A 72,089-nucleotide genomic window follows, 5' to 3' on the forward strand; every position below is an offset into this window, starting at 1 on the left:
ACATGATTACCATAATCCCTGGAGCTACAATCATAACCCTGATTAACATTTATATTAACCATGGGCTTCATAATGCACAGTTCACAGTTTCTTGATGAAGAAACCTATTATTTTTTCTCATGCCAACAAGAACATATGCAGAATCAAGGAAGGTATGTTTGTGCTTTTAGGAATTCTTTGCAGGACAACCTGGATTACTACTGACAATTTGGAAGTTGGGGCTTGGACTCAGGGAGGCCTATTTCTGTCTCCAAAGTAAGCAATGTTGATTGAATTTCATATTCAATACGCAGTAAGATATTTTTCTATTAAATTCTGTTTGAAACAAATATTTCAATATTGAAAAACTCTGAGGTGAATCTTTAATATGAAGAACCACACATTATTAATCTCTTTTGCAATTTTCCATATTTCTCAAAATAGTGTTCATTCCTCCTTTCTCTTGGCCACTCAATGCCTGGTTAATTTATCTCTTAATCCCTCAGGGAAAACTCATGAAAAACATCCAGGAGAAATTACTTTCTGATCATAATATTAAGAATGGATCTACTTCTTTATCAGTTGACTCTGCTTATTTAATTTTCGATTGCTTTGTAAGCAACCTTAAATGTTCTGTAAGCTAAAACAAGGTGAAAATTAATGAAAACATATACAAGACTGGAAGGAGAATCTTAAACTGTGTGATGCATTATACTATTGGAGCAGATAAAAATCCCAGTCTACACAAATGTACACACTAATATCATCAGTAGGAGTAACTATTAGGTGATACCTTACCCAGCCATCAAATGTTATTTATTCAAAACAGGTTAACATGCATTTGATAGTTTTCTTTGGATGCTTGAATTCATCCCCAGTGGTCACCCATTGCTTTCAAAGTCCCCACTAACATAATTACAGTTTTGCTACAGTTCCAGGATTACTATGCAAATCCCTTCACATTTTGGCCCTACCTATAATTCTAGCTTCCTGTCCTTCTTGCCTTCCCTGTAGTTTCAAAACATTTTTAAATGCTCCAGCCATAATCAATCACTTTCAGGTCTTGGAATTTGTGTTTTTTCATGCCGCATCTGCTTCCTGAATTGTCTCTGACTCCTGAGTGCCCTGTGATTGGCCAGTTCAGTCATCTTTTTATCTTAGTTTAAGACAAACTTCATACAGGGGGCATTACTGCTGGGCTACATGCTTTTCTGCTCTAATAGCCCTGAGATAATTCCACATTCTAACCTATTAAATAAAGTAAGGACAGTAGTAGTTGTCTCAGTGGATAATATTTAGTAGCTGCCATAGATTTCCCTAATACTAAAAATATTATTTATGATTTTATTACACAGGTGGGAGATGGAGGTAAAACTGCAGTTGTGTTCGTGAGATAAGGTTCTATTTGTCCTAGTAAGTATATTGAGTTTAACTACAATTGTGGTACAACCCAAACTAGTTTGGTGTAAAATGTGGAGTTTTGTGAGTAAAAAATAAAGTGTTGTCCAATAAGTAAGGTTAAAAGAATTGGACAAAGGAAAGTCAACAAAGATCTTACCATTGATTTACATTATTCAGTCCTCACATTTTACCTTGTGTATTTTTCATACCTTCTTAATTCAAATATACAGTTCAAATGTTAAGAAATCATAAAATTATCATTTATTTTGTATCACAGAGGTGTGTCTAATTACCTCTAATGATATCAACTTAAGCGATTTCCAGGAAAGATCAAATGCTTAAAAAGTAGTCCAACACTACTTACATACAAATATTTAGCCAAGTTTCTATGTGCTTCAAGATTTCAGATAAGAGCAAATTTGGGGGGTGGGGTAAGAAGAAAATAAACTTCTATGGAGTGGCATGTGGTCTATGTTTTTCTATTTAAAAACTTATCCAGAAATCTAGTCAAGATGGCCATGTAGGTAAACTTGGTGCTTGCCTCTTCCCACAACCACATCGAAGCTATAACTAAACTACAGAACAACTACTTTCATAACTGCCTGAAATGGAGTGGAATGGAAGTCCTACAGCTATGAAATTCAAGAAGAAGCCACATCAAGGCTGGTAGGAGGGGTGCAGACAGGGAAGGGCTGGTCCCATGCCTACCTTTGACCAAAACACTGTTACACAGCACGTCACTGTATATCCCACATGGATTTCGAGAGGCATAAGCAGGAAAGAAGAATAGAAGGAGGGAGAGAATGGGAAAGGAAGGATCCTTGTGCAGAAGGATGCTGTGCTGATCTTTCTAGCGCTTATTCATAGCCATTTATTCTTTTTTGGACATGTGGGAGGGACGCATGTCTCCATCACTTCAATTAGTCAGGTCAAGAGGCGACCTGTGACTCATGGACTATGGACAAAGCATTTCATTGCTGCTGTGGGACCCTGCAGCACAACTGATCTCTTCTCCAGCCATGGTAAACCTTAATGCTTCATGATGGGACCATAAAGTCATTAGGTGGTGGAAATGTGCCAACCTAGGGTCCCTGAATGGCTAAGGGGAGTGAACCCTTCTATTGAATAGAGTTGAGTCGAAATATGCGGAAGAAATAAACCTTGATTGTGTCAACACACTAAAATCTTGTTTTGTTACTACACATCATAGCCTAGACTAGCCAAGTAATATGTGTGTATATTACATGTATACAGATATGTGTATGTATTGTGTATTTATGTGTATGTGTGTGTATAAAAAACAGTATTATTATTATTTTATTTCTGGGTGGTAGATATTTATGTTGCTTTATCATCATTCTGTTTTCTGTTTTGGGGAGGTTTTGGTACATTTTCTACTTCAGATGGCAGGCACTGTATGTTGAATAACTTTGTCAGTTGTTCAATGAATAAACAGTTTTTGATATTTGGAGAAAAACTGATGAGGAAAATGGCTCTTGAATATTTATTTTCAATTTATATCAAGAACCATAGTTAAAATAAGTTTACCAAGTATAGATATCTTTGATACCCTGTTATAATAAAAATTAGAATTTTCCTAATTTCATAGCTATTAAGAATCCATGTGTTTGACAAAACACGGTCATATAACCAAATATTTTAATTTAGCATTTAGAAGAATGATGATAGCAAGAAATATTAGAAAAGAGAAGGGTTATTAAATGTAACTTTTTAAAAATATATATCTTTATTGATTTCAGAGAGAAGGGAGAGTGAGAGAGAGAGAAACATCAATGATGAGAGAGTCATTGATCGGCTGCCTCCTGCACGCCCCCAACTGGGGATGGAGCCCGGAACCCGGGCATGTGCCCTGACTGGGGATTAAACCATGACCTCCTGGATCCTAGGTCGACTTTCAACCTCTGAGCCATGCCTGGCTGGGCAATGCAATCTTTTTGTTTGTTTGTTTCACAAAATGTTGGAGTAACAAAAGCAGATATAAAGCTTAGACAGCCTTATGTATGTCTTCAGACACTAACTACATGGAATTTATCTTTTGAGTGGGCAGGAGAGTGCACATTAATGGGCACCAGTGAGACACTTTTCTTGCCCTACTTGTAACAACACTCAAGTGTGACCTGAATGGCTCCCTAGTGCTTGAATTTATATTCTTCTCAGAGGCATGGGATACTGTATTTCACTACAAAGAGCTAAAAACATTGCAATCATTATTTATAAATCTTTTAGAAAAATGCATTTTCTTAGCAGCAACTATGGCAACAAGGAACTCAAAATGACACTAAAAAAGAATCGAGCTCAGTTGCAATGAGTAATGCATGCAAGATTTATATTTTACCACGGTTTATATTTTAAAACTGGAAAAATCAAAACAAAAATTCACTAGATACAATTACTTTCTATATTCAATCCACCTGCTCTATTTAAGTAACATTTTAATATGGAACTATAAAGTACATTTACTTAACAGTCATGAAACCCTTATAAACATAAAATGACTCCAGGTGATCAATATCATCTTATTTCTAGAGCACAGTCAGCTTCACATAGTTGCAAAAATACTAGCATTTCAGCCACAGTGCTTATATTACTGTCACTTGTTATAGATTTGATAAAGTATTTCTGGAACTGAAGATATGATCATTCTTTTTAAGTGTTTAATTTAAAGCAAACATGATTTATTTTCCTTGACATATTACAATACCCTCTTATATTACATTAGATACAGAAGTAGTTTATTTCTTAGTGATTGTTTTTCCTTATATTAAGAGCCCCTATTGAATCAGAAAAGTTTTGCTACTTATAATTTTTCTTACTAAGATATATATTATTTTTATAATAATTAAAGTCTGCATTACTTAAGGAGTTAGGAGTTCTTATGCTGATCAGCACTTATAGGCCCATGTTAGGAGATACAAGTAACTTCTTCCTCCCAGAATACTATTGACAAATTAATATGTCCAATTACATGACTGGACCATCATTATATTAGTTTGCTAATATAAAAGGTACCATAGATTGTGTGGCTTAAACCACAGAAATTTATTTTCCAACAGTTCTGAAGGCAGTGTAACTAAGATCAAGGTGTAGGCATGGTTGGTTTCTGCTGAAGGCTGTGAGGGAAGAATTACAGGTCTCCTTTTGTTTCATAAAGTGTAACCTAGAATCAGCACAGAAGATAGAGTTCCTGCCAACCCCCCAGTCCTCATCTCAGCTCCATGAGCTAATGAATGGACATTCCTCTAGTTGTTTTCTAGTTTGTTTTCACTACGTGTCTCTTTTGCATTTAGATGGCGTTTGTATTTAAATATTTTGGATGTCATAAAGGGACAGCAGAAGCTCCATTCAACATCTTACTGTTAAGAAAATCCTCTTTTATGAGTTTTACATCATAGTAAATTGAAAGAATACACAGTGTGACATATTACACTCTATAAAATGTTTACTAAAATGTAATGAGGCTGATTATTTGACTTACGAAGATTTTTCTATAATTGTTGCATTTTTTTTACACCTATCATCTATCATCTATCTATCTATCATCTATCATCTATATCTATCTATCTATCATCTATCTATCTATCATCTATCTATCTATCTATCTATCTATCTATCTATCTATCTATCATCTATCATCTATCATCTATCTATCATCTATCATCTATCTATCTATCTATCTATCTATCTATCTATCTATCTATCTATCATCTATCTATCTATCTATCTATCTATCTATCTATCTATCATCTATCATCTATCATCATCTATCTATCATCTATCATCTAGCTATCATCTAGCTTCTATATCTATCTATATGTATCTATCCATCATCTATCATCTATCTACCTATCATCTATCATCTATCATCTATCTATATCTATCTATCATCTATCTATCTATCTATCTATCTATCTATCTATCTATCTATCTATCTATCTATCTATCATCTATCTATCTATCATCTATCTATCTATCATCTATCATCTATCTATCTATCTATCATCTATCTATCTATCATCTATCTATCTATCTATCTATCTATCTATCTATCTATCTATCTATCTATCTATCATCATCTATCATCATCTATCTATATCTATCATCACCTATCATCTATCTATCTATCATCTATCATCTATCTATCATCTATCTATCTATATCTATCATCTATATCTATCTATCATCTACCTACCTACCTATCATCTTTCCCTCTTTCTTTCCCCTTCCCCTCCCTCCCTTCCACTCTCTCTAAAACTCAATGGAAAAAATATCTTTGGGTGAATATTAAAAAAATAAAATAAAAAATAAATTAATTAATGATAAGATAACAAGAGAAACTGCCCACATCAGTGTTTCCACTGCTGTTAGTCCATCAAGCTGAGGTTCTCCAGATTATCTATACTGGCAATACCTTGGTCAAAGGCTATCCCACATAAAAGGAAAATGGGCTTCCTTTTTTTTTTTTTTAAATCTTGTATCATTCCCCAAACAGGTGATATGGTTTAAATTTCTAAATTTCTAATTATACAAAGAACCCTTAGGAATTAAGATGGATGAGTGTGTGTGATATGCAGGAAACTCCAAAAGAAGAGAATACATTATTTATTTTAATAGCCCCAGATCAAGAACAAGTGGGTTAATCAGTCATTGGAAGTAATATCAGCTAGAGTTTTGTATGGGTCTATTATCAAATAAAGGCAGTCTAATTAGGATAGACACATGGTTCTAAAAATTATTTCATATGAGAACCACTAAAGGAACTTTTTAAATTAACTCCAGATTTTGCCTCAGATTTACTAAATCACCACCTCAAATACAAGAATCCAAGAACAGATATTTTCTTAAAAACCTAAAAGCAATTTTTTATGCAAAGCCAGAGCTGAAAAACACTATGATAACTGATAAACCAAAATCATGAACTAAGAATGCATAGGCCAATCCTCTCCACAAATTAATCTCATGCCATTTACAACTGACTACTTTTGCATTCAGTAGACAGTGTCTTACTGCTATTATTACAGAAGAAAAATAACTTGAATAAAAACAATGCCATTTTGGTATTCATTTTCCAACAACAACAAAAGGAATTTTTTGACACTTTATTATCTTTCTTACTAGTAATTGTAATTCTAATCTAATAATGATAAACATGTGTTATTTATTAATGTCTATGAGAAACACCTAACAGTATAGAAGATGACGTGTAAATGTTTATATAAAACTTTATACGAAAATGTTCATATAATGTATAAAAATGTTCTCTTTTTAATGAAATAAAGGGAGCTTTCCAATTTGGCTAAAGTGAAAATTAAGAAAACAAATATAGGAATGCCAATTAAAATTTAATATGATACCTTACATGGTTGTTGGCAGCGATGCAGACTAGTTTTGCTGAGAAGGAAGAGAAATGCACAGGTTCTTCTTATTCGCTATGATGTATGTACGTGTATACATGTGTGTATATTATGTATATATATATATATATGTATATATACACACACACACACACACACATATGGACATTTCACTATGTTCACTATGTGTGTGTGTGTGCTTATGTGTGTGTATATGCTCTCACAACTATATTTTCTTCATTACCACGTTATGAGTGGTGGAAGACAACCAATTTTAACTTTAAGACAATTCACAGAGGATTCCTGAGGTAGACAATGCACTTCAAAATTCAGTCTCATAACTGGAAGAACTGGGAGATTATTTTATTTTGTTGTGGTATCAGAATATTTGGCACTTTTCACCACCTATTTCTAAATTAAAGTACAGAAAAAAATAAAAGCCTCTCTGAGCAAGACTGCCATATTATCCATTGTAAGTTACTCTAAGACTAAAAGGGAGTAAGAAATCTAGAGTGTATCCATTATAACTAATTGAAAAGGACCATTTTAACCTTTCAAAGAAAACTTGTTGACAGATATACGGAAACAACAACACATTGTCACCAAGTGAGAGGACATGATGTGAGATGATTTTTAAAAGTTTATCTACAGCCCATGTAGTCTAATAGAGTACATAAAAGGGAAATCTTCTAGAAAAGGTGGGTTGCTTTACATCTAATGTATAGAAATGATTAGTCACAGCTCATTTTCTTTCATCAGAACTGCTGTGAGAGAGAGATGACTTTTACTAAGCTTTTGGTGCTAATATTTAGGAGAAAAATATAAATATTTTAAAAAGGGGCCTGATTCCTAAGGTATTTTTTATGTAAAAAGCAGGGAGAAAATAATTAAATGTTAAGGCAATTTAGCATTACAAACAAGGATTGTTGCTGAGTTCCATCAACAATTAGATGAGTAACCTTGGGCTAACTTCCTTAATAAGTGGATCAATTCTTCATTTGTAGAGTTTATAATAAATAGCACAGAGGGTTGTAGTGAAGGATAAATGATAACAACTATGCACACCATTTAACACAGTGTCTAGCACCAAGGCAGCGCTCAATAATTGGTAGCTACTGTTGCTGCATGTCAATCAGATACATACAACATGCGTGAATATCATCATTTATTGATTAGTTACTACTTTTTTTTCAATCGCCACCTGAGGACATGCTTTTGTTGATTTTAGAGACAGAGGAAGGAAGGGGGAGAGAGAGAAATATCGATGTAAGAGAGAGACATCCATCTGTTGCCTCCCACACGGGCCCTGACGGGATTGAACCTGCAGCCTGGATATGTATCCTGACTGGACTGGAATTCATGACTTGGTGTTGCATGGAAAGGCGCTCTAACCAACTGAGCCACACCAGCCAGAGTTAGTTACTGCTTCTTATTAAAGGACTTGAGGCATGTATTTTCGTGCACATTCACATGTTCCTTTCATGTTTATTATCTTTATCATCACCTATTTGATGGATATCAACTTGCATTTGACAGCATCCTGTGCTTTCTAAGCCTTCATCATTAAAAGCAGCAGCACAAACTAAGTTAAAAGAATGAACATCCAGTTGCAATAAATGGAAAAGCACCTGAAAAGACACTAAATAAATGAGTTTTTCCTTTTTTTTTTTATTTACATAGGGCACAAAGCCATACAGTGTTTCTTTTAAAGCTACTTGTACCTTTCAGTTTGTCTAGGGTTAATAGTACAAATATAAACCTATCCCACAAAAAACACACTTTATACATTTTTAATATACTCTGAAACAGATACTTCATGACATTTCAAGATCGCTTTTCTGTTTAACTTTACAATTTAGGCAGATTTTAAGAAAATGGATCATTTTCATGCTTCAAAATTTTATGAGCATTGAGTGTTGAGAATTTCTAATTTTGACTTTATAACATAAAGTAATTAAATTTGAAAAATATAACACCATAGCTAAAGAAATAAATCACTTATTGCTAAAAATAATTTAAGCAGTTACCACCACATAAAATATTATTTTAAAAAATGCTTAATAAATAAAAATGACATTTCATGAGGTTTTACCCTTGAGTGGTACATATCCCAGAAATATATTTTTATGTTTTTATGTCACATAGACTATATCAAATAGTAATTACTTCTAATAAAGTGTAATACTGTACAAATCACCAGAGTCATTCTTTTTGTTAACACAACTTCACAAAAAATAAGAAATCTACTGCTAAAACTATCACATTAACATCCCTCTGAGATTTGAACTATAACTGCAGTCACTTTTATTCTGCCCCCTGAGACATAAGAGGAATGCAGGAGGCAGCTGGTTCTTTATTCCTGTAATTATATTTCTCCCTATGTTTAAACTGCGAGGCAGAATTTTTGCTAATAGAACTGAAAGTGAATAGCATCCTATTCCCTTCATATTGAATGTGTTTATTCTTGGGCCACAGAGAGATTAAAACACAGGGTAGAAATGGCATATTGTGTGTCTGAGACCTTTAGTCAAAACTTATCTGCAACATGGATAAGCTAAGGAGTCACAAGAAATAAAGAAATGTGAAGATATTGCCTAGCAACACCGCAAAAAGAAATGAAAGCAATGGAAGATTCACCAGAAATGAGAACAGGTGAAATCATTTAGAAACTATTTTAGGCATAGTTTCTCCATCTCTAAGTCATCTAGGTAGAAAAAGAGAGCTAAGCAGAAATGGGCTTATTTCCATGCATCAAAGGAGCAACAGAGGAAAAGACAGAAATAATGACATACTCTTCTGGTCATCACTGCAAACCCACATCGGGACTGTAAAAGTTCCCTTAGAAATATTCCAAACCAGGGTCCAAACTTACAGCAATAAAATATAAATCTAATACAAAAATAAAGAATCGTGGAACAATACTATTCAGTTTTGATTCAATGTGGCATCATAAAATCTTTTCTAGCTTTTTGTACATATTTCACAAAATAGTAGATAGCCCTAATCTTTATTTTAAAATTCAGTTTTATATTAAACATAAAACTATTTTTACAGTTTTTATCACTGAACCTGATCAGTCAGATGTTGATGTTTTAGCAGATGGCTCTCCAAAGCATTAAGAGTGGGACCCAAGATTTTCTCTAAGCCAGCTGTGATATGATGCATAAAGAAAAAAAAAAGGGCTTGAAGTTAGAATATGCCTGTTGGTGTTGTGAGGATTAAATGAAACAAGTAAATAACAGTATCTAGCATATTGCCTACTCCGAAGTGTAATATTCTATGGGAAGTCTTTGAACAGCAGAGGGGACTTGTGATTGCAATACTGTTATCTGCCCTGCCCCCTCTATAATCTTACCAAGGAAAATATAAAGCTGAAGATTTTAGTTACCTATTGAAAACCCTCACCCATGCCTTTTCTTCTTGGGGTAAAGTATAATTGTCACAGGTTCAGTGATATGTATTTTGCAGTAGCTTTAACTGAAGTCATCACATTTTAGCAGAGAGGGCAGTTATAATTTATATTTCCAAGAAGATAGTTTTCTGCAGACTTCTTTTGATAGAAAAAAAAAAAAAAGGAAAAGTGATAGATTAGAACCAACATGACCACGGTGAGCACTGGGAACCTAAAGGGGTCTGATTGTGGCTCTGACTTCATCACCCTCAGGATTGTGTCCTGAAGCCCACACCGCTCTAACCTCAACACTTCTCACGCAGTGCTGATCAGATGGCAGACACTCAACAAAAATGTGTTAAATGCGTGAAAGGGGTTCTCAGGAGAAGTGATTTTCAAGTTCCTGAATCAAAGAGGAAGAAGTGTAGAGTTTAAGTGCATCATCTCAGCTTTTTTAATGGAAGTACTTTTATCTGTGAAATGATCAAGAATAAATTTTTGTAAGAAGGTTGTCAAATCATGTACTTAAAAATATTTGAGAGTTAGTGTGAATAAAGTCAGACAGAAAAACTAGAGGAGAATAGCTCTTACCTCCCTGTTTTATTACAATGGCTACCAGACTATGTGTATTAAAGTCATAATGTAATGACTACCATGTACTGAGCAACTAGTACATGATTAGGCATTATATTCAGAAACTCAGACTTAGAGTGATTAATTAGCTTGTCCTAGATCACGTAGCTAGTGAACAGTGCGGCCAGGATGTAAATGAATGTCTTTCTGACTCCAAATCTTAAGATGGTACACTAAGTTTTATTAAAACAATGTCTCTTAAATTCACTTTGTAATATACCAAGAATTACACAGTCTAAATTAACCAGTCCTTTCATTCATTTACTGTGGGTTAATTCTTCATAATAAAACATCATGCCATGTACATATATGAAATCATATGTACATCAATCTCTGAGAACATTGGACCATATGAAGTCAGATTGAAAAGATCAAAATAAAACTCAACTCTGTAATATTATTATTTAATTATTAGGTTTTACACTTTGTGGAAGTAACATTGGCTAATAACATTATATAAGTTTCAGGTATACAGCACTATGATTTGTTACTTATATACAATATTGCTGAGTACCAAAAGTCTAGCTTCTATCAGTTCCTGTTTTGGGTATTTATTCAAAGAATATGAAAATGTTACAAGATTGTGAGAAGCTAGAAAAATTCCAAGGCCAGAGAAATAGGGAAACTGAGACAAGAAAATTAAACAAGGCCAAACAGTTTGGCAGCCTGCAGCCAGCTTATAAATAGCAAGGCCTTATCTTCCCACAGCCCAGGATGCTTGAGAGCAAATGGTTAATGCCTGTCAGAGAGGAGGCAGGCAGGGGGAGGAAGAGTGCAGTTATCTCATCCCACTCTGTATGCAGAAAAGCCAGCAGTCTCGGGGCTTCTCAAGATAAAATTGCCAGGTGCTTCTCACAAATTCTGGAAAAGCCACAACAAAATAAAAGGGGAACTTTGAAAATTAATCTGTACCAAGATATTTGGCAGAGGAATTTTAAAATCTGTAGACAAACACATTTAAGGCAGAAACCTCCCGTCCCACTCGCTCCTGGCATTAGCCAAAAGAGCTCAGATGATAGATGTGCTTCCCTTGCTCCTTTAATAATTTTGCATGTTTTACTTTCTTTCTTTTTTTTTAAAAAAAATATATATATTTATTGTTTCAGAGAGGGAGAGAGAGAGAGAAACATCAATGATGAGAGAGTCATTGATCGGCTGCCTCCTTCATGCCCCCTGCTGGGGATCGAGCCCGAAACCCAGGCATGTGCCCCGACCGGGAATCGAACCTCAATCTCCTGGATCCTAGGATGCTCCACTGCTCAGCAGCTGAGCCACGCTTGGCCAGGCATGTTTTACTTTCTTAATAAATTACTTTCTTAATAAATTTGCTCTAACAAAGCACAAATATCTGGAGTCATTCATTTGAATTCATTCATACGGCAAGACAAGGACTGAGGAGGGGACAGCCCTCCCACTCTGACTCAGAGGGCTGTTCCATAACACCTTTCCTGGTGTTTTGGTGCCTGTAACAAAAGTACTAATTTGAAATGATATATGTGCCCAAACATTTATTGTAGTAATATTCACAATAGCCAAGATATGAAAATAGTCTAAGCATCCATTGATGGATGAATAGACAAACTATATGTGGTACATACCTAATGGATACTCTTCAGCAGTAAAAACAATTGAAATATTGTCATTTGTGACAACATGGGTGGATGTTAAGGGTAGTAATTATTGTTTTTAAACTCAAAACTAGTTAATTAAATTCCAGTGTAACATCAATTGTCTAGTTTTCTATTTTGACTTACACTTGACTTAGCCTATTGTTTTTCCACCTCTTGTCAAATTTCGTATATTTTTACATTACAAATGCAAACCCTGTATATTACATAACATTTGAATTGCAATTGATTTTGAGATTTTGAGAGTATTTAAAAGTGCGCTGCTACTTAATTTAAATTGTCAAAACATTCAAATACTAATCGCACATACAGCTTTTCCAACTTCACACATTTTATCTTACTTTATTTATTTTATTATTATTATTTTTTTTAATCCTCACCAGAGAATAATTTTTCCATTGCTTTTCAGAGAGAGTGGAAGGGAGAGAGAGACATCAATGAGAGAGAGACATTGACTGGCTGCTTCCCACACATGCCCCGACCAGGAGCTGGGGATGGAGCCTGCAACCCAGACATGTGCCGTTGGCAGGAATTGAACCTGGGGCCCTTCTTTAGTCTGTAGGCCGATGCTCTAACCACTAAGCCAAATTGGCTAGGGCAACTTCACACATTTTAGAAACAAAGTTTCAATACAAGTAATAGCTAAAATAATTGATCGTAAACCAAACTTTTTTTTTTGTAATAAACTTCCTTCTCAATCTCGCTCTTCGTTTCTTAAAACTAGCGCCTGAAAACAGTTGCAAGGTTTATATACATTATGCTGAATGAAGTGCTTTAGGCACTAGCAATTTCAGTGTTTAATATTCAACAGGCAGTCCTAAAAGTCAATGCACACTTTAAAATTTTCATTTTCAGTACTATTGCTGAGCTCTTAAAATTATTGCTTTGTTATGCTACTAAAAGTTGCCAAAATGTCTTTTTCATGTGATACCTTACATTTAAAGTAAAAAAAAAAATTTTTAAATACGTTTTATTTTCTGAAAATTGTGCAAATTTACATGCTCAAACAGACTGCACATTCTAAGTTTTTACACATATACATATCAAATCATTACCACTGATTCAATGCAGATTACTCTGAAAGTATAGATAAACCAAAATAATAATGTGTGCATATATTCAAATTAATTGGTCACATTATTTTGAAATGAATCTTTTCCTTAAACTTAACCATGTGTTAGGACCATGTGTCCACACCTACATATTCTTAATGGCTGCACATTCCCCGTTGCATAAAGGTATCATAATCTGTTTATTCATCCCCAGGTATTTGGATATATATATACACACAATTAAATTCAATTATTCAATATTGACATCAGTTCTGTAATTTTCTGATTCTATACATAAGTTACTGTAAGTGAAACTGCTAAGTCAAAGTATAAGTTTTCAAAAATAATTTTAATATTCATTGTCTTTCTGATATGTTAACTAACAACAGAATCAACTCTTGTTCCCTTTTGCTTCCCACAGCCTCTGACGGGTCACTCAGCAGTGACGCTGCAGAAACAAGACCGCGCATCAGGATCGTGTGCAACCTCCTTGCAATAGCTCTACTGCGGTTTACTAGGCTTTCAGACACTGCTGATCGCCCTTGTGTTGCAAAACCTTAAACTTGATAGTTTCCATTAGCTCGCACCTGAGGCACTGGGAGAAGACATATCCCAAAATGGTATGCAAATGTGGTATCACTAGGATTCAAATGACTATTCCGCTTTTGCAGCTGATAAATCCTTAATATCTCTCTCCTCCCCAAAGCAGTTAACCTGGGGCCAATTAGGTATAAATATAATGCAATTTTCTGTGATGCCATTATGTTTCAAAGTTGAGAAACTATATTTGGAGAAGAGTTCAATACAGGTGACCCCAATATTCAAATAAAGGGTTGTTTTTATTCCTCCATTAGGTTATAAAGTGATGCAATAGGAAAAAATAAATAAATGAAAAAAGTTAAATACTAAGCAGTGAACCACAATGGAGGAAATGAAATTCCGAATGTTTTTAATCATCTTAAAGATAAAATTAAAAACTACCTTTCACTTCAAAGACTTTTCTAAAATAAAGGCTATATCTGCTTGTATATATTTTGGTAGTCTACTTTGGGTTCTAAAATCTTACAGAAGCAAATATAAATGGGTTAGAGAGCAACTTAAAATTTGCTCTGAAATATGAATTACTGGTTTTTGCTTCTCAACTCTGCTTCTTCTTATTATATTTATCCACCTACTATCCCAGGTTTCATTTATGAAATTTAGTAACAAATTTTGAACTACACTTTTCTGTCTATGACATAATATTTATGATTTGCACTTGCTTCTAAAATTTAATAATTAATGTTTTATATATATAAAACATATATATATATACACATACATACACATATGCTACTTCTGTTACACACATCCATACATGTGATTTTGGCATTTTATTTGCTTCTTTATAGGAAAAGTTTAAAAAGAAAGAATAATTATAATGAAATAGTTGGTGTTATGAAATGAGATGTTTCTTTTCCTGTTAATAAAATACAATACAAATTCATGTTTAAAAGATCCAGATGGTAAAGACTAATACTAAATGAAAATTTCAAGACACTAGCATTTCTGTGCCTTATTTTTAGGTTCAGCCCAACTAGAACCATTTCAACTCTACTTTTTTTTTTTTTTTTTTTTTTAAGAGTTTTATTATAGGATGTTAATGTTCAGGACATTTCAGAGGACCTAGGACTTCTAATAAGATTTTTGGTAACTGGTTTTAAAGTATTCCTTCAGTATTTTTCTCATACTGGCCTTCTGGCAAAAGTACTTAGTGATTGTTTAAGAGATGATAATTTGATTAAACAGTTTACCCTTAATAATCTGAGGCATCAATCCATGAATAGCTTCTAAGGTAGTTTTACAGCTGTTTCATGTAGCTTTGGAAAATTTGTCTTCTGACTTTTAGTCTTGTGTTTCTACACCCAACATGAAAGTTCCTTGTCCCAGCTGGGCTTCTGAATGTTCTAACTTTTTCAGACAAATCAAAGACCTGATCTGACCGGTAGGGTGGTATTGTCTGCATTTGTAGGCAAGCTAGAGAGAGGAGCTCAGTATGTTCACCCAGTATTTATTTCCACAAAAGTTCAAGTAATTTGTTAACCAAAGAGGACTCAAAATCTGAGCCTTCTAAGGCATAATATTGTTTTCAGTGAATACCAAAGTCTTTGATTTATTAATTGGGATAGTCTTTGATTTTATTAATTAGTATAAGGTTGTTCATTTGGAGATTTGTAGCTCTTTGGGAATGCCCTAAAGGATACAAAATTCACTTCCTTTGCAGATATTGTTCTTCTAGGGTCAATTACCACTGCTAGGAATGGCTCCTGGAACTGCTGATTGAGCATCTGAGTACTACTAACATCAATCCCAGAAAGCCAGCCGACATAGCCAGGGTGGCTATGATACCAACCAATTGCACTGTCAAGGTAGCCAAACCATATATGAGGCTATGTACTCATTTGCAGCAGCCTGAGCATTTACTTGGGTTTCAGTGCCCTCTACAAACAAAGCATAACTGTCCCTAAAGGTCATAATTTCACCATCTACCTTTCCAGCATCAACCAGCCCTTCCAAGTTGCCTCCTGATCTGGCCGACACCACCATTTTCAGTAGAGCCAGTGCTAAGATTATGCAGTAAAGTAATGGTGATCCTTAGTCCACGCACCATGGGGGGAAACTTGTACTAGTCTCTCCAGGCAGCCATGACAACTGTCAACTCAGTTTTGATGATTACATTGGTTACTGCTCTAATTCTCAATAATAGGCTGCTTACTGCTTCAATCTCTTGATTTTAACATTTAACAGTATCAACTTACTAGCCACAGTTAATTTGAAGAATTTAGTTCATATTCTCTGACTAACCCTTTCCCTCTTGTGAGGTTTATAGTTATGTATTTCTTTGTTTATCTTTATCATTTTAAATAACACCCATAAAACTCATTTTTTGTTCTGTCATCTTGGGACACTGTCCCTTAATCCACACTATGTAAGGGAGGAAATAAATGCTATTACATTTTCCAAACTTTCTTCCAACATCCATCCAAACATCTATCACCACAGCAATGTATGTACACTGACAAGATTTATCATAAGACCTTTGTCTGTTTTAGACAACACTATTTTATTTTATAGTAGTCTCTATCATATTATGCTATATTCAGGCATTTAGGGTGTTAGCTAAGCACATCTGAAATCTGTAGAATCCACAAACTTAAACTCAAAGCAACAACAACAAAAAAACAAACTTCACTAACCCTAAACTCAAAATCACAAAAGAATCTAACTTAAAATTCAGAATCTCCTGGCATAGATAATACAAATTGCAAAAACAAATGAAAATATGCAAAAAGAAAGGAACACAAAGCCTAAACATTTCTATTCATTAACAAATTCACGAAAAGAATAATGTTAGTTGGAAATGAGAGGGCATAAATAAAACTGCTTAATGATGATTCTTTGTTCACCTTTTCTAAAGCAGTTAGGCAGAAGCTGGAGTACATTTCAAATAATGCACTTTAAATTATATTAAAATATCAACATATCTTGAAAAAATCAAATGAACGGGTCTTGCAGAAAGGACTTAAGAAATGTGAGCCTGGCCAGGCGTGGCTCAGAGGTTGAGCATCGACCTAGGATCCAGGCGATTGGGGTTCGATTCCCAGTCAGGGCACATGCCCGGGCTGTGGGCTCGATCCTCAGTCAGGGGTGTGCAGGAGGCAGCCGATCAATGACTCTTTCATCATGGATGTTTCTCTCTCTCTCTCCCTCTCCTTTCTTTCCTCTCTCTGAAATCAATAAAAGATATATTAAAAAAAACAAAAAAAAACACGTGAAAACATGAGAAATAAACTTCATCGACCTTTCATAAAACAGCCATCCATATGCTAGAACTTTTGCAGAATGTCTGCAAAGCAACGTGCCAATGCAACCATAAAAAATCAGCCCACCGAGTAAAAACTGTCTTGTAATTAACCTCCCCCATGAAATGGGACACACTTGAGACAACGTTGTGTAGGAAATACGAAGTCAGCACAGGCCTTCTGGCTACGAGGGGGGCCTAGAAGTCCAGTGAGGCTGGGAGAGTTATTAATTGATAGGAAAGCCAGCCCCCAGGGGTGCTAATCACCGCCCAGGGAGGAATGCCTGCTGTGGCATCCTTGGCAGTGCCGGGGTTTTATAATAACAAAAGGATGAGCCCGGCTGACTGTGGCCCAGTGGTTGAGCATAGGCCCTGGAACCAGGCTGTCAAGGTTGGTTCCTGGTCAGGGCTCATGCCCAGGTTGCAGGCTCGATGCCCAGGAGGGGGTGTGCAGGAGGCAGCCTGTCCATGATGTTTCTCTCTCATTGATGTTTCTATGTCACTATCCCTCTTCCTTCCTCTTTAAAAAATTCAATAGAAACATATACTTTTTAAAAAAAGAATGAGAGCATATGGAAAACCCTATGGGAATAAAAGGCTAAATAAACCATAATATATCCATATCATGGAAACTTATGCCCATATTAAAGTAATAGTGTAGGTCAAGGATGGGCAATTATTACCCACAGGTCAGTTCTGGCACACTTCCTGCTTTTGTAAATAAAGGTTGAATGGAACAGAGCCACACCCATTTATTTAACTGGCTGCTTATAGCTACAATTGCAAAAGTCTACAATATTTATCTTGCCCGTTACAGAAAAGTTTTCTTACTCCTGGAGGAGCAGAGTTGCCACCCAAAATATGATTATTTTTAACTGGTTATTTTTAATAAACTCAAGACTCAGGAGAAACCTTTGACCTTCTGCTTAACTGCCTAAAAGAATTTAGATAGAAGACCTGCTCCAGGAAGGGAGATAGCATCACAGATAACTGTAGTTTAATGTGAACTAGGTGTGATAGGTGGAGAGGAACCTAGGGAGCCCTTTGGTCTGTCCTCTTTGTGCCCCTTTGCTAAAGATGGCCCAGCAAACACTCATTTACCCAACATTCACTTTCCGTCTCCGTGTGAATCACCTTCCTGCCCTTTGAAGTCCCAAACCACTGACCCCCTTCCTCCTTAGCTCAAGGTGTCTATAAGCCTCAGCTGCCTGATTTGTCCTGTATTTTTTAGGGGAATGTATAGACATACATAATTAAATTTGATTACTTTCTCTTGTTCATCTGCACCATGTCCATTTGATTACGACAGGGGAATTAGGAGAAAAAAGAGAGGAAGTTTTTCTCTCCTCCCCATTCACATAAAAACATTATTGTTAGGTAATATTAAGTGAAAGAGGAAGTTACAAAATTGTATGCTGAGCTTACATTTTTGTTTACCTAAAAATTATGCATGTGTTTGTGTATGTGTGTGTGTGTATGCATTTGTGAGTGTATAGAAAAGATAAACACCATAATATTAGAAAGGATTATCTCTATTAGATATGATTATGAATGGCCTCTGTTTTGCCATTATTATCTATTTAAAAAATTTATCCCTAAAGAAAACATACTACATAACAAAAAAGAGACTTTAAAATAGAAAATGAGCGAAATCACTGAGGTAGGTGTTAATGTTGGTTGTACAATCACTAGTTCTAACAGCAGAATTTTCAGACAAGGAAAATGAACCACCCTTTGTTTCCATGGTGTGGAGCTTGCCAGCCTCAAAGACTGTGGCAGCCTCATTCTAGTGCAGGGCAGGCTGCAAATTATTTCAAGGTTCTATGAGTTTGATAGCAGTTGTCTGGAAGGGGGACAACTGCTCATTTTCAGCTGTGGTCTCACAAGCATGGAAAGACTGTTATTTTCATCTGTGCTCTTTCAGTTGAACACAGAACATCTGTCACAAGACTATTTGTCTGATGTGGCAGCAAAGGCTTCTCTCGATCTAAGAGCCCAGCAGCTGCTACAGGAAAGGAGATCAGACAGCTACAACCAATATGTTGATACTTACCTGTACCAGACCACCATGATTAATTTTTTTATAACAGTAAGCATTGCAGCAGTGGATATTATAATTGTGTTTATCATCATAATTAGCTAGTTATTAATATTAATAATAGGAAGAGAGCAAAAGGGAGGCCAGACATTACAAGTATAGTTATCTGGGCAGCTTCACCAGGAAACTGCATCTTCATGCTCTCCAGGGAACCACTGGTCCATTCCCTGCAGATCACTGGGGGAAGGGAACAAACAAAGGGGTAGACGGGTGCATGCAGAGCGAATTCACGGTGATGTAAGAAAGGTGCTTGCTTGTCAGTTTAGCCTGGGGAACAAAGATCATGGGCTAGAGGGTGAGCCAATGCAAGCTCATAAAAATTTGGGAATACATAATCCCAAAGAGTTCTAGCTCTCCTGTGCTCTGGCTCTTGTGTGTTCTCTTGCTCCATAACCCACACTCACCTGTGTGCTAGCCTGCTGTGTGCCCCTAAGCAGCTGCATAGCCCATGGCCATGTGGACCCCACATGCAGTGGACTGTAGCTGGGAACACAAGCGAGGCTAGCCAGATGCTAGACTGGACTATGCTTTAATATGGAGTGGAGACTGGGCAGAAGCCTTTATTCTAGCCCTGTGAAGGCAAGATTGGACTTCTTCCATGGCAGGATAGAGGGAAATGGAACATTGGAAACCCAGGAGTTTAATTCCATGAAAATAAAGATCACTCATGCCCCTGTGCGAGTCTCAGGAAATTCCTTTCCTTGTGACATCTCAAGAAATCCACTTCCACCAGTAACAGGTGGGGATGCAGGATAACAATTACAATATAATACTTACATATATATGTGATATGTGTATATTATACATATGTATATACATATGTATTTAAATGGTTTGTGTTTAGCATGTCATTTGAAATAAAACAATACTTATTCTTAAAGAAAGTGCGATTATATATTTGAAAGATTTAAACCTCTCTCATAATTCATGTTTTGATTTTTAGTAGACTACAAAGTTTGGTTTTCATTGTTCAGTAGAGCTTTGCAAATATGGCCACAAAATGTCCCAAATTTTTTGAAGGTACTGAGTACTTTTTGCAAAAATTGAGTTGAATTCAAATGTAACTGTAAAACAGTGCCCCAGGTTAACAAATTAGGGTGTAAGGTAGAAATCTGACTAACTTTAAAACTCTAGGCTTTTAAAAAAATAGTTATTTTTGTATTATTTTTGTATGGATTAAAACTCTCCCATTTCTGCTGGTTTCAAAAGATATGAGAGAAATATGGGACTCAGAAGGAATTAATTTTGGGCACCTAAGGTTGTGGATATTGATGTGGAAGGAAACAGAGTATCCAGGGTAAGAATATAATCTCTGGAGTCAAAATAAATGGGATTTAATTCTGTTTATTGTCTACGGGAAACTGGGAAAGTTTCAAGTCCTCCAATCACATGGGTTAATACTTGTAAATTGTTATAGCACAGTAGGTGGCATATATCAAAGAATGTGAGTGTTATGTACTAAAGAAATGGTAGCAAGTGCGATGCTTATTGAAGGGCCATAAGGGGCCACCGATGTAAAGGCACTAGGAAAAGTGAGCACTAATAAAGAAGCACTTCAGAAGAGAAGTCATGTGTGATTGTAAGCTCAACGGACAGGCCAGACATGTTGACTTAAAAAAAAATCCAGAAAGGACAAGACAGTTGTGAATTCCAGCCTTGTTAGAAAATGAGGATAGACGAAAAATTGAACTGAAAATCTTAGATGTCAGGAGAAATATAAGTAAATTTCAACTTACTTTTACCCTGACTATTCTAAATGGATATAAAGCAATCTATGTAGAGGGCATTGGACTCTGATTATTTTTTCTGTTTATTATTCCACAAATGACTAGAAAGCACAGTGCACTGTGCGTTTTAACACTCCCTCAATATTAGAGTGTCGGTCGGTTCCCATACCCTTCCCCACCCCTCACCTTGGAGACTCAAGTTACTGAAACACGCAATGCTTCTTTGCAAAGTCGTTTGACTTCAATCTTTTTAATACCCAAATGTCCCTGTCACTAGTATGAATTTTTCCAATTTATTACCCAATAGTGTTTTCTATTTTACCGATCTATATAATTCCTCAGTGTTAATTAGATGTCATTTAAATCTTTCTAATGATGTAAAACCGACCTGCTTATTCATGTTGTATTTCAACCTCTTCTGGACTGTGATCATTCCAATCAGTGAAAAATGCTTTTATTAAATCCCACTCAGTTACATCAATAAGTTATTAACACAATTATGCAAATGCAATTTTACATTGCGGACATTACTACATAATTTTAGATAAGTACACACAGCTTCCATTATCCACTTTGAATCTCAACTTTAAAATCTCAAGTTTGGAGCCAAAAGTATTTCTCAAGTTATTTGGTTTTTGTTAGATAATATATAAATATCCTCTTATTTATTTCACTATGGTTTATAATTTCTATGCTTTTGTTATTTCAGCAATGCATAATTACCTACATGTTCTTAAACACACACAAACACACACGCACACACACTTCTATTTTGTTACTTAAACCTTAAGTCCTTTCTAAAATCTTATTTAAGTAACTGAAAATCTATCATCTAATCACCCTGACCTACTCTGGAAAAAAGAAAAACATAAACCAATAGCAACTCAAATACTTCTAAAACCAAAACAGATATTTGATATGCCCCCTTTAGAATCATGCAATGTTAAGAGAGAATATTGAGTGGATGTTGACTGAGGAAATGAATAAGTGAGTGAGCATTAACAACCCTTCTTTGGTCACAGTTCTGGAAAGAAACTGGAAAACTCTTGAGACAAACAATGATGCACGCCTACAATTACAATAAATAAATTTTAGAATAAATAAAGTTATAGAAAAAATAACATCATATTTTTAGGTTGTTTTCTTTTCTTCTGTCATTAGGAAAATCTAAACCATATCACAGAGGTTAGATTGCCACACTATTTAAATCACATCTTTCTTTCAATGACAAAACAGCCTCCTGGGAACTATTGCTATGATATCCCTACCTACCTTTTCCCTTCATCCTGGCATCCATGTGCATCATTCCTAGTGCTCTTTTGTCCCACACTCTTTTTCATCTTCTTTATAAGCCTAGCACATGCTCTCTGGTGTTCAACTATGACTATCCTGATCATCTGAATGGTATTCTTGTCCCCTATCTCTCCTCCACTTTGGTTTATCCCACCTACTGTTGATGAATATTCTTCCTGAAAGACATAATGCCAGCAGACTTCTTTCTGCATAACAAAATAAAACAATAAACTGCAATGGTTCTCCAAATGCTCCCCAATAACATCCAAATTCCTTAGGAAACCATGCTCTACTCAAAAGTAACATATATTAATGCATTATTCAAGCCACTTTGAAAAAAAATCTGTTATTTTACTCCAAAAGTCTATGGTGAAATAATAATAATAATAATAATAATAAAAGAACAAAGAATTGCTGTAGGAAATGCTAGCCTCAATTTTGAACCAAAGTCCATTTTCTATCTCTAAACTGTTCATAATGGAACTTATAACATCCTCTATGGCTAAAGAGGTAATTTTTGGAGCATTGTCTACATTTCAGTTGATTGTAGAAAAGAAATGTATGCACACACACCTTTTAAACCAAGATTATTTATAATATTTAAAGCATCTAAATTTTTATTTATTTGGTTTTCTTGAGCATTCAAATACTGAAAAACAGTAACAGAGGGTCCCTCTATTATAGTGCTTCTCATACTATAGTACATTTGGTTAGTTTGTTTCCTATTTTGCTGTGCTTTAATGTTCAGCTAACAAATGTAAATTAATCATAACTTTAAAATAAATATTCAGTACATAATAATAAAAATACAATCTATGCTCAAATATTGATTAACATTATTTTTTAAACTAAAATTAATTGTATCTAATGGATGTAAACATTGTTCAGATCTTGGTTTGTAGAACCAATTTCCTAAGAATAGAATCCTAACATAATTATTGCTTTTCAATCAACTTTTCCACTTAACATTATATGCTCTATGCTTGTCAGGCTTATTAATTAAAAGCTGTTCTCGAAGATCACTTACTAGCTGTGTGACCTTAGGGGAGAAAACTTAATACCTCTGAGATTAAATTTGTTATCAGAAATATAGAAATAAAAATATTACCTTCCTATTAGGGCTCTAGAAAAGATTAAATGCAAAATACTTAGAAAATATAGTATGTACTATAAAATAATAATAATAGCAATATGCTAATATTATTATGCAAAAATAAATCTGTTTTTCTGGTATAGTATATAGCATGTATACATTTTTATTATTAGGTTGAAAACTATAAGAAATAGTAAGGGTCCACTTTAATTATGAAGCACTGACTGATAAGATGTCAAAAAGAAATTTAGAATGATATGGTAGAGTGCTGTTATTTATAAAGCACAATGTTTAAAATTCATTATTAATTGTAAAAAGTTCAAACTAAACATTTATGAACTTAAAAGCACCATGGGAAATAAATTTATTTGCATAACATATAAATAACTAGTCTAATTAAAGGTCTCCCTCCACTCATGTTTCTCATTTTTCCATAACAAATATAGATTGTTAGTGTTACAAAATTTACTAAGTTATAAAGTAAAATATAGTTGTTGGAAATTATTTGCCATAATTATGACTAACAGAGAGTTAATGTCTTCGACAATCAAATGTTATTGTGAGTGACTGGGAAGGCCCTAAAGTTCTCAGCTTTACTAAACTTTTGATAGGATTCTTCCTGACTCTAGGCTCCTAACTTCCCTTTTCTTGGAGAAAATTAATCCAAAGGGCAATGTAATTTTAAATCCTTTCTCTACCTAAAACTCCTTTCCAGAGTTACAAGTCAGAACTGCCATTTACAAGGATCTGAAAACTGTGTCCTTGAAATGTAATCATCAAAGAAGACAGTACCTCTATCTGATAGTTTCTGTGGGATGGTAAAAGCCTGGCTTTGTTGAGAGTTTTACTCCAAATTGTAAATAGAATCAACTTTGTTCGTCTTGTCCTATAAGATTTCTCTTTTTTAACAGAGGCACAATGGTTCTGGATTTTTATGGCTTGTTCTATAATTTGGGACCAACTACATGGTGAAACTTTGATTTTCAATTTGTAAAACAGAAATTTACAGAACCTCCCAAACAGGATGGTTGTCAGGATCAAAGGAGATGAGGTATGTAAAGTATTTTAAGGACTGTTCAGTAAAGGTTAGAAATTAGTCTAAGAGCTTGAATAGGCAATTACAACAATAATCCTAAATCAGCATCTGCTCCATGTCAATTGTAAATTTTTTTCAAAAATGCAGGTTGAAACAGTGAAATGTTAGTTCCCAGCAATCAAAGTGGTGTAGATCTTTTCAAATGTCTCAGCAGAGCTGGCAACTGTTTGGCAAAGCAAATAATGTCATATACCAGGGGTGGGAAATAAAAATTGTGATTATTTATATGGAGGGCAATTTAACAATAAGTATCAAAAAATCTTTCAACAATGGTAAATATTAACCAACACTGATGTTAATAAAACATTGGAAACAACCTAAGAAGCCAAATTATAAGAGATAACTTAAATAAATGATTGTATAACTATTTCTCTTTTTATATTTATATATATTTATATTTATATTATTTATATTATTTATATTTATATTTATACTTATATTTATATTTACATTTATATTTATATTTTTTCATTTAAGAATTTTTTATACCTTGAGAAATTTTCATGATAAAATGTGAGGTAAAAAAATAATTTATATATTGTAATGCATACAATATATCAAGCGAGCTAGTTAGTAATCTAAATTATATGATACAGCCCAGCCGGGCGTGGCTCAGCAGTTGAGCACTGATCTAGGATCCAGGCGATCGGGGTTCGGTTCCCGGTCAGGGCCCATGCCCGGGTTGCGGGCTCAATCAATGACTCTCTCTCGTCATTGATGTTTCTATCTCTCTCTCCCTCTCCTTTCCTCTCTCTGAAATCAATAAAGATATATTTTTAATAAATAAATAAATAAATAAATTATATGATACAAAAACATCAGCTGTGACTACCATCTTTGCAGTTTTCTGCCTTTTATAACTAATCACAAAATATGTGAAAATAAGCAAAGTAATCAGCTTTGGTATTTATCCTTCAGTTAAAAAGCAAGATTTTCTTTAGGCCATTGTTTTTCTAATTAGAATTAAATTATGTATTTTTATAATGTTTGATGTCTTCTTTTTAGACATTCCTTACTATCTTATTTTAGAGTTTTATTACTTGGTTCTTATGAATTCTGATTTATTTATGTAGGTCTATAGTAAATTGTGTTCTCTCTCAATTAATATATTTCCCACTATATATATTTTTTAATTTTTACTGAATTTATTGGGGTGACATTGGTTAGTAAAATGATATAGTTTTAGGTGTACAATTCTACAGCACATCATCTGTACATTGCATTGTGTGTTCGCCACCCCAAGGCAAGTCTCTGTCCATCTCCATTTATCCCCCTTAACCCTATTCTACCTCTTCCCACCCCACTTTCCTTCTGGTAATCACCATACTGTCGTCTGTGTCTACGAGTGTATTGTTTGTTGTTGCTGCTGCTGTTGTTGTTTTGCTTAATCCCTTCGCCTATTTCACCAAGTCCCCCAACTCCCTTTCCCTTTAACAGCAGTCATTCTGTTTTCTGTGCCTATAGTTCTGTTCCTAGTTTGTTTATTTTGTTCATTAAATTCCACATATATGTGAAATCATATGGTACTTGTCTTTCTCTGCCTGGCTAATTTCACTTAGCTTAATAGTCTCCATTAAGCTAAGTGAAATAAGGTCCATCTATGCTGTCACAAAAGGTAAGATGTCCTTCTTTTTTATGGCAGAGTAGTACTCCATCGTATAAATGCAGCACTGCTTTTTTTTTATCCGTTCATCTTCTGATGGGACCTTGGGCTTCGAGAGCACCTATACTAAAATTAGACTAATAAAGAGAAGATTAGCATGGCCCCTGCCTGAGAATGACATACAAATTCCCACTACATTTCACGTTTGTGAAACTATCCCTAAATGGACAGTTAGTTATCAAGCATACTCTGAAAATTAGATCATGCTATTTAATGATCCCTCAGAATCACTAAAAACAGCAGCCAGTTCAGCCCCACTGCTGAGGTGGGGGCTCATGAGAGTCTGAAAGGCAAACTTTTTTATTTGACTTTTAAATACTTTTGACTGATTGGCTTATTTCTGTTCTCTACATGGATAAAGCTTAAAACCATTGACTATATATTGCCTATTGAAAACAGCCTCTCATCTAAGAACTATCACAATGACATGGCTTCATTCTATGCTGGTGATGATGTTAATAAAGGCAAATATGAAGGGTTTTATTTGCTCAGAAGATATAATGCTTGTGTATTATTGTTTTACTCTCCAAATCAGCATTTTTTGTTTCATTTCTAGCATTCAATTTTATTTAAAGCATGCTTATATGGTAAGTCAGTCAGCTTACATGGCATATCGTTAAACTGTTGCATGTGACTCCTGTGAAGACACACAGGAAGTTCAAAATAAACATTTATGGACTTATAAGCACCATGGGAAAATAAACTCAGACACAAACCTCCAAAGAACGGCTGCAGATCACATTACTTTTGGCTGAAAATTAAAATGACACCTGGAAAATATAACCATCATTTTCAAGGGACAGAGCCCAAATCTAATCATCTCCTTACTTAATATCATTTAGGCTTGAAATAGGATAGTTTAGCTAATTTGGGTAAAGGAGCAGCCAGTGTCAATTCATTTATGCAGCATGTTTACTCTTTTCTTTGATACGCCAGTGATAATTGTAATTTTAGAATGAATAATTTCTTAAGAATAACACTTCTTTCACAAACAGTCTCTCCTGTTTACAAACTCACCTTGACTCAAGGGTTCTTGAATGCTTTCAAACTGTCCTTATGTCTCCTTCTACTGTGTCTTGTAGGAACAAGGCCAAAGGTGACTGGGGATTATGGAAGATGAAACATGCCTGATTTTGTAGTGAGACGTCCTCAAATATGAGTCTAAACAGAATATGTGCCACATTTTGAGCACAATTCACAAAAAGCACAATTTATTGACTTCAAAACTAAGGACACCTACATTCTTTAAAGTAACTGAAATGCACAGATTTTGTTTATACTAAAACCAAGGTATGTTGTTTCTGGAAGATGAAACCCCCAAAGGTGAAAATTCATGTATGCTTTTAAATCAGGGGTTCAAAATACAGGCTGATCCACTTTGCTGACTTTTATGAGAAACATCATCAAGCATTCCCTCTATCCCTTCTAGCATTGTCCACTTAGAAGGCACATTTCTTTGTCATTTACTTTTAAGGAAATGTGAAAAGTAAGAGGTAATAATACAATCCATGACCTGTTGGATCTTTCAGGTGAAAGTGTCCCAGTACTTTAGGGTCACCGTTCACCCTCCATCACTCCTAGCGATGCCATTGTAATAACTTGGTTATTATTAACAGAAAAGGAGTAGAGGGAAGACTAGGTAATATAGGCATGTCATTTATACAGTTTTGCCAAAACGCTGCATTTAACATTCTCCGAGTCTGTTCCTTGCTGACTGGTGAGGGAAGGGACTGGACAAAGGCAGTTTGGAAGCATGGCCAGTAAGGTCTGAGTGACATGGGAAGGTACTTGGCTGTCAGTCACACCTGGGAGCCAGTCAGTGGCCAGAACAGGTATGATCACTGCAAGCTCTGGAAACCTGAATATTTAAACTTCTAGACAAAGAAACAGAGAAGTGTGCTCTGTTGGTTTTTATTCTCTGGTGCACCAGGTTCCCGGCTCTCCTGTGGCAGAAGGGTGCACTCCCCCGCACCCAGGTGGCTCATGGCCATGTGGGACTCCACACAATGGGTCAATGGACTGAATCTGGACTGAATGCTGAACTACACCCGGCTCCAGCATGGACACTGGCCTTGTTTTTGGCTCTCCTGGAACCCCAGCTGCATCTTTTTCAGGACTGGCTTAAGAGGGATGGGGCTTTGAGACCCAAGGGATGTAACTCCATGCAAACAAAGCCTTCCACCACATTTCATTCTTCCATGGGGGTTCTGAAAATTCTTATTCCAGTGGTACCCCAAGAACCTAGCTCTCATGAGCAACAAAGAAGTTTGATTCTCCGATAATACTACTTGGCTATTTTCTGAGCTCTCCCAGGCACTGTGCACCCTAGGGCCTCTGCCCTCCCTTTTCTTTATTAATGCTGGACCAGCTGGGTCTATTCACACTCAAGGCAAAAATGAGAGATCCAATGCACACCACACACAGGCTTAAGGCTCTCTAACAAGGAACAAAACTATAAAAATGATAATAAAAAAGTAATTGCAGTTTCCTAAATTTTAGCTGATAAAAGAGAGCTGTAGGGTAGTTTCACCAACACTAATTTCCCAGCTAGTAGACACTAGCCATGGAAAGAGGGTAACACCTTTCGTGCTAATCTCTTCAAACGACAGATGTGAAATTACTGTTATGCTGTTAGACACCGCATACTGTCTAGTGTTATTCATTTATTTAAAATCAATTTCTGTCTAAAAAGAATTTGAGGTGGCCAACTAGAAGAGCATAATACAATTAAGTTGATATAAGAGAAATGGAGGTCAGAAGCAAAAAAAAAAACGACCAAATAAAACATGCCAAGAGCAAATGCTAATATAGTTGTTCTTATTAGAAATCAAGAATCCTACCTTCATTGTCATTTTACCCATGAGTCATTTAACATTTTTAATTTCAATATTTAAAATTATTTTGCATACAAAGAAAATGTACTACCAAAGCAGCGTGTATTAAAACAATACATGTAAGTCTATCTGTAATTAAAGTTGTGCTGGCAGTTAAATTACTCCAACAACATAAACATACAGCATTTAATTAAATCAGTGGGTTATAATGCTTATATTAATTCAGCTTTTTTGATATTTTCTTTCATTACCTGAAAGGTGCCTAAGAGAGGTATTGTAAAAGCTGTGCTGAGCTTTTTACATACACACATTACTAAAAATAAAAATACATACTTCTTTTCATATTATGGCAAAATATCACCTTGTCTTATTTCTGGTTGGTTTTATAAAAATAAAAACAAAACAAAAAAAAAACCCAAAAAAACAAAAAACTATATGGAAGGTAACCACTTATCCAAGTAACCTCTTATAAACTGATTACTAAAAGCACCATCTGGTGGTTACTAGAAACTGACGCATTTCAATGTGTCTGTCTTTATAGATCCTTTGATAAAACAATGGAAGAACATTTCTCTCTGTCATGCCTGTGGAGAGTCCCCCTCAGCATATTGAAGTTACCAGCCTAGAGAAAGAGAAGGTAGATTTTATTGATAAAATGTTTTAGTCTATGTGTGTGTGCCTGCAAAGGAAATCAATTTTTCAGCTTGTCTTTTATTGGAAAACTTGGGTATATAAATGAAAGTATTTTCTCTTCTAAATCAGTCTTACATAACCAAAAGGCAATCATAGTTCAGTAAGTGCAGAGGCCTCCCTCACAAGAGACATTATAAAATCTAAATGAGGTGTTCAACTAGCCATCCTGCAGCCTGATTCTAGCACACAGTAGGTTCTAAATAAGTGTTGGCTGAATGAAGAAAGAAAAAATAAATTCAGAGCTATGAGTTGATTTGAGATAAGACCACACTGATGGGAAAAACCCTGATATTTTAGAGTCATTAGGTAGATATTTTTAACCATGCCAAAATTTGATGTGTGAATTTAACATGAGCAAGGAAGGAGTGATGCTTTTTATTTTTAAAGAATGATCATCAGACAAAGTATAAATTTAGAATTTTTTGAGATTTCAAAATTGCGGCAAGGCATTAATCCTAGGAAATTTAATGGACTTCTAGTATGAGCATGTGACCTAATGGATTATAAACACAGGACAAAGAAATCTTCTGTAGCTAAATAGCTCTGTTGTAAATTCAATAGAAATAATTTTCTACATTCTCTTGAAAGTGTTGAATTAGATTATTTCAAATGAAAATGTAAGGAATGAAATTCTGACCTGTAGGAGGGAATTTTTTTTTAAATTAATTTATCCCCATTACAAATGAAGTTGTTTTAAGGGTAACAAAGGTAATATCAAGTCACACAGAATTGGTAGAGTTGGCATTTTAATTTGTGCCCTTTGTTTACAAAAGCATCGTTTTTCAATGTATGAAGAAGGCTCTCATTTACACCAGTGCATTTTTCTGGGGCGTGGAAGGGTGTGTGTAGGTGAGGGTAAATATAACTTCTCCTAAATAAGAGTAACCTCCTCCAAGCTTCACTATGATGTGACTTTGCCACATCTTTTACGTGATCCTAATAGATCTCTTTAAGTAAAATACATTGACATTAAGAACTATTCATCTGGTTCCTCTAACCACTTTGAGAATAAACCCTCAGTATTTCAGCATGTGATTCCACATGACGATTGAACTAAAAATGACTCTTCTTTCACTAAATGATTGGACAAATTTAACAATTCATACAGCAGCTACTTTCCAAGTGTTGGGACATTTTTTAATTCCATAGGCAGAAAAAAAGTCTTTCATACAAACTGTGTAGGTGACGATGCAAAGTGTTTAGCATGGCTTTAGGGGAAAACCGCTCTGCCAAGGAACACTTACCTACTTCTGCAGTAAAAATAACCTCCATAAGTCACAATATCAATAGAGCTCTTCATCAAACAGGTGTCAAAATTTGATTTAAAAAAGTGAAATATATAGAGTACACACCATTTTGAAAAATCTAGCTGATTTTTGGTATATGTATGCCAGAGAAGGTCCAAGACTGAGAGTTGGGACTTTGGGATTTGGAACTACATGACCTATCTATTCCCCTGCGCCCCCTGCCACTTGCGCTCTCTCTCTCTCGTGGTTTGTTTATTATGTATAACCAGTTGTGCAAATAGAAATGTCAGCTTTCAGCATGTTACACATATATTTATATTAATAACAAAAACACTATAAGAGTAATAATTTTTACATCCAACACCATTTTCTCTCAATAGAATCCAGAAGTTCTTTGGGAGAACCACCCATTTTCCATTGTGTTGAAGACACAAGGTTTGGGTGGCTTTGGCTTCTGAGGAGAGCTCTGATGATCACACACCACCCTCTATTCTTCTATTGTTCTTAACCTAATGAGCAGTAGCCCGGATATTTGCAATTGTCTCATGGATCTAGCCTTTAGATTAGGCTGCTACTGCAGAAGGACAGAGTTGGAAAAACTCTGAGACCTGGAAACATTGTTCTAACCCTTGCCTGGAGTTCATCGTACATAGATTTCTCGGTTGAATGAGCCAAACATTTCCCTTTATTGCTTATCTCAGTTTAATTTAGGCTTTCTGTTACTTGCAAACAAACATGTAATAATTAAAAGGCATTGCGTTAAATGCTGCCCTGGGAGGCAGATGCTTTTATTACCTCCATTTCATTGATAAGAAAACAGACTTGGAGAGGTTAAATGACTTCCTTAAGATCACACATCTAATAAATTATCAGAGCTGCAAATCAAATGGTGTATTTCTGATTATAAAGTCCACACTCTTAAACTTTACACTATAGATAGGTATCCTAGATGAAAGTGTGGTGGTTTAGAAAAGTCATCCTGGGCTGGAATATTGGCTTTACCATTACTAGCTGTTGGGCAAGTTATTTAAACTCAACGAATCTCAATTTCTTCGTCAAATGTTAATTTAGGAAAATAATAGTTTTGAACTTAAATGAGGATTACAAGAGTTAAATATATATAGGTGTTTAGAAAAGTACATACATAATACTAATCACTTAGAAATATTAGATCTTATTACAATTACTTTGGTAAAGTTAATTTGTCTCTTGGACACACAACATGGAGGGAGAGACCACCCAAGTGGTCCAGCCTACATCACAAATCCAAATCTAAGTCAGCCAGCACATATGGAAAATACCTGTCAAGAAAATCTAACATACACCAATCAGGATCCTCCAGCTCACTTTGGCTCACCTTCCCCTAGAAAATAGGACCTGTCAACCTTCTAAGGAAACCCCTGACCTCCAGTTAATCATGCTGTTTCCACATGGCCTATTCCAAGGCTCTAAAAACAGTTGCTCTTGCCCCAAATCCTGCAGGCAGGGTTTCCCAAGTGCTTGTGAGGCACCACACTCCCCCAGTCCATGGTCTGCTTTCCCTTTGATAAAATACATCAAAGTTGTTGTTAATTTCGTTTAGTTCTGTCATTTGACACAAGGCTTGCATTTCTGAGTTTTCATGAAAAAGTTTCAGATTAACTTTCCTAACCAACATAATACAGATTATTTGGGCTTCTCATCACTGCCTAAATACAGCTCTAAAGAAATCTCAGCTGAAAACATCAAGTTTTCATGGAGCTCAGATAAGAATGGTGTGATAATTCTGGCTTTGCCTTCTTATCCTTGATATATTTGACTTTATTAATTTGTTTTCCTCAACATATATTTATTGAAGGTTTAGCTGTGTTAAGGAGCTTTGGAGCAGAGGAACTGGGTAGCAAATATAAGATAAGGTTTTTACTTTCATGGAGCTTAACAGTCTTGTGGGGTACAGGAGATAGACACTTGAATAGGTAATCTCACACACACAAAATTGTGTTTCTGACAGAATGCTACAAAAGTAAAGTGTGGTATACTGTGAGAGTAAGTAAATGGAGGCTCAAATCTAGTCCAGGAAGCAAGGGGAGGTCCCCTGAAGATGAGATTTTTATCTAGAACTAGCTTTATCTGGAAAGAACCATTTAATTGAGAAATAACAGCATATAAAGCAGCCATATGACAGGAAGCAGCTTCATGATTTTAGGGAACTCTAACATCCTCCTGAAGCTACCGTAGAGTCAGGAAGGACATATTATAGAAGCGGATGGAGAGGCTGACACGACATAGATCCTACTGCATACTGGCCATTTTATGGATTTGTGAATTTATTCCCAAACTTTTTTTTTTTAAATATGTTTTTATTGATTTCAGAGAGAAGGGAAAGGAAGAGAGATAGAAACATCAATGAAAGGGAAACATCAATCAGCTGCTCCCTACAGGCCCCCTACTGGGGATCGAGCCAAAAACATGGGCATGTTCCCTGACTGGGAATCAAACAATGACCTCCAGCTTCATGGGCCAATGCTCAACTACTGAGCCACACAGGCCAGGCTATCCCCAAATTATTAAGTAAAGGAAATGCTGTGGTTTAATTTTATTTTTTAAAAGAGCCACTGATTGCTTTGTGGTGGATGGGTGGGAGAGGTATACAAGTAGATGTGTGAGGAATACTTAGGAGCATGTAGTAGTATTTTTAAAGAGCAAAACTACTGCCTGAAGCAATGGTGATGGCAGAGTAATAAAGGAAAGTAGCTGAATCAATAATTATTTAAGAATTTGAATAAATAAAAAGTGGTGATGAATTTCGTATAGTGGGTGGAATAAGTGCTGGCGTGTCCCACTCAAATCCCCTCTACTGGACCAGTGCTGTTTAATCTGCCTGCTAGGCTCACAGCTAATTCCTTCTACAGAGAAATTCCAGAAGCTTCTTGGAAGTTAGATACCACTCCTCATTCTTCATACCCTCACCCTAAGCCTGTGACTGATGGTCCCCTTGACACAGAAAGTCTTCTGTATCTAAGTCTCCGTCTCAGTCTCTACTTCTAGGGAACCCACAAAAAGATAGCTGGGCAGTTGACAAAAGACAAAATATCTCCAGAATGATTTTCATTCTTCTGGCCAATGCAACTTTTACTTGCATTGAAGGCAGAGCTGGTTATTAAGGTTATAGAGGTGAGTTAATTTTGGGGGCTTACACTGTTTGAGACCCATATGAACCAACCAAGTGGAGATGTCAGTTGTTGCTTAGCTATATAGGTGACTCTGGACCTCCAAAAAGAAAGGGAGTAATATTAGATTGTAAAGATGTCATAAAAGTAAATGAACATGGGAATGGAAGAGAGAATAGCATGAGGAGAGGGTGTTAAAGAGAAAACCAGGGGCTGAAAATGGAGTCACTTGTGCCAAAGCCCATGACACTGAAAATTAGACTTAATACCTGACCTAAGTAGAGTTTCAACCTTCTCCAGAAATGTAATCTTAATTTGCCAGTCTGGAATTTTCTGGGTAGTTCCAAGGAGGTAATCTCTAGCATGGGCCTTCACCATCTCCCAAAGGAAGCTGAGGCAATCTGCTTGATAACTCCTGCCACCTCCCCTAAGGGAAGATAATCTTGCATGGAACAATTATTTCTTTTTTGTTGGCTGATAACTTGTCTTGCCCAGTTTCTGTCTGTAAAAGCCATCCATATTGCACAGCTTCTGAGTATCTCTCTATTTGCTAGATGAGATGTTGCTTGATTCGTTAATTGCTGAATAAATCTGATTAGATAATCAAATTTACTCAACTGAATTTTTGTTTTTTAGCAAGGATCAAGACCTCCCTCAAAGACTTTTAATTACCAGTGAGCCATTTGCTAACAGAATTCTCTCCATTTCTTCTCTTAGGGCACTTTTCATGTTGAGGTTTGGGTCAAGGCACTCTTTCTAAAGTAATACTGTTAGAAGCAGAGATATTGATCATGCTCTGTTGACTGTGATTGTTAGCTATAGTTATAAGAAATATTAATCATGTTCTGTTAACTGATTATTCTGTTTTAATTAGAAAAAGCAGTTTCTAACCTGGCTGGGAGTGTATGCCCCAGGACATGGGAATTACCCTTGGATTGCAGTCCATTCTCCTTTTCCAAGAACTGCCTATCAGTATGGAAACAGGAACAACCTTGCTCCTGAAACAATGGAATCCCAGAGGCACCTGCCCTTTGCAACTTCCAGCCCACATTGCCTGTAATCTGGTCTGGGAGTTGCCCACCCTGGAGTCCCTGAGGCACCCACACTTTACTAGCCCTTTGTGGCCCCCAGTCGACCTTGCCTACTTCCCCATGCCTGTAATTCCTACTTTCTTGTGTAATCTTTGTCCTTCTACCCAATATAAGCAGCTGGTTTAGAGGGGGTGGCAGAGTAGATTTTCATGGATGACGGTTACTGCTCTCCTGTATTGCGGGCAATATTGGAATAAACACTCATATACAATTCAACCCTGTCTCTGTTTAATTGGCTCAAGTGGTGACAGGCAGCCTGGACACATTGTTGTCTGGTTTCAATACCAACTATTTTTGCAAGTTTCAGTTCTCAGCTTTATCTGGGGTTGATTCTGGCAACAGAAATATTATGGGTCATATTTAAACCCCTCATAGTTTACCTTTCTATCATCAAAACAGATCACCCCTCTTCTCATCTCTACTATGAATTAATTCTAGGAATCTAACCTTATTTCCAGCCAATGAAATAAAAGATATAGCATTTTATCCTACTAGGCTAGTTTCCCTTCCTCTGTCACCATCTTGTCACGAAAAATCTCATGCTTACTTCATGCAGGTTTGAGACTATCATTTGACAAAAAAATTTTAACGGATTTGCTTGTGAGCTTCCACTTATCTTTCTGGTCGTTAAAATTTCATAATGTAAAGTGTTTCCTGAACCTGGGCCTGAACTGTCTTTGCTACAGGACATGTTTTAGAAAAAAAAGGAAGATTTGTTTCATCTTTTTTTTTAATCTGCAGTTCCCTCCTCTAAAAATAGGGAAAATATTTTCTTCCTAAATTAAATGTAGAGGGCATTTCATCATCTGGACACATGGATCCCAATCAAGCTAATTATTTATATTAAGCTATTTATATATACAGTAGAGCTAAAAGGTAACACTGTATGAATCAAACAACTTCTGGGCCTAATCACACTGTACAAAATTTAAGTCATTTTTTTGAAAAGATGGAGTAACCTGAGAATGTAATACAAATTGTATTATATATAATTTCAAAATTCTCAGCTCCTGCAGCTCCCAGTATTACTCATTACTTAGGTGGGTATAGAGCTCTTTTTTTCCAGCTTAATTTGTAACATATCAATAACAATGAAGAGCTATTTGCCTATGTATTAAAAGGCTGTTAAATAAAACTGTTCCTTAGTCATGATACATTTCATATTTGAAAAAGTAATTTAAATTTTCTGTAGGTAAGGGAAAGAAAGGAGAATTATAGGTTTTAAATTAGGTGGTTAATAGGAAGAAAGGAGAGAGGAGTTGAAGGATCCCTTATTCTTCTATGTAATTACAGTATTTTGGATTCATGTCATTGTCTTTTGCCTTCTATTTTCCCTCTGTCTAATTGTAGGCAAGCTTGTCTTCTCTATAAGGTATGTTCAGGGCAACGAGGAACCCAGCAATATTCACTTGGTTATCCCCTTCAAAAATGATCTCAACAGCTGGTATGTAGAAGAAAAAATGCAAACAAAATGTAAGTGAATATTAGTAAAAGGGGGCAAAAACAGAATGAAGGGAGATAAGCATGTTACAAAAATGAAAAGAGTAAAGGAAGGGAAGAAGTAGAGAGGAGAGAAAAGAAGAAGGCGTGTTAAAAGGAAGAGATTAACCGAAGAACTTATATGCATATATGCATAACCCGTGGACACAGACCACAGTGCAGTAGGCTCGGGGGGATGTGGGGTGGAGGGGATCAAAGGGGGGAAAAAGGGACATATGTAATACTTTGAACAATAAAGATAAATTTTTTAAAAAGGAGGGAAGGGCAGCAGGACAGTCATAGGAGAGAAAGAGAACAAATAAGAGAGGTGAAAACACACAGGAAAAGACAGGGTACTTGGTGGATTTGTCTTTGCCCAGATTTATATCTGGAATTTGCCTTTTATCAAAATACATGTACTAAGAGGCATGGCATTGCCTTTCTTATTATATACCATGCTAAACCCTTGATAACCTTTTATTTTTAGAAATAAAGGTTATAATTTCAGCAAGCAGGTTTTATCCATTAACTCCATAGCCTGCTTGATATAACCTGAGATTAAGTTACATTTAAAGTCCAAGTGAGCTCCCAGGTGTAGGTGCAGGTTGGTGCTATTTGCTCAGATTGAAAAGTAGTTCTCTGCAAAACCCCAGCCACATATGCTCTGGCAGTGAGAACAACCTGGTCCACTTCAGATGTGATTGCTGCCAGAGAGCTCACTGAGCTTTCCATGCACGATCCCAAAGCTTGCTGTTGGGCTTGACATTTTTACAACTGTGTGGTTGAAAACAGAAATTTTCCAGCAATGGGGTTCAGTGTCATCTTTCACTTTTCTCTCCCTCTCTCCCTTCTTTCCTTTCTTTCTTCTTCATTCTCTCAGCCTCTTTCTTTCGCTGATTCAACTATTTCACTAGAACACTTTCAGCCCACAGTGCAAGGACGTAAGAAGTGGAGCTTTACAATGATAGTTTCTAAAACTATAGCTTCCCAAATATATTATTCATTCATGAGTGAAATGTGAAGCCCTGGGGGAGAGTGCCCTGAGCTATGATCTATGGATTCCAAGTGCTGTCCTTGGGAGAAGTTACACAAGACTCTCCACATAACTCAGCAGGTGGCTTATTCTTAATTTAGGGATTTCAAGCCGCACTGTAGGCACATAAATTTAAATAAGCTAACAAACGGCTTCTATTCTTCAGCCCTGATATCTCAAAAGGCACTGCACATGCTCTAGATAGAGAACTGTTGGAGCAGAGATCTCTGGAGGGCCAGGGGAGACAGTAACAGGCCAAATGGTCCAATAGCTACCTGAGAACCTTGACCTGGTACCCTCGGTATTTCTAAACTGAGTTTTAGCACTTGACAATTTTAGAGAATAGCCAGGATTTTGAGATGGCTCCTAAATGTTAGCATCAGCAGGGTGTCTTCTCCTTAGTTTAGAGCACTTAGGAAGCTTGCATAACCACACAGAAACTTCATGTCTTTAATCTGATCTTTTCTCCCTTCCTTTCTCACTTAAACTGGCCTTGTCTACCCTAGGAGTACCGTGACTCACCCACCTCCCTCTCCTTTGCATATCCACTCCCTTAATCATTGAGCCCACGGAACAATGAGGTCCTTGTTAGCATCAAATACTCTTAGGAATGAAGCCTAGAGTCTGTTCACCACAGAGACAGAGTTTGAGTCAAACTTGAGATAACATCTGAGCCTCAATTGTGTTTCAGCTCTGGAAAAGCTAAAGGATCCCATTGACCACACCCCTGTGAAACCAGACAGACCAACAACATGCCTGACATTGGGCCAGATGTAATGATCAACTGGCCCTTACCCTAGCAATAACCCATTAATAGAGACCATGACCCTAACTCTATAATAATTAATGATATTTCCCCCTATATAACCCAACCCCTAGAAGTCATCAGGGGGTCAGGTCTTAGCAAGGAACTCACCTGTGACTCCAGGTTTTGTGCCAAAGACCAACCCTAGGATAGCCACATGCTCATCATAGAAGCATCCATGATGCTCCACTGATGGGTTATAATGCATTTGCCTTTGTGTAACTTCACAGAATTCAGTCCAACTTACCAGGAAATTGCTCACACAAAATTGCACCTTTACTTCTGTGCCCTCAGAATTTATAATCAAGCATAGCTTTATATTCGGTAAATATTTAAGTGAGGACCTAATATGTTCTGGGCTGGGAGTACTAGATGAAGAATACTAGTGTCAGTCAACACAATGAAAACAGGCAGTAGGGTAGATTTGGTCTGCAGGTCCTAATTTGCTGACCCCCACTCTAGTGATTTTACTGTTCTTTTGTGAAATTATTTCTAAGGGAAAAAACAGACACTCCTGTACCATGCCCTATGAGAGCCTTGGGCATCCAATTGTTAGCTTATAAATTAATTTTGATCAAAACTATAATATTTCCTACAATTACTTTAGTATATATTAATATGCTCTTAAGAGTTTCTTCAAATTGCTTTCCACAAAATATTTTAAACATTATTTTTATGTAGTTATCTTTCCTAAAATTAATAATTTTAGGATATATTACTTTTTTTCTCTCCTATCAGTGTGTTGAAAGTCATTGAAAGTCACTGATTCTTAAACCTTGATACAGTAAAGGATACCTCATGACGATTCCCTGCTGTAGCTATTAGAAAAGCTAGTACATTTACCCTCTTTGCTTTAAAAGTTAAAATAGTTTTAAAGCTATTTGACTAGACTAAATAAATCTCTTACAGAAACTTTCTTTTTACATCTAGGTGCAAAAAGAATGCCATGTGTCAATGTGGACTTAATTGAAATTTATACAGGGTGGGACAAAAGTAAGCTTACAGCTGTAAGTACACAAAACAGTTTATTCTTGTATTATTATTTATTAATTATTATATTCCTTTTCATATGAACAATTGTAAATCTATTCTTGCCCCACCCTGTATTATTAGAATCTGGTCTAATTTTTAAGTCACTCATCTTCTTAAGGGAAAGATAGATACAGAAAGTTTCTGTGATTGAAAGGACATTTTATAGATCTATTTCACATCCCTGTAGCCACTTAAGGGATATTGAACATATAAGTGATAATCGCTGCCTTGAAATGGTTTTTGTGAAATAATTTGGCATGCCAAAATTTAATTGTGCCATCAATTTACAGACACTCCACTATTCACATATCCAAACAGACATCATTTAAGTACCATGATAGTTAAAAGCGTAGGAGAGCCCTGTGCACATACCTGGGTGAACTAGACATTTGTGACAGTCATTCCTCACCTTACCATTGTCCTCTGCCTCACTTACCTCACTGTTCCAGAAAATTGGCCTATTTCCCTCCCATGTGACCCTCACTCTGAATAAACTTGAAGATAATTAAATTAACAAAATAAAAAACTAACATCGCACTTCACAACTCAGAAAACCATAGCTTGGCCCATCATTCCATTTAAGCCTCATTCAGATGCTGACTTCTCAGGAAAAATGTCCTTGTCAACCCTGACTGAAGTCTCTTCTCCTGCTTCCCCATAATTCCCTTTTTTTCTCTCTGCCTTATTTTATCAACAGCAAGAATCGCTACTTGATTGTATGTAATATATTTATTTGTTTAGTATCTTCCTCCCCACCTAATTCTGTAAGGGCGGCATGGCCACGCAGCAGGCAGGCGTTCAATAACTATTTGAGAAAATCACTGAGTAAACCGTGTCCATTGGCAGTGCATATATTAGTGCCCTAATTTAGAAATGAGGAAAATGAGACTTTTGGGAGGTATAAATGAAGTGGTCAAGACCATATAGCCAATTACTAAGGTTTTCAGACACTTAACTTCTTTAAAACTCCCACTGATTATGACATTGCCTCCACCTCCCCAGGGTAACGGGTCAGAGGCAGACATATAGAGACTGGCTGGAAGGTGAGAGCATAGAGCCCAGTGTCCTCTCAGAGGCCAGGGACAGTGTGACCAGTGAGAGAGAATAGACTCATCTCCTGAGACTGTCAGGGGAAGCTTGTGTACTCTTGACCCTCCCACTTGATTTTATTCCCTCCAGTGAATGTCACTTGTTTCCTAACTAGAATAACGCACATTGACAACTGTGACCGAAGTGCGCAAACCCTTTAAAGCCATAAATCTATACTCTGAACATGAATCCATATGAATTTAAAGGAAGGTTAGTACAAATCAGATTCTATATGAAATGTGATGCACCCCATTTTGATAGATTTTTAAGAAATTGATAACATTTTCAGAGCATACTCAAGAGGAAGCGTCATTATATACCTCCGTTTGGTTTCACAAAAATATATCTTCACTAAATATAGATTTTAAATGCACTCTCAGCCATGCATTGGTGGTAGCATAGAACAGTAGCTAAGACTATGGTTTTGGAGTCAGAAGGGTAAAAATCCACAATTTACGAGCTCAAAGATCATGGGGAAAACAACCATTCTAAGTTAGTATCTTCAATTATAAAATTAGGATCATAAAAGAATCTACCACATGATAGTACTGCAAAAGTTACACAAATTAATACATCTAATGAGTTTAATATACAACCTGGAGTGCTATAAGTCCATACTAAGTGTTAGGTCTTCATGTTCAAGGAATCAGACATAGACTTAACTGCTGAAGTAACACTGCATTAATCACAAAAACGCCCTACACAGATTGTTGACCTTTTAATCGCTTTCACTGACATATGTAGGAAATGAGAAATGCTTATACTTGGGGAAAAATTGATAGAGATAAAATTATGAGCCAGGAATTCAAAGTACTGTATAAATAAAAGAATTTATAGTGGTGCTATGTTTATATTCTCTTTTATTAAGCATCAGAAATTATTTTAATTTAGCCTCCATACTCATGATTTCAATATTCTTTTCAGGCATTTGACACTACAGGTTGCTTAATAGGATAAAAATATGGACCTTGCACAGGGAGCATGATCTATATTTCAAAGTAAAAGAAGATTTTTAAAAAGTTACTTGGTGAGAGGATAGGAAGGAAATTTAACAGTGCATATCATAAACAACCTCGTAAAATACCTCTGAGTCAGAGAACATTCAAGCAGTGTAAAACCCCCATATAAAGCATTTCACAACTTCAATTTCAGATGTTCTGCCAGCGAAACGAAATTCTCCGTGGGCACAGTGACATACAGCGCCTATCTCTTACTATCCCACAGATTGTCCGGAATATAAGGGTTCATTTACTCAAAAATGCTCCTTGACTGACTAACATGAGCCAGGCACCCTGCTAGCCACATGAAAGGGCAGACATGAAGACTAAGACATAGTTCTTAATATCTAGCTGGACATACTCAGGTAGAGAAAAATCCCCATCTGAACTGGAATTTCCTTCTGATGCTCAAATCTATGATTAAGTCATCCCAGGACCTTTGTTGTTGTAGCAACTTCATTAATGAAACTTGATCTGTTTGCCTCTGAGCCATTGCTCATGTTCTCCTTCTGCCCGGGATGCTCCTCTTCATTTCCATTTTTCTTTTTGGTGAACATGCTTAGCTTTGAAGTTTCTGCTGAGATATTGCTCCCCTAGGTAAGGCTTTCCTTAACATTTTGTTATAATCACATGTTAGCTTTTCTCCCCGACTAGCTTCTATGCCCATTGAGGATAAGAACCACTTATGCTGTTTTTCAGCACCAAGAGAATGCACTCAGTAAATACTTGTTGAATAAATGTAAGAAACTAATGCCAATGCCACGAGACAATTTGGATTAAATGCTGAGAGGCCACTAGAATACATTAGTTTATTCTGAGGGAAGACTAGGGAGGTTATATTGAGTAATGACTCTTTCAGGTAGGCCTTTTAGGCATGAATAGGAGTTTACCAGGCTGAGTGAAGGAGAAGGGGATTTATGGATAGTGTTAGTATAGTCAAGAGGATTTTTTTTCTAAGTTTGAGGTGGAAAAGTTCCTTTTAGAGAATAATAGTTTGTCAAAGACTGTAAAGAGCTTATTAGAATATGCAAAGCCATTGGGACCAAGATGGATGAAGCATCCCAGGACACATACTAGGAATTAGGAATTAGCTGTGTAGTGCAATGGTTCTCAGCTGGGTCATTTTATTTATTTATTTATTTTTTACCTCAGAGGTCATTTAGTAATGTTGGAGATATTTTGGATTGTCACAACTGTGCAGTCAGGAGTTGCTACTGATTTCTGGTGGGCAGAGGCCAGGGATGCTGCTAAGCCTCCTACCATGCTCAAGACAGGCCTCCTGACAAAGAATTATCTATCCCAGAATATTAATAGTGTCAGAGTTGAGAAACCCCAGTGTAGAGGAAAAGGTAACAGTTGTGAATTCAGATAGAAATTCAAATCTCTATTTTATTGCTCATAACTGATGGATCTTAAACAAGTATTTAATCTCAGTAGGTCAGATTTTTCACTGGAAAGGTAGAAATGACATTACTTAATTTGAAGGGAAAAGGTTATTTTAAAAAAATAATGTATATAAAATTGTATGGTAGACCATCTGCTGCAGAATACTTACTATGAACACAGAACTTTCACTTAGACAGTGTTTGTTTGTTTCTCTGTTTGTTTTCCACACCCAGGAATCCTGCCCCCTCTGCTTCTGTTAACAAAGGCTTCTCCATGAACACACAAGTGGGATATGCCCCAGGCTGATTCAAACTGAGGATCCTATGCCAGTAGCCACACTAAGAATCCTGAGAATGGGCACATGATCCAAACGGGGCCATTAGTACCATTCCCAAGGATTCCAAACTTGATTCAAACAGGATAACATTCTTGCTTACTTATCAAGAGACTGATACAGTTATACTGGATATGACTAAAACTCACGCACGGTAAGAGAGTTTGAAGCTGGCATTAAGAGCTAAGAAAATATGAGAGAGCTGATAGAAAGACTGAATTTAAGCTCTGTATCCAGTCAGCACTGAAACCAGTTCCTTCCCCTGTCCTTAAAGGTAACAGAAGCCAGTATATCTTCTAATTTTCTTTAGCTACATCATTGGATTTCTGTCACTTGTAAATTTAATGAGCTTCATAGAAAAATGGGAATTACGCAAGAAAATGTGAGTGAAATTGAAGGTATATTATAGAAATTATCCAACCTGAGAATAAAGATTGAGGGTAAAAGTGAACATGAGTCATAGGGAACTATAGGGCAATAGCAAAAGTTTAATATTTATGTTATTGTAGCACCAGAAGAAAATTTGAGTGTGGTGCAGAAAAAGGTATTTAAACATAGTGGCTGAAATTTCCAAACTGTGTCAAAGTAATGAATTCACAAATTTAAGAAGCTCAGAGAATCCCAAATAGGATGTAACTCAAAGAAATCCTTGCAAGATATAAATCAAACTGCTGATTAAACTAAAGACCGAACACTCTAGAGCAAACACTAAAGAAATCTTGCAAATGGCAAAATACTCAATTAAAAAAAAAACTAAATGAAATTATAAAATATACAGAAAATTGGAAGAAAGAATAATTAAAAAATAAAGAGAAAACAAAAGATAATAGTAAAACAAAATTCAGACATATCAATGACCATATTAAATATAAGTTGTGTAATCATACAGTTAAAAAGAAAGCCAGAGGCTATAAAAATATATTGATCTTTAATAGAGTTTCCCTCCCACCTTGAGAAATATACTTATAAAAGAAGAAAAAGGCAAGACACATATTGGGAAAAATGCTTTCAAATCATATATCCAAAAAAGACTTGTATCCAGAATATACACCTAACTTTAAAAACTCAACAGTAATTGACAAACACCCCAATAGGGAAAAAAAAAAAAATGCCAGAGGATTTGCAGAGATCTCACCAAATAAGAGACACTGATGGCTAATAAGCACATTAAAAGATATTCAACCTCCTAGAGTCATACAAATTAAAATATAATGAAATAACATGATACAAACACTATAATAAAACCAATAAAAACAAAACTCTGACAATACCATTTGCGGTGAGGCTATGCAGCACTTTGAGAGCTCAAAGGTTGCTGGTGAGAATCCAAACGATACAGTTTATCTAGAAAACAGTTATGCAGTTTCTCTTACAGCTAAATATACATTTGCCACATAAATTTGTGATCTCATTTCTAGATATTTACTCTAAAGAAATGAAAGCTTACATTCACAGAAAACTTGTACTTGATGCCTATAGAGGTTCCGTTAATAGTCATAAAGCGGGAAAACAATGCCATTGCTGTTCCTCGGATGAATGAATAAACTGTGCTACTTTTGTTCGATGATATGCTGCTCGCCAATAAAAGGAATGAACTATAGTTCCATACAACAGCCTGCGTGAATCTCAAAGGGGTCATGCTGAGTGAAAGAAGCTATTCCCAGAAGGTTACAAAGTGTGTGATTCCTGTACATGATACTCTGGAAAGGGCAAACACAGGGACAGAGGACAGGTCAGTGGTTGCTAGGGGCTAGGCCTAGGGGAGAGTTTGACCACAGAGGAACTGTACTAGGTGAGTTAATAGAATTACATCCCAAATAGGGTGGTTGTTACATGGTTTAACCATGTATTTATAATTCTCATGGTGGAAAACCAAAAGCAAGTCAGTTTTACTGAATATAAATAAGTAAAAAAATTAAAGAATGTGATAGAATTTGGTTATATTTTTTTTAAATCATACAAAAATTGAAAGTGTTCTGGAAAATATAGATTTGAAAAAAAATTAAAGCATTTTTCAATAAACAAATGCAAAATATACAAGCAGATCCACTCGAAGGGAAATTTGCAATGCACATGGTGATAAAAGGTTTCAATTAAAATTAATTTATGAAGAACTCTTGGCATTTTTTAAATTGATATAAAATAAAGTAACATTAATTCAATTCACTGGAAACTGAAATATAAGTGGCTAAAAATATTAAAAATGTTTTATTTTTATGTCAAATTAATATAAATTTAAGAAGTATGAGAAAGTATATATGCCTAACAAAAGGACAAATAAAAGCAGATTGTTGCAAGTACAGGTATGTACTTGTGTGTGGGGGAAGAGTTTATGTACTTACATGTGGACACAGGAAACTGGGGTGTGAAAAACACACATTCATATATACTGTCAGTAGGAATTCTGAATTGGTACAATACCCCTTAGAATAATTATGACAAGCCTTAAAATGTTTTAAAAAACTAGAGGATCTTCTGGAAATCAAATTAAGAAATAATCATGGATTTAGAAAAAAATGGGACTTTCTATTGCCATGTTGCTTATAATATTGAGTAAATAACTAATAATAGACTTTTGACTAAATAATAATATTCGGCCGTTAAAATGATTCTAAGAAGTATATTTACTTAAAAGGAAACAACCACAATAATTTTTTAAAAATTAGTTGTAGAATATAAGGACAGTTTGATAATATTTTCTAAGTAATATTTATACGGTATTTCTTAATTTGTACACTACCCCAAATAGTTCAAATCATATACACTGAGCTATATATCCTTCACTTTCTCCCCTCTTCCACCCCCCCCCCGGGACTCCATCAGTGGGCTCCCTTGTACTCTGGCCTTTAGTTGGTTTGGCCAATATGAGGCGCACTCACAGAGTTGAAGGACAGAAGGAGACTGAAAGTGTTTATCCCTCAGCTTTCTTCCTGTAGGCTGTGATTTGATAGTGGTTACACGCCACCAGAGGTCATACCTAATTCCTGTCAAGTGGTTACACCATAAAGCTAGAGATTCTATAGACTTTCAGTAGTAACCAGAGCCTTTATAGGTAGTATATTTGTTAAATTCTCTCTTTAATCATATTTTAATTACCAGGTATTTCATGCCAAGATCCTGAATAATACTTTCAACAAAATATCAGAAGTTATTCCTTGCTCTGAAACACTATTTACTTATTTATATTACTTGTATGTGGATTTACTTTTATGTATGTGTCATTTACTTTTATGTAGATTTTTATAACTGCAAAAGGAAAAATACATAATTTACTAAAATAACGTTTCTCAAACTATGGTGAAAGATTAGTGTTTTTTTAACTAGTAAATATACAGTTTTATAAAATATAATAAAAATGATTTGCATATATTTGAATTTAAAATACATATATACATAGTTTTATATTTAAATTTAGCAGATATAAAATTACTGTTAAATTGCTATAAAATTTATAAATGTTTAATTTCAATTTATGTAGTATTTGTGAATTGTATCAATTTGCAGACCACAATTTTGGTAGTACTGATCTAAAATATGATTAAATAAGTCATCAAATAAGATAATGACTGTAGCTATAGCTATATAATTATATCTATTAATATCTACATCTATCTCTATCTATATATACATTGTTAATGATGCCTAAAGAGTGCCTTATCTATTTGGTACTCAATAAGTATTCACTAAATATATAGATAAACAAATTTAAAAATAAATCAGATATGTAACAAAATGCAGAAAATACATAAACACATGTACTATCTCTTTTACTGCTAAAGTTGCAGAGAATAGGACTTTCTCATATACTACCTGGGCTGTAAAAATAGGTACAACTTATTTACATGTTTAAATGAGCATAGTTTTTGACCTGACAATGAATCTTAACAGTATTATACACAGGCCAAGAGAATTTGGAAGAATCCAAATAAAGGTCCAGCAAAAGGAGGTGTTTAAAATGCTTTCATTAAATCATAATGAAACTGAAAGCAGACCCTAAAAAAAATTCTAGAGGCATGTATAATATTGTGGAAAGATACAAATATTTTGTCAAGTGAAATAAAAATTGAAACTATTCAAAGTGAAATGTCAAATTTTAAAGATTACATATCTGGGAAAACAACATGTTAAAAGTTGCTATTTCTGTTAGTAGGATTATGATATTCATTTTATTTTGTCCTTTTGCTTATATCCAATCTTAACATATGTTCAACAAACCTATATTTTGAAATAAACAAATATACCCATAGGTCACATGTTATTTAAAAACACAGTTCCAAAAGCATACAATAATAACAGCAAATGGAAGACATTAATATTTAAAAAGGCTATGTTTAAGTAGAACTCATTAAGTAGAACATGCATGCAGAGGTAGTTAGATATATTTATGAATATAATCTTACATCCACAAATTAATGAGAAACTTAAATGAAAAGGCATTGGATAAAGTACAGCAGTCACTTAACATAAAAACTCTAAAGGAAACAAAAATAAGAGACCATTAAAACTGACAGCAAATACGATTATAAATGTCAAGCCACTAAAAGCATTTCCAGTAATATGAGGAGGTGGCCAGGCTTAGTGACTTAGCCCCATTGCTTAAGCCGGCAGGGTTTCGGAGAACCTGCTGAATGCAAAGAGAAAATGCAGCAGCATCATAAAAGTAGAGATAATACCCTATTCCTGTTGATGGTATTAGAGACTAGTGAAGAGCCATAAAAATTAATGATCAAATTTCATCTGTTGTTTGCATACATGATAAATATTCCAGCAGTATTTACCTGTAAAAGCAGCTGGAAATGTGAAAGAAAAGAAAACCTCCTATTCATAACTGTAAAAACACTTAGAAAGTGCTTATAAATGGATTTTTATAAGAATGGTCCAGAGGAAATGGTGAAGAAACTCTAGACCTCCTTTCTGAATGATATAAATAAGATTAAAACAAATGGAAAGCCAAAATTATTCTCTTAAACATAGGCTTATTTCCCCCCAATTTAAAATAATTTAAAATAACTATGAAAGGAAGCACTTGTGACATTTTTGTGTTGATGATGTTTTTTGTTTTGGTTTGTTTTCGGGGTGAAGATAAGGTGACAGAATTTATAAGAAAGAATAAATACACTAAAACCAAGCACATTTTTGCTAAAAAAAAAAAAAAAATGGAAAGAGGGGTTATGCTTTACCAGATATTAGAAAGCCTATAAACTTGCTGCAATAATATCTGTATGGAAATTTTAAAACAATCAATGAAGTAGAATAGAAAATTCATAAAAATAAATTCTCCAAGTATAAGAGAACAAAAATTATGAAAGTTGTGTTATCCCAACTCAGTAAGTGAATAACAGGTTATAAATTAATTATTGTCTAGGAGAATGTATAATTACATTTCCTAGCTTAAACCACATATAATAATACATTTTAAGTATTCCTCTAGGACTAAGTTGATACTCTTCAATGACAGGGACCTTAATTGCAAGAACTGCAATTTTTTCTTCATAAATTTTTCCCATAGAGAATTTGAAAATGTTGAAATGTCAGACAACAAAGTTAGAAGAATTTGGAAAAATGTAATAAATTGAAGTAATTATTTAAATGGTTCATAAAATGTCTTTGAGTTCTCTGAAACCACATGCATAATCCATTATTAAGAAAAAAACCCAAAACTTGAAATCTAAAACTATGAAAGAAATGGAAATATATTTGAGTATAAGAGTAATTTAAAGTGTTGGCCAGGTAGCTCAGTTCGTTACTGTTGTCCGTATACACCAAGGTTGAGTGTTTGATCCCGTCAGAGCACGTACAAGAATCAACCAATGAATGCATAAATAAGTGAAACAACAAATCCGTGTTTCTCTCTCTCTCTCATTTTCTCTCTTTCTCTCCCCCTTCCTCTCTCTCTCAAACCAACAAATTTTTAAAAAGAGTAATTTAAAACAGTTTTTAGAAATACTATAGACAAAAGTATAATCAATAGAGTTGAAAAAACTTATTTCTATGAGCAAGCAGAGAATTAATAACTACAAAATATCCAAAACCACATAAAAAGTTGTTCAGAGTTACCAGTACTCAGGAACATGCTGTTTATAAATTGTTTCACCATAGTGAAATACACTTTAAGCTTATCACTAAAAAAATTTAAAAGGCAAGCAAACCAATACATATTAAACTATATTTAATGATATATGTGGAATTGCGCTTATTGAAATATTTTTATAATATAATGGTAAAAGATATGAAACAAATTGAATTCCCATCAGTAAGTGGTAGGATGGCTCCTGACCTTATGGTACACCTGTACCATGGAATATTAAAAAGTTAACAGAAATAAACTAAATGATTTGGAAGCATTTCTATGAGATATATTTGAATGATAAAAGCAAGATGACAAAAATTAATTCACTTTGTGAAATGGCAAACCTTTACAGATGTGTGTTCATGTGCATAAGTGTGTATACACACATACGCAAATACAAACATGGAGAAAAATGCAGAAGGCATAGTTAGTCATTAACTCAGGCTACTTTGTGGTTTATGTGTGCCATGAGGATGCAGGACTCAAGCAAATCATGGACAAAAAGATCACACCACCACAACACAGCAACAGGAAGAAAAAAAAGAAAAAAAATTCTATATAGGAAAATAGAATTCTTTCGTGATTATGTGGGCATTTAAAATTTGTATATTTTAAAACAAAAACATCATTCACCGCTTAACAATGGGATACATTCCGAGAAATGTCATTAGGTAATTTTGTCACTGTGCGTGAACGTCACAGTGTACTTACACACACCTAGGTAGTATAGCCTACTAAACCCAGAGGCCGTGTGGTATTGCCTACTGCCCCGAGGCTATGCGCAAAGCTACAAGAACTTAAATCAAGCACGAGAGAAAATGATGCAATCAAGCGGTTTCCTAAACACCAGATGTGTGAGGCTGCTGCTGGTATAACAGGGCAACTATCTTAGGGCAAACGTTTTTTTAAAAATATTTTCATTGATTTTTTTAAAGAGAGAGGGGAAGGGAGAGGGTGAGAGAGAAACATCAATGTGAGAGAGGAACATGGATCTGCTGCCTCCTGCAGGCCCCCTACCTGGGATCAAGCATGAAACCTGGCATGTGCCCTGACCTGGAATCAAAGAAGCAACTTTCAGTGCACAGGGTGATGCCCAACCACCTGAGCCACACTGGCCAGGGCCAACTTTTTTTAATATATGTATATATAAGTAAAAGGAGAGTACACTCTAAATAATTATAAAAAGTATAGTATAGCAAATACATAAACCAGTAACATAGTTCTTTATTATCTTTATCAAGTATTATGTACTGTGAATAATGGTATGTGCTGCCCTTTTAGAAGACTAGATAGGCAGTTGGCTTGTTTACACCAGCATCGCCACAAACACATGAGTGATGCATGGCACTAGGACATTTTGGCGGCTATGACATCACTAGGCAATGGGAACTTTTCACCTCCATTATAATCTTATGGGACCACCCACAGTTCTATACGAGGTCTGTCTTTGACCATGAAGTTGTTAGGGACTCATGACTGTAATGATTCCTAAAAAAATTACTTTTAGGAACACTTGACATTTCTTGCCTATATTTCTCTGTGTAACCTCCTTTCTTCATTTTGTACAATTTTATTAATGAAGTCACCTTCATTGCATATTTGAAATATGTGACACTGTAAGTTAAAATGAGAAATGAAGGACCAAGGTACGTAAGCATGTCAGAATCCCCAGTCAATGACATGAACGTCAACGGGTGCTGAGAGAAGACTCTGTGATACAGGACTTTTCTTTTCCTCTGCTTGGCATTCACGAGAAGCCATTCACTCTTCTCTTGATGTGGAGCCTGACCTTGCATTTTATGGAATAACAATTTAAAGCTTTTTGTTTAGTTCTTCCTACCAAAATTCAAATAATAATTAGATTTTAGGAGTGAAGTCATATTACTGATTTGATGTACAACTCACCAGATGGCCAGAAGAAAATGTGTTAGTTTCCTACATTCAATTGCAGTGAGGAATAAATTCAAGCTCTCCCTCAGTGACCTAACACACAGAAGATAGATTACTCTGGCAATTATCAAGTGATCTGCAGCAGCCTTGGATCATTCAGTGAACTACGGGGATCACAATTAATTTTATGCACGACCCACCTTATTGAAAATACTCACTATCCCGGGACATTGCTTGGAAAGTTGTAGTCAGATGTTCTCAATGTTCTAGGTGTTCACTTTTGAGAACAGGCGGGTTTGTTTCTGCTTAATAGAGCTATATTTTAACATGAGTTACTGGTCTAACTGTGACAATACAAGGATCCTGTAAGCCTCACAATAACTCTATCTTCCAAACCAAGATAAGATTTTACTGCAACCTGGCTTGGAAACTCCAGGGTGTTAAGGAGATTAAGAAAGAAGAGTTGTTTTTGTTGTTCCCTAGTGCAAGCTATTATAAATTCCTTAGTGAAAACTGACTGATAGAAAAACAAGAACATACAGACTTGGAGCCTAATTGCAAGACTTTTAGCAAGGGGCCTGATTCGTAACATTAAACCAACCAAAACAAAATCTAATTAATTGTGCACATATGTCCTTATGAATAGTTTTAAGTAATTAAAATTTATACCTAATTTTATTTATGAATTTGAATCGTACAAGGGCTAAGCATTATAAAATGAAGATTAAAAAATTTTTAAGTACCAGTTTAACACAAATGTGAAAAATGGAATTCAAACTCTTTTATTTTAAAAATGTTTTCATTTATATCATAATATATAGGTTATATAGTGACATTAGAGAGTGCAAACATTAAAACTAAAGGACTTAAAGATCACTACAATTTTAGCACCTTCAGTTAACAGATGTTAACTTCCATTGCATACTTTTCATGGCATTATATTCTTTTCTTTCTGCAAAAAAAGATATGCATATTTTTTGTTGCTCAATGTATGTTTTAAACATTCTTATCATTATTAGAAACTATGCAACGCACTGTACGAAGACTAAGTTTCTATTTTATTGCTAAATCATAATATATGAAGCCTATTTCCTGTTTTTAGATATTTAAATGGTTTCAACTTTTTCCATATTTTATAAATTCTAATGAACATCCTTAACTTTTTTCTGAATTGTATGTATAAAGATGATAGCATGTTAAAAAAATATAAATATTTTATTCTCATTAAGTTATTTTTAAATGTTATTTTTTTTCACCTTGTGAAGTTTATTTTGGAGTAAGAATGTAGTTTACTATCTAAACCACACTGTTTTCTACCTCTCCCATTATAACTTATTGAGCAATTCACTTCTACTGATATTAGGTATGATTTCATCATGAATTACTTATATTTTTGTGTGTATATTTTTGTACCATATTTGTGCATATATATTTGCAGATTTAGGTAATACATGTATGCAAACATGTTTGTACATATGTAGATATATATACCGTTGACCATACCATCTACTTTGGTATTATGGTTTGAGGTTGATTTTAACTTATTACAGATTTATAGTGTATTGGGTATCAGACAGAGCAAGTCACTCCTTATATTTAAAAAAATCTAGTCTGGCCAGGTGTGGCTCAGCGGTTGAGCATCGACCTAGGATCTAGGAGATCGTGGTTTGATTCCCAGTCAGGGCACATGCCCGGGTTGCGGGCTCGATCCCCAGTCCATGGTGTGGAGGAGGCAGCCGATCAATGACTCTCTCATCATTGATGTTTCTCTCTCTCTCTCCCTCTCCCTTCCTCTTTCTGAAATCAAGAAAGATACATTTTTTTAAAAAATCTATGCTTTTCTTGCTTATTTATTCTGCCAATTGTGGTTTACACTCACTTCCCAGTTTTAAAAATCTCTTAGGGGTTTTAAAATAGGTTCTTTAAAGCTATAAATGGATTTTTAAAAAATACACAAGTTAGTCATGCCTGAAATTTTCTTTCTAGGGGTCATAAGTCAGTAAAAAATTTACATAAAAGTAAAAAACTTGGGAAATTCATTTACTCCCTCCCAACTTGAGTATCCTTGTTTGAAAATGAGTGTGGTAATAGTTCCAGGTCATAAGGCTGCTAGAAGGATTAATGAGACAATTGCTGTCACACCAGACAGTACCTGGGACACAGGAAGTTCTCAAGATACTATGCTTATTGCACATGCATGCCAAATAACTAAATATGACCAATTTAATACTAAGTCACAGTCACTTAAATCATTCATCACTTGGTGCCATATAATATTTTTTATTAAATTGTTCCAGCCAAGCTGGGCATGGCTCAGCAGTTGAGCATTGACCTAGGATCCAGGAGATTGCAGTTCGCTTTCTGGTCAGGGCACATGCGGGCTCAATCCCCAGTCATCAATGACTCTCTCATCATTGATGTTTCTATCTCTCTCTCTCCCTTTCTCCCTCTGAAATCAATAAAGATATATTTTTAAAAATATATTTTAAATTGTTCCAGTAGGAAAACTTTAGAAGATGACATTTCTCACTATATTTCCTTTGAATTGTTTTGATTCTTAAAGGAAAAAAAAAAAAAAAAAAAAAAACACAGGAAAAATGGAGACTAGCTTGTAAGCAATAGCCACTTATGACCTAAACCATTCATTTGTTTAGGAGTAGAGAGACGACAAATCTGGTTATTCTTTCTTCCCCTGCATACGGTAGAAAACTCTTTGAGGTTATTGGCAAGCCTATAAAAGGGGTAAAGGAAAAAGCAAATAAATTAAGCTAGCTTTATTTGCTTGTCTTGCTACAGAGATGATGGTAAATGATAGATGATAGCTAGCTTTGCAGATAGATGAGAGGGAGGGGAGGAAGGGAGGGAGAGAGGCAAATAAAGTGACCAAATGACAGCGGAGAAAACACTGGTAGAAGAGAGGCAAAGATGTTTAAGAGCTCTAGGCTAGGAGTTAGGAGATACCGTGACATGTGGTTCTTAAACTTTAGCATGTATAAAAATCATTCGGAGAACTTAAAACACACACTTTGGGCGGGGGAGGCATGTCTCCTATAAGTTTTATTCATTGGATCTGGGGTGAGGCCACAAAAATTGCATTTTTAATATCCTCCCAGATGCTGCTACTGTTGTGGGTTTGAGAACTACATTTTAAGTAGCTGTTCCAAACTTGGCTCTCACTAATCAACTGTATGACCCCAAGAGTTTCCCAGAAGCAGACCTGAGCACCAGGAGTCATGGGTGGGTCTTTAATCAAAGGAAGTGCCCCGCAGGGGGCACTGGAGAAGGAATGGAGGACAGTGGGCAAGGAAAGGGGGAAAGGACAAGCAATAGAGTGATTTCAAGCAGGGTCTCAAGCTTTAGCCAGCTCCCACAGGGGCTCTTTATGATATAAATGATCTCGGAGCGAGCTCAAGCTTTTTCTCAGGTCTAGACGAGGGAGCTGCTTTCTTGCTTCAGCACTAGTCAGCCACAGGCTGAGAGCCTCTTAGAGATGGAGCTGGGTTCTCCCAGCACTTCCACCTCTCTTCACCCACATGCAAAGTGGCAGTGCCTGGGGCAGAACCACACATCCAGGGAGGCGCACAGACAACGCCCACTCCTTCTCCGTCTCCCTCATGGGCCAAGAGCTGTTCACTATTTGCTCAAGTGGCTAATGTTGGTTTTAAATATACTTGAAGATGAAAATAGAATAGATGAAAACAAATTAACTGCATCATCTTTCATAACACTGTAGAATGCCCTATGTCATTGAAATGGACTCTTGACTCTGAGAATAAACACGATCATCTCATGAAAGGATTTTGTGTTTACAAACATTCAAATGCCTAATAACTTGCTTCTAATGTTTACTATGCTATGGTTCAGTGAAGAAAATAAAAGTGCCATTTATTATACCATATGCATTTATAGGTAAGTAATGTGGGATAGCATTTTTGGGAAGTCTTCCCCCCAAAATTCTAGTTCATATCAAACTAATTACAGTTAGATGGTGTTTCTGAAATTAAGGATGACAGTTATAATATCAACCTCTCCCTCCTTTATAATTTACACCAGACAATAGAGAGCAAATATTGAATGTTTTGCTTTCTGTTTCCAGTTTCCCTTGGAGGGTCTCTGAGAATTTCTCATCACTTCAAAATATCAATGTTGAAAAGGTTGTCTGCTACTCCAAAGTGATTCATTCTTACTAATTACCAGTTTTTGAGCCTTTGCATGCCCACAAGTTGCTATCACAAGGCTTTAATTGTAGAATACACATATTTAGAAAAAGTACCATAAACATCATAGATTCTGTATGTTTTTTCAGTATCAAAGTACTCAACCACAAGGTGTAAACTTTAAATTGCAACATTAAATATTTTATTCAGAGCAGTAACATGACCATAGGAACATCTTACGAATATTTAATAGATCTTAGCCTGCATGGTGGTTTGAAAGGCACTCTAGAAGACATTACACAGATTTTGGAAATTCCTGAAGTTTTCTAGCGTTGAGGTTGCTAGAGTCTCTACTAGTCTGACGGCAGTGGGAAGTCAACAAAAAATATGGACAATGCAAAGGAAAATAATAACTGAAAATGTGTGAAGATAGAAGAGCCAGAGGAGGAAGCTTCAGAGGTCATTCTGATGCTCTGAACATCAGACACTGGAAGAAATGCATTTCTATAAACTAGCATAGTATCAAAAACCACATGGAAGGCAAAAAGAGTCTTTGGTTTAGATGGCTTGTAATGAGAACAAAGGATCAATTTGATTTGAGAAATGCCTATTACTATTAGAAGGATTGACAAGACAATGTAACTAGATGTTTTACTGTGTCTTGACACTGTACGCTCATTTCAACAGAGAGTCACATAAACACACATAATGAACTCAAGGGCTAAAATGGGCAAGGCTAAGTGCAAATGTCCACTTGAAGTAATTATAAAACCAAAAACCTGAAATCCTGTCTTAGCACTGGATTTATCGTTCAACCTTTTGGTGTGTCAGTCTATCTGTAAAACAAGGGTGTGTGCTATATTCGAGGTACTGTAATTGTTATGAAGATCAAATTAACACATCTCAATTTTTTGAAAGAGTATAATGTGCCTTTTGACTATCCTAATTATGAAACATTGATAACTAGTAATTCACCATGTCTTCTGCCTCTCAGTTTGAAGAAGTTTACCGTGGCATCCTTCTTAGTAACTTAATATTTTGAGTTGGTACTTTATAATCTCTTGTGTTTCATGGTTCTGAACTAGAATCAGATTAAATTGTTTTGCCTGAGATATTTTATTCCATGTGGGCATTGCATTCACATTCCTTTTTCCTAAGATCAAAACAGTTAAGAAGAAGACAAACAAAATAAAAACTAAAATAAAAACAGCCTTTTATAAAAAATGTCATATAATGTTGTGAAAAGAGCAGAGGTGATACTAACCTCTTCCTATTTCTCACAACACATTATAAATTAGCACAGCTGGAACACTCTATACAAATCAATGATCATGGGCATACATTCAATTCCACATTGGTATTTTAATCACTGCTTAGGAAAATCCTTTTTCAAAATTCCAGATCCTCCTGAATATTAATCAAATGGAAAACATCCAGTTAGGCTTAATGTCTGCTTCAAATTTCCCCAAGAGTTATGCATATACAGGGGTGGGCAAGAGTAGGCTTAGAGTTGTGAGTAAGCAAGACACAGAATTTATTATTGTATTATTATTTATCGATCATTATACTATTTATTTGTATTACAACTGTAAATCTACTTTTGCCCACCCCTGTAAATATAAAGTTCTACATCTTTGAATATTTTTCAGTGACAAATTTTATTTCTGGTATATATATATGTATACAGATAAATAGATAGATGATGATAGATAGACATGTATATATATATAGATATATAGATATAGATAGCAGTGAATAAAATTGTCTGTTGCTTTATGAATTTGGTAATATTTGTTAATAATTTTGAAATGTTTCCCAATTTTTTAAAATGCCTTTTACTACTGGTGTGCTGCAAGAATGTTTAAAACATGCAGTGCCTGACTATTCAGTCAGGGCCACTGACCTCTTATCCCTTAGATTGTCAAATAAAAAAATGACAACAGCCAGCACAACAAGAACCATCTGGTGTGAATGAATCAAAATTATACTTTTTTCCTGTGAGATCAGCAAAAAGTATATTTTGGTGTGCTGCAGAATTTTAGCAATTAATTTATGTGTGCCATGAGATGAACAGGTTGAAAACTGTTGCCTTAGATAAATTAAAATACTAAAAATTTTTCTCATTTTAAAAGAAAATATTCCTTCAAATCAACTTTGTCTGCTAACTATGGTTCTATATATTCTCTTCACAGCTAAACTACTTGAACGAATAGAAGACACCATTTATCTTTTCATTAGATTAATTATGCCCAATCTACCTTTAAACTATCCATTAAGCGACGAAAAACAAACTAACAAACAAAACTGGCAACCCTTTGTAAATTAAAGATTAGTGACAGAAATCGAAGTCTGGGCGCCATTTTTGGATCATTCCACTCCAACATCACAGATTTTACCTCTTTAATATTTTTTAAAACCATCTCTTTCTCCATTTCTCTCTCTGCAGCCATTGATATTTTACAGATAAGAAAACTGAGGCCCCCGAAAGAACACTTAAGTTGCTGAAAGCGGTGTTTCCTGGGTTTCAATTCAGACAGTCCATAGCCTGGCTCCAGAGCCCGTAGCCTCAACCATCAAGCCTCACTGCCTCTCACCCATGCTCAGTATTTCCTAGACAGAAGGATCTGGTACATTTGATTGGTGTCCTTAAGTAAGATAAGCGTAAATAGAACTTAGATTCACACCACTCTGACTGGGAAAACATAAAGCCATCAGAGATCAAACCAACATTTCTAATATAACAACTTTTCCAGAGAAACTACTAGGTTTGAAAGACCAAAACTAGGGCCAGACTCTTAGTGAAAGTTGAGCTTTGATAACAGACTTGTATTATTATGATCCAAGTTCCCTCAATCAGTCCAGACGTCACCCTAAAACTGGACTGATTCCTTCTTTTTTCCCTGGAACAGTAACAATGTGGGGACTGGCCCAACCTAGCTCTCATCCCGAAAGTGAGAAGAGTAATTGGGATGGCTCTGCCTTGCTGTCAGGGTCAGAAGAAAAAGATGACCACTACTCCATCCCTTTCATCTTGAAACTTTGGGTCCATAACAACCAAGTAAATGAGTCCTATTTTTGAGTGTCTGATTTACAGATTTCTTAGGACAAAACAGGCCAGTAGGACTAGGAGAGCTAGAACAATCTGTAAACAACTCAAGCTAGCCCAGAGTTCATATTAGCATATTTCATAATTTAAACGGTAAGAATTTTTTTACCGTATAATTTTATGCATTGAACAAAGAATCTTTGTAAAGCCTGGCCAGACGTGGCTCAGCTGTTGAGCATCGACCTAGGATGCAGGCGATTGGGGTTCGATTCCTGGTCAGGGCACATGCCCGGGTTCCGGGCTCGATCCCCAGTCGGGGGAGTGCAGGAGGCAGCCGATCAATGACTCTCTCATCATTGATGTTTCTATCTCTCTCCCTCTCCTTTCCTCTCTCTGAAATCAATAAAGAGATATATATATTTTTTAAAAAAAGAATCTTTGTAAAAATCCATATGGCTTCTATTATTGCCCACCATATAACAGATGAGAAAATTGAGGCACTAAGAGGTTAAGTAACCTGTCAAAGGTCAGTAAGTAGTAAGAGGTAAAGAGAGGATGAGAAGCCTGGAAGTTTGTCCTCAGACTCCACGTTCTTAACGAAAATGCTACGTTATCCAATTAGAATTTATACTATGCCCATAATTAAAATCCACAGCAAACTTTACCGTGATTTATAATAAAAAAAATTATGCCTCCTAATTTTATATTATGCATTTGTCATGGGGTATCCACATATTTTTAGTCCTTGGAACTGATCATTGAATACGAAAAGAAAAAAGGAAGCAAAGAAGAAAAATAATAACACTGGAAAGTGTAGGAAAGCAAAAGAAAATGAAAAATGTGCTTCTAAGAATATAGCATATCATCCTGAACTGATATAGACTCCATCCAGGATTGTCCCTAATGACAGCAGTGAGATGGAATCCAACAAAGCCAGGTATCAGTGCTGTCACCTCACTGAATAGAAGTAGTGGTGGTAATTTCCCTTATGTCCTTTAAGGAATCAGGGCCATGTACAACTCCATGAATTCCATGTTTTGTCATCTTCATCTGGTGTGCTGAGCTTTGCATGCAACCCGAAATTTCATTCTGACTCAGAATTGTGACATAAATAGCAAATGACTAATGAATGGGCTCTTCAAAACACTGTCTCATTAACATTGTCCTCAGAAAGGGGGTGGGGGACTTTATCATAAATAATTACATCCCTTATATGTAGACCACAGTTCTAACTGAACATCGAGTGCACATATAAGATTTATCTCCTCTTTTTGAAGAAGGTATTAGGAGGACTGCTTTGGAATTTTACTAAACATATTATATAACACTGCATTTTCCAGTGAAAAGAAATCCTTTAAAATAACTAAACTAGAGTACTTCTTGGTATAATAGAAAGCTTCAATTATAGGTGATATATAATTCCACATAGGACTGAAATATTTACCAGTTACAAAATTACTAAAGACAAATGAGTTACATGTGCTCCCTCCACACACACCAAAATTTGAATCTCACAAGAGACATTTTAGTGGGTAGAGGCTCTCTCATAAGCCATACGTTTGGAAGCAAAAAACGCCATGAGTAACGAGCAAATATCTATCGTCTTTACCTCTACGTGTTTTCACAAACATTTGCATTCGGCATCAGCACACCTGCCACACTGTACCGGGACAGGTGGCTTCTGAGAAAAGAGTGGTTGCTTTCTGCTCCTCGGCACACATTCATTTAAAATTCCTCTAAGAACTGAGTCTTCAAACTGACTGCTGTATATAGGGACCGTATTTGGAGAAAGCTACAAAATTGATTCCATGTTAAAGAATTTAGAGAGTTATCGAAAACTGTAGATTTAAGTCCAAACAAGAAAAGAGGAGTTATGAGCAGAGGGACTAACTGTTCACTTACAGACAAAACCTCTACTCAGATATATTTTAAAGGGACAAATCTCTAACAGCCTCAGGCCATAATGAAAATCAGAGACCCCCCTCTCTGAATTTGTAGAGCCACCTGAACTCCTGTTGGGCCTCTGTGATCCCCATCATGCCCTTTCACTCCGCCCTATTGCTACACCCTCCCTCTCCTGGCAGTTCGTCCCACCCTCAGGGAGTCAACAGCCCCTCCTACAGCATCTACCCCCAGAAGGAAGGTAGCGGACAAACTGAATGCGTTCGGATAAATAGCAGCCCTAACAGTAAGGCAGCATATGAAACGAGCCTAGAGATCATAGAATCACCATCATAACCAGTATCACGTCTGTTATTGTTGTTATTATCATTGTTGGGGTAATTTCTGTGTGGGAAAATCACTGCTTTTAGATTCACCAGAGTAGAACAAATCCTCCATAATCACATAATCCTACCTCTTAGCAGATAAACAAACAACGTTTCTTTACATCATACTTTTAAACCAACACTGATCCTTTCAGTCAGAAGGATTTCACTTTCATGGATTTTATCGGCTCTTTCAGGGACCACAACTCTACCTCTATTTTCAGGGTAGAAGTGGAACGAACACTAATGAGATGTAAGAACTATAGAAGAGAAAATAAAAGAATGGCATCTCTTTCTTTAGATAGAATCTAAGTCTATAGTGTGCGTCTTACACATTAAAAATATTTTTAAGTGAAATCATAGTTACCAAAAACACGTTTGCTGAATATTAATATTATCAGAGAAATGCTACAGTCAATTAAAAGAGGCTTTTTACCACATAGTTATTTTTTAAATGCCACAAAGTTCAGGCCCATCTCCAGAATATAATGCTTAATCACATCCCTATAATCCTGTGTTCCAGTTCTATGAAACATTTAGCACTTTTTTAATTACATGAAAAAATATGAATAACCTAAGGAGTTATTATGTAACCAAACAACTGGGAAAGCTCTCATGATTTTACTCTTAGCACAAGTTTTTTTCCATAAAAGTAAGTAATTTAAGTTTTGGCAAGTCTCATAAATAAGTTGTAAGATCTTCACCTAAATAGAGGGAAGGTAAATAATAGAAATTTGTTTGACTTATTCATATAAATATCAATATTAATATGTACACATAAAATGTGTTAGTGTTGGAATTGTAGATGTTCTTACTTGCATTTTTTCAGTACATAATAATTTTTAAAATCTAAAAAATAAACTCCTACTTCTTGATGAAACAAATACATATGAAATAAAATGTGCCAGCTTGATTGAGGTAACTCTTTAAAAGTTAAATTAAAAATAAATATGATTTTCCTCTCCACAGACAACTTTGCTAAAAGCATCATTTATAATTTCCACATCCATTCCTTTACCTCTCCCTCACACAGTCACCCAATCCAATCTGGTTTCTTATATAGTCCTTGACCACAATACCAGATCTAATGGCCACCAGATCCGATGGTCACTTAATGGTACTCAACTTATTTAAATTTCCAGTTGGATTCACCTCAGTTGATCATTTCTTCTTCCTTGAAAAATGCTTCTCCATGGGTTCCAAGATATGTCCTGACCATTCTTCTTCTCTCATTACCCCTTTTCTACCTTTGCAACTATAATACCTTCTATCCAGTAGTCAACTATTAAAATTCTTAAAGGCTTATTCTTATGTAGCTTCCTTTATATTTCCACCCTGGATTGTCTCATTCTTAGCCTAAACTCTGTTTGCCCCTATCAGCAGATGCCTCACAAACGTATATCTCTAGCTCTGACCACTTCTAAAAGCTCCAAGCAATTATATTAACTATCTATCATCTCTAATTGAGTTTCTCAAAGGTCAATCTCATAAAAAATTAATCTATAATTCCTCCTACCTATCTCAGACCCTGTCCACTTCCAGTGCCCCTTATCTCAGTGTAAAAGTGCCACCATCCATGTAGGGGTATGAGACACAGAAAAGTCATCAATGTTGTTATTAATCCCATATTCATGTACAATCGCTAATATCCCCTCCAGTCTCAAGAATTATAATCACTATTTATCATTTTTATACATCAGTCCCTCTCTATATCTATCAACATTCTGGGCCAAGTTATCATTATCTTAGCTCCAGATGCTTCATTAGCCATTTACCTCCTTCCCATTCCATCTGTCTTTCTAAACTACAATCAGGACAACGTTTTTAAAAAACTACAAATTGAATCACATCACTATCTCTCCCTCTTCCACATCATTAATTAATTCCACTTGTTCTTATATGAAGATAAAATTCTTTTGTAGCTCTCAGCTAAATAGGTAGTTCCATAGGGAAGCCTTCCTGTCCTCTCAAACTAGGTCAATGCCCCTCCCCACTACCACATAGGTTCCCATGGCACTCATATGTGTTGGTGTCATTCTTTAATTTTGGTGTGTGTCACCTAATAAACTATAAACTGCATGAAAGTAGTAGCTTGTCTATTTTTGTTCACGATTGCAACTCCAGCTACTACCATGAGACTGTGCACAGAAGACAATGATTAATTATGAATAAATATCTCATTTTCTACTTGAGGTAGTAATTTGTTTGAAATTAAATAACTTGTCTAAAGGACTTCTAAACAGGGCACATCTGTGAAACTGTGGCAAAGGCAAAGATTATTAATACATCTGCTCTCCCCTATCCAATTTTGGCAATTCCCTCACCTTAGGGAACTCAGTGACTTCCATTGCAGGCTTCAGACAGGTCTATTCCTGAGTAAAGGATACTTTTTTTTCCAGATATCTGAAGAACAGGGTCAATTACAGAAAACTTAAAACTTTAGGATTGAATGATAGGAGGTTATAGATAAGTGTGCTCTGTCACCTTCCAGCTCTAGACTGGGAGAGATTCATTTACACGTCCATTAAATAATTATAGATTGTCTCGCCCTGGCCAGGTGGCTCAGTTGGTTGGAGCATTGTTCTACACACCAAAAAGGTGTGGGTTTGATTCCCATCAGGGCTCATACCTAGGTTGAGGATTCAGTCTTGGGCGGGGTGTGTATGGGAGGCAATTGATGGATGCTTCTCTCTCACATCGATGTTTCTCTCTTTCTCTCTCCACCTCCCTTCCTCTCTCTCAAAAAAATAAATTAAAAAAATGTCATAGGCTGAAGATTCAAAGAAATAATAATAATTATAGATTGCCTCATACTAATCTTCCATTCATTTGTTGACTATATCTGCACTGTCCAATATAGTAGTCACTAGCCACATATGGCTGTTAATATATAAATTAATTGAAATCAAATATTCCTTGTTTTCAATAACTACACTTTAGGTAATCTTTACTATCATTCATTGGACAACATTGTTCTATCATCTGTGTTTTAATTATTAAATTCTGTGGTTGAAAAATATTGCTTCCTCTGCCTCAACCTAAATGTTGTCCTGATTCATATGCTCCCAGTAGTGGCTTTAGAAAAAACAGCTTTCTATTGTATGATTCTTCTAGTATTCACTACCCCTTTCACCAATGAACAGGCATGGGCATGTGCCCAAGCTAAGGCAGCATATCTTTTCACAAAGAATTTGGAATTTGCATTAAAGAAGGTAAATAACATTTTCTCTCCAGGTGACTCACCTGTTTCTACTGTGTTTTGGAAAGGAAGAGAAACTGGATTCAAAAAATAATGAAGATGGCAGATGTGCCATCAACCAGGTATGTGGAGGAAAGTGAGTCATGTCTGTACTCACACAGCCTTTTTCTGAGACCTTTCTTAATTCTTGTCTTTGGGGTACTATGAGCTACAGTTGAATCCTTAAACATAAGCTACTTTTCTAAAAACTATAATATATTTAAATAACTTTTATTTAATCCTCATAATAAATCATGTAATATATTTTAATATTTTTACTTATAGATGAGAAGATACTCATTTAAATAAAAGTAATAGAACCCAGGTTCAAATCTATATTGTTTATGTGAATTGAAAACATGTCATATATCTGTTATGCTATAATATTTGCAAGATGCAAGTCTCTGTGCTAGATGTTGAGGATCAATAAATAAATAAGTCATTGACCATTGCCCTTGGTCAGTTATATTTTAATCCAGTGTAGCTCAAACTATAGGAAAGGAAAGAAATTAAGGATTGAGGTAGGGCTGTGTGCATCTTTTAGGGGAATCCCAGGAAAAGAGTGAGACTGAGGTCATCCCCACACTTCTTTTTTTAATTAAAAATATTATTTTTTAGTTACACTTGGCACACAATATTATATTAGTTTCAGGAATATAACATAGTGGTTAAACATTTATATAATTTATAAATTGATCACCCTAAGTCTAGTACCAATCTGACACCATTCATAGCTATTATAGTATTATTGACTATATTTCCTATGTGGGACTTTATTTGGCAATTTGTACTTCTTAATTTTCAAACTCTTCTCATCAATGAACGCAAGTTACCAGAAGCACTTGAGCAGGTTGGAGTTGAGGGAAGCGCTGAGACTGTGGGTCAAGTATTAGGCCTAACAATTATTTACAAATAGGTAATGAATATAGCATTTCCAGAAAAACCTGTGTTTCTCATTAAGGCTAATTTAACCATGGCCTGGAAAGAAGTGGGAAAGATGCTGTGTTTGGCTTGGGAAAGCAAGGGGTGAGATTAGAAAACGGGGACAAATTCTGATGTAAGACTGCAAATTTATAACCCACCAAGTTACTGAGTCGAAGGTTAATAACTACTGCCCCAAAACTGCTGCTTCCTAAAATATCAACCTTTGGGTAAGGTTGATTTGAGAGTAACCTTTATGCTTCTAATTTGGGGGAAGTAGCATTTTCAAACTATAAATGAGAGAATGTTTCCATGGCTCCTGAACAAAAATGAAAAATAAAATGAAGTTTGATTTGTTTTTGAAGTTTAGAAATATGTCTATAGGTGACTAGCCAAAGATGGCAGAATTTAGATATGATGAGACGGATTGATGTAGCTGTCTGCCAAACAGCATGATTAAAACCATTTGGGCCCTGAAAATGGAGCAGAGAACATTGGCCTTATTTCTGTAAAGTAAACTGTCACCATCAGCCTTAAGTGCTCTTGTCTTGTCAGAAGATTTATTATTATTAAGAATCTCTCTGACATGCATTTGCCAAGGGCTTCATTGAAGTTTTCCATCACTCACAGCTTCTTGGTGACATGGCCTGGCTAGATTTCAATAATAAAAAGAACTGAGGCATTCATGCAAATTAGCTTCAGTTTCATGCCCAAGGTCTCTCATTAATACCTGATTTCAAGACAAGGTGGATTTAATCTGTAATATGATTAGTTGGACGAGGTGAGGACTGAGTCATATGGTAAAAGGATGTTAGAGCATGTATATCACTTTCAACTTTTACTGGAGAATCAAAGGGTGAGTGCCCTGCTAAAGGGATGTTACTCATCCATCATTTCAATGGGCAGCTATATATGTGGCTGTACAATTAGCTGGGACCTGGGATAGGCATGTTACTTTAAGGCTCATCCCAAGATGATCAATAATGGATATTATTCATTGCCCTTACCAGCAAAGTCAAACTTCTAAAATGGGCTTTCTCTATCTCTGAGAAACTTGGTTCTTTCAGGGACCATTGTGTAAGAGTATGAATTAAAAACTCTACAGGTTTGTATTTTCTAAACTCAGCTCCACCTGTCAATCCCATTACCTATCTTTAGTCAGCTACTTCTCCCATTCTCTTACTGACAATTTCAGAACTATCCCTTTTCCTCAGACTTTCTCTGCACTCAATTTCCAATCCACTCTCTCACAGCAGATAGTCTGACTACCTAGAGTACTGTGGCAAACATGCTTGATTTCCCTCATCTCTTCATCTCTACTGTCAACAGTCATCTTTTTTTCTTTTTCTGCAACCACGAAGGATCAAGTGGCGTTCCTCTTGCTGTAGGCCGCACTTTACTCCTGTGCCTCTCAAGGCCTCCTCTCAGTTTTGCTCTAGATCCTGACTGCATCAGTCATAACTCCTTTACATATCTTCAGCTTCTCTTTTAAAAAAAAAAAAAAAAAAAAATTGATTGATTGATTGACTGTAGAGAGAGAGGGGAAGGGATTGTTCTACTTATTTATGCACTCATTGGTTGATTCCTGTATGTACCCTGACTGGGGATCAAACCCACAACCTCAGCATATTGGGAAGATACTCTAACCAACTGAGCTACCAGGCCAGGGGTCAGCTTCTCCTTTTCTGCTGGCTCCTCCCACTGAACTTCATACTCCAAATACTAAAGCTCTTTTCTTGGCCTCATGGTTGCCCTACCTGCTCACAAAGTTATGTGCTCCATGCTAAATGGCTCTGTCAAGAACATTAAAGGGAATAGAATTTTACTCTACTTGAAGGCTACCAAGTTAGTTTGCCACAGTTTTATGCATATTGTCAGGAGACACAAAATTCATGAGTAGGAGACAAAGGATTTTATTACAGCGAGAAGCATGGACTTTATATTTGCTTTGATACCCTGTGCCCTCAGTTCCACAGTGATGATGCACATTGCAAGGGGATGCTGTGCACACAGTGGGTTTATGCAACAGCTAAGGACGCACCAACATTTAGGATAAAAACAATACTCTAATAGGCTGCTAGCAGTCTCGTCCAAATTCGTGCAGGAAGAAGACATTACCTTTGTTATCATGGTCAGGAAAAAATCTACCCTCTCTCCTGGAGATCTGTTTCTATTTTCAAAGGTTTTGTGTTCTATAAACATTTTTTAAAATATAATCTGGGACAAATGCTATCTCAAGACATGAAGAAATGCTATAGAGAACTGCTCCATAGCAAGAGCCTTTCATTTATTAATTTATTTATACTCATTAATTTAAAAAAGGGCATTCTATTGAATATTCTCTATATACTAGCCATTTTTCTAGGTGGGAGTTTTAGAAATGTAGAGCACAGTAGCAGATTTGAAGAATCCTATTGAATTCTTAATAGACACAATGAACCTCACTGCACATTTTAGGAATAATGGTGATTTTTTAAAAATATATCTTTATTGATTTCAGAGAGAGGAAGGGAGAGGGAGAGGGAGAGAGATAGAAACATCAATGATGAGAGAGTCATTGATCAGCTATCTCCTGCATGCCCCCTACTGGGGACCGAGCCTGAAACCTGGGCATGTGCCCCAACTGGGAATCAAACTGTGATCTTCTGGATCCTAGGTTGCTCAACTGCTGAGCCACACCCAGCTGGGCATGGTGATTCTTAAAAGCCTTTAATTATAAATCATAAATCATACGTCGTCATTTCATTATAAACTGCTGAAATGTTACTAGGCATTGAGATCTGCTAAAAAGTCTCTACATATATTAGTATTGATCCAATAAAGAAGAATAAATTGCAAATAATATTTCAGCATTAACACTGCTTTCTACACTTCATAAGACACACAAATGGCACTTCATGGAAAATGTACCATTGTAGTTGCTGTAAGCTTCCATTTCATTTTAAGCCAACAGTCAAAATCACATTATCTTAAATAACTGTATGTGCTTGGTCTTTTGGGGTAAGGCTGAGAGAACACATTTTGCCAAGTTTAGCCATTGCGAGTTCAAAGTTCAGAAGCAAATTCAATTCTTTCTGGAAATGACTGCAATTGAACAGCTGGTCAAATGCAATTTACTTGTTCATAGAAATAGACATAATGATTTCTGGGGGGAAAAAAAGCTTAGTAAAAAGGGTCATAAGAAATACCAACCAGACTGGGGACACTTTTGGCTTAAAACAGCATCTGTTTATCGATGCTTATGCAACTTTTCCCAGTCCCAAAAAAACACAAACAAAACAAAACAATAATAAAATTAAAAAATTAAATTAAAAAAAAAGCAAACCCAAAACTAGGAAGATGGAGAATAAAAAGTAAAGAGTCACTTAAAATATCTAAAACTTAGACTTATGGACAACTTATAATGAGAATCTTTGAAGATATTTCATTAACTCTTAGAGTAATAAAGGGATTGTGGAAGAAGTAAGCAAATACTATATTGGATGTTTGCATTAGAGTCAACCAGGATTTGCTTTCTAAAAATTCACTAATTCACTTAGGGGGAAAAAAATCTAGAAAGGATTTGTCTTCAATTTCTATCTGTCCCTAGACTCAGAAAGCCAAGTCTTGTAGAAAACATCAAATGGGAGAGGTGTTGTTCTACAACATTGGTATGTATTTTGAGGTATAAGGGACACTCACTGCCTCATATCTCCTCCCTATTCTTTTTTTTTTTACTTTTAAAATATTTAGATTCCTAAGAGGTTGTGAAAATAGTATAGAGAGCTCCGAGGTGCCCTGTACTGAGGGTTCAATGAAAACATCTTATATAAAACATAACATCAAAACCAGAAATTAGACATCGGTGCCATACTATAAACTCAACTAAGGACATTATTTAAATTTCATAATTTTTCTGCCCTCACCTTCAACTTTAAAGCTATATTCAGATATGCAACGCATAGAAAATAACTGGCCAGGAAGTGTAGTGGGACTGGGAGTGGCGGTGGCCCTTTTAAGGGCACTCCTGTTAACAAAGAGCCAGACAAAGTCTAGGCAGGAGTTAGAAAGAGCCCAGGTCACTGTGCAATTAAACATTTTTTTTTTTTTAATATGCTCACTATTTGACATTAACAAAAAAATATGTCCCGGCTCAGAGTCAACCAAGACAAAGGCTTGCTAGAAGTGAGAAAGTGGACATGGAGATTTCAACATGCACCCGGCCCCTTGCTGATACCTGAGGCTGGAGGGCAAGCTCATGTCCACATCCTGCCTACGTAGTTTCTACTGCTGAATAGAAATATAATGTTAGGAAGTTAGGCACACTCGAGAGATTGCAGGAAGATATGAGGCTGGAGGAAATCGCTGGAGGAAAGAAAGGACTACTATTAAAACTAAGTGAGCTGCAATGAAATGCGAGATCAAGGAGCCAAGAAAAAAATTTCAAAGTAAATGGAAATAAATACATTGAAAACAGAATAGAGTACTGATTTTCAGGGAATTCGACAGTGAAATTCTTCTCGCTATAGTTTACAAAGATGTTAAATAAAATTAATTCAGATACTAAAAGCTAGTAATCATTTTGCTATGGATTCCATATTAGACAGATCTGTTTTTTTTCAAAAACACATACAAATGTGATGGTGGTATCTTTACACAGATTTCCAGTATGGAAATGAAGCTCAATAGATGGTATTTCTATAGTTTATATAGACTTTTCTTTTGGATGAGAGACAACTCACTCCTTAGGCTAGGATGGTTCTGAAAAGGGACTGCTCTCAATGGCTGTTTGCTTTTCTTGATGAAACTTTAATGACAATCTTAATGATCTTCAAACTCTAGACTAAAAAGATCATTCAGTCCCCAAATTTACCTATGTTTAATTTATAAATGTAGTATCAACTTTCTGTGGTTGTAGCACTACTTGATCTAGTTGCTATAAGTTACAAGTTGCAAAGTTATTTTTGAGAAAATAAAACTTCCTAGTTTCCTTTAGTAAAATGAAAAATACATATATAGAGATATATCTAAATATATCTATATATAAATACTTTTTTTTCCCCTCTACTATGAACTTTTAATTTCTGAGAGAACCTCTTTCAGAGACTATTGGATGACCCTAGTGATCTGTCAGTTTCCTCAATTTCCTCTAATCTTCTAAATTTCCTAGGTTTCCTTTCTAAGTTTCTTCTGAATCCTGATTCAAACTTTTGCTTTTAAAATAAACATTAAGAGTTGTACACCCATTCACTCTTCTCTTCTTTCCATGTTATCTTTTCTCTCTCACTGTGCACCTCACGACTCAATAAAAATTCAAATTGTAAACATTTCAAATGGCCATGTTTTCAAACTCAGGAGGAATCTTTTAATTTGATTTTTTTTAATGCATATATTATTAGGAAACAGAAGTTTTTATGTTTTGCTACAATTGCCTTAGCTCTCTGTGGAAGAAAGGATACAAAATATTAAGGGGGAAAAAACTAAACAAAGTAAGAAACAAAGAGCACATTATATTTATAAGGGGCTTTTCCTCCAAGCCTTTTTTCTATAGTTCCAAATACAACCACTGCCTTAAAGTTGTGATTAATCCAGTGAAGGCTTCCAAATGTATGAACGCTAGAGGGAGACAGCTTGAACTGGCATCTGTTCTCTGTTTACTAGCTCTGGGATCTTGGGTAAATAAGTATCTGCTTCTATGCCTTGGTTTCTGTCTCTGTAAAATGGGAAAACATGGCTATTGCTCTATGGAGCATTTGTAAGAGGAACAAAAATTTCAAACAGGTAAAATCCTTAGAAAAATGCCTGACACTAAGCGCTCTATACATGTTAGACATTATTATCGTCGTTAGTACAAACTTTTTCTGAAAAGGGCCAAATATTATTTTATTAATATTTTTTAATATTAAGTATTTTAAACTTTGTGAGACCTGTTATATACCTTTCCTCCCTTCCTTCCTTCCTTCCTTCCTTCCTTCCTTCCTTCCTTCCTTCCTTCCTTCCTTCCTTCCTTCCTTCCTTCCTTCCTTCCTTCCTTCCTTCCTTCCTTTTCTTTCCTTCCTCTTTCCTCTTTCTCTGCCCTCTTTCCTTAGCTCCCTTTCCCCTATTCTTAAAAATGCAAAACCAAGCAAACAAACAAACAAATAAACAAATAAACCCTCTTCATTTCTGGTACAGTACAAAACAGGCCATGGGCTCAATTTGGCCTGTGGGTCATAGTTTTCTGAACCTTCATATAGATTAATTTGGGGGACATTTGAAGTTCTGCTATATTGATTTGTCTTGTCCATCAAAATGATAAATATCTCCACTATTTAGGCCTTATGTAGTTCAAAAACATTTTTTTTGTACTAGAACTATGCCTCTTTTGTTACATTTGTTCTTAGGTATCTTGTAGGTTTTTGTATTAGAATAGTTTCTGTTTTATTTGTATTTAGAATAGTTTTAGATTTTCTTTTGTATCATAATAGTTTTAGATTTATAGAAACATTGCAAAGACAGTGCAGAGAGTTCCCCTAAATCCTTTACCTAGTTTCCCCTATTGATATCTTCTTGCTATGTCTGCCACAAGGAAGAAAACAACATTGCTGCGTTATATTAAGTAAACTCCACAGCCTGTTCAGATTTCACTGTTTTTTTCCCCCCTCACTTTCCTTTCTCCATTCCATAATCCCATCCTGGATACCACATTACAGTGAGTCTTCATTCTTCTTTAGTCTCCTTGGTCTGTGATAGTTTCTCAAACTTAACTTGAGAGATTTGAGAAGAATTGGTTATTTTTTTTAATATTCCTTAATTAAATTCTCTTACATTTTCTTTGTATGATTAGACTGAGGTTAATGGTTTCATATAAGAAGACCAGAGAAGCAAAATGATATTATTCTCATGATTCTCAAACTAGCCTTTGTTTGGATGCCATCAACATGCTTGGTCACTGATAGTGTTAGCCTTAGTCATGGGCCTAAGCAGAACTTGTCAGGTTACTTTGCCTCCCTGTCTCCTACTCACTACGCCTGTCACATATTCCATCAGTTTTGTATATTGATCATGTAATTATCAATATTAAAGTATTAAGTGTAATATTATT

General features: G+C 35.6%; 1 non-coding gene and 1 pseudogene across 1 annotated transcript; one reads left to right on the plus strand and one right to left on the minus strand.

Annotated features, from left to right (window-relative positions):
• Window positions 1-15,217: 15,217 nt before the first annotated feature.
• On the minus strand, window positions 15,218-19,367 carry LOC107529189 (COP9 signalosome complex subunit 5 pseudogene; annotated as a pseudogene).
• Window positions 19,368-26,313: 6,946 nt separating this feature from the next.
• On the plus strand, window positions 26,314-26,416 carry LOC148091666 (U6 spliceosomal RNA). The gene has a single exon (XR_015715593.1). It is a non-coding gene; the product is annotated as a U6 spliceosomal RNA (small nuclear RNA).
• Window positions 26,417-72,089: the final 45,673 nt, after the last annotated feature.

The sequence above is a fragment of the Miniopterus natalensis genome, chromosome 13 (assembly GCF_054644295.1).
Source record: "Miniopterus natalensis isolate mMinNat1 chromosome 13, mMinNat1.hap1, whole genome shotgun sequence".
Classification (NCBI taxonomy): Eukaryota; Metazoa; Chordata; class Mammalia; order Chiroptera; family Miniopteridae; genus Miniopterus; species Miniopterus natalensis.